The sequence below is a fragment of the Acomys russatus genome, chromosome 6, assembly GCF_903995435.1.
Source record: "Acomys russatus chromosome 6, mAcoRus1.1, whole genome shotgun sequence".
Taxonomy (NCBI): Eukaryota; Metazoa; Chordata; class Mammalia; order Rodentia; family Muridae; genus Acomys; species Acomys russatus.
Genome location: NC_067142.1, coordinates 4,529,097 through 4,601,185, shown reverse-complemented (window position 1 = coordinate 4,601,185; position 72,089 = coordinate 4,529,097). Strand labels below are relative to the sequence as shown.

At 37.5% G+C, this 72,089-nt stretch overlaps 1 protein-coding gene across 1 annotated transcript; it reads left to right on the top strand.

Moving 5' to 3' along the window:
- Positions 1 to 31,411: 31,411 nt before the first annotated feature.
- Serpinb7 (serpin family B member 7) lies at positions 31,412 to 56,152 on the top strand. The gene is made up of 7 exons (XM_051148214.1): positions 31,412 to 31,597; positions 36,420 to 36,470; positions 37,045 to 37,161; positions 45,895 to 46,012; positions 48,858 to 49,000; positions 52,978 to 53,124; positions 55,480 to 56,152. The coding sequence occupies exons 1-7, from the start codon at positions 31,430 to 31,432 to the stop codon at positions 55,876 to 55,878; spliced, it is 1,143 nt and encodes a 380-aa protein (XP_051004171.1). The 5' UTR covers positions 31,412 to 31,429; the 3' UTR covers positions 55,879 to 56,152.
- Positions 56,153 to 72,089: the final 15,937 nt, after the last annotated feature.

The window sequence follows — 72,089 nt, the reverse complement described above, 5'->3', positions numbered from 1 at the left end:
CTTGCTGCACTTGCTGATGACCTGAAGTAGCTTCTCAGCACCCATATTGGGCAGCTCACAACTTCCTGTAATTCAATATCCAAAAGCTCTGACACCCTCCTCTGGAGTCTGTGGGTATCAGCACAAATGTGCACCTATAAACAAATAACACACACACACACACACACACACACATGCACACACACACACTCACACACACACACACACACACACACACACACACACACACACATGCCAAAACAAAAATTTAAAGAAATTGGTGTGGTTTTATGCTAGTAAAGAATACAATGGAAGTTGTGAGACTTGAAGTAGTCACAGAGTAGTATTTTATATAAAGAGGCATGTTAGAAGTGGAATGTTTACATATTGTGGAATTTCCAAGACTGTCTCAACCTATTATTATACCAATAGCAACATTCCCTAAGTGCTTAGTCTACATGAATTACTTTACATACGAATTATAATAATTTCAGCCATAAAGCTACCAAAATCTCTACATTTTTCAAATAAAGCACAATGTAAAGTCATAAAATAACTTGTTCAAAGTTACATGGGATCAAGGTGAGTGGCTGGAGTTTGAACGCAGATATTATGGCTCATGTTTTGTGATCAAGATCACTCTTCTAGGAAATGTGTACAAATATTTGGCTGAGAATATATGGCTGAGAATATATAGTCTTTGCTTTGGGTGTGAGGTAGTTATCTTTCTTCTTAGTTGCATATTTGTTACTTATTACTGCCAAAATCTATCCAGAAGTTGCAAGCTTATCTTGGTATCTGGGACTTGAGCCATTTAAGCTTTCAGGAAACCATATCAACTTGAGTTAACGCCTGCTCTGGAAATGAATAAAACCCAGATACCTGGTTTTAGTCTTGAGTAGAGGACCAGCTTCTCTCAATTTGTCTCTTTGTAGAGCCTGTTCTTCTGGCTGTCATTGCTGGTTTAACTTGTAGTCTTACCTATGCCCAACTACACATGGCTTAGATGGGCTTGTTTAAGCACAACTCTTAGAAAATTTTGCTTCTCTAGTTTGTTGCGTTTACTTCCCAAGATCAGTGGAAGGAGAAACCATGTGACATCATACCCTGAGATAAGGTTCCTGTGTGGCAGGACAGGGAAGCCCATATGGAACTGCTCCTTGGTGTCCCTTCCATGAACATGGTTTTCCTCTCAGTGCAGTATGGGAAAGAGGAGGGACTTCATTCATTTATTTCATGGCTGTGAGGTTCTTGTAACCAGCCTCTCCCTTGGGAGTTGAGCCAATGGGAAGTCTGGTGAATCTTCCCAGTGCCTTGGCAGAAGTGTGCAGGGAGGAGCTGAGAGTCTTAGGAGGAAGGAGGCAGGAAGAGCTGGAAGCCAGCAGTGGAGGCCCCAGACCTTCAGTGGGAGGAGGTGAGTGACACTCTTATGATGCTTGCTTATTCTAGGCTTTTAAGTCTGAGTGGCTCATGCTCAAGAATCTGTATGTTATGAGTATTCATTTACTGCCCAAGTAACAGCTGAATGTCTAAGACCTGGCAGTCACACACTCCATTGCTCTAAGGCAATTATCCCCTTCACTCTCCTGAGGGTGTCTTAAGATCCTCTGTCCCAATCTCTAGATTCTCCAGGGTTGTGGTAGAGTGATCTTCAGGACAGTGACAGTGGATGGCAATATCTACTATACTGATCAATAAACCCTATTTACAAGAAGCACCTTTATGCTTCACTTTGTAAGAGTAAAAGCCCACCACTGCTGACTACTCCTGAAGTTTATAAAAGAAAACCTGCACAAGAAATGTAGTGGATATTCAAATACCAACATCTAGGTTTTCTCTCTCTGAGAATTATGGCAATATAGAGTAAATATCTGTGAATGAATAAATTAATGCAAGGTTACTTTTAAGATACTCATTTCTACCTCTTTTCCTAAATCAATAGGGTAAAAATCCTACCATAAGTTACATGCCAATGTCAGGTCCACAGGCCACAACACAACAATAATAACTAGCTCAAAAGTCTGCTAGGAGTTAGGTAGTACATATTGAATATACTTTTGTTCTACATAAACAAATATTCAACAACTTTTGATGGTATAATTTATGACTTTTATTTAAAAATATAAAAAATGGTTTTGAGTCCTTGATTTCTCCAAAAGACCCAAAGCAGATCCAGTGAGCTTTGGAATATTTCTGAGCTACCATCTTCCATTGTTAGTAGACTCAGCACCTCTGCTCTTGTTTTGCCACAATAAAACCAGCTCAATACATGCTGTTCATGTGGGGAAAAGCATTTAAAAATTTTTTTATTAGTGAGGTCCTAATGTCTATGGTGATTAAGACACTAACAACAAGAAATCTTGTATTTGTTCATGGTCATATCTGAAAGATTGGGATTCTATGTTTATAACAGAATTTTAGGTGTTAATCCATGTTCACATTTAAGTAATATTAAATCATCTATAGGAATTTAGTAAAACTATTCAATTATTCTGAAAAAACAAGTGTACATTTTTCAGTTTGTCTGCAGATTGCTTTAGAGACCAGCAGATGGCAGACACAGAAAGAAATAAATCGCACACCAGGAAATTACACAGTGTTATCTCTGCTTGATGAGCAAAGCTAGGTTTATTTAGGTTGAGTTTGTTTCTGAGGAAACACAGATTTCCTAGTTTGTTTTCTGAGAAGAAAATGGTGTGTGCTTTCCTGTATGAAATAGGCTGTGCTGTCCCTGGATCTGCTAAGTGGAATATAACCAGAGGAACATTCGTTTATAAGTGACACTTAGTAGATACAACACCTGTAGCCTCATCATTTTCCTTGGGGGAATAAAAGATGGCCACACTGGTCCTCAAGGCAGTCCAGAGAGAGGTTGGAGTGATGAGGACAACAGCTGGGTGGCCCCCAGTCCCAAAAACAGCTCTGGCTTCCCTTTTTCAGCCAAATTTCTGTTCAGGAGTCTTGTACAGTGCCTCCTTACTGCCCATGTTGTTGTCAAACGTCTAGATTAAATTACAGCTCACACACCACTGGGCGTGGGGGAATGTATGCCGTCTAACAGGTTTCTTGGTACTGATAATGCCTTAGCTGGATGTATTAGATTTAAAAGTTCTTAAATTTTTGGAGCATTTAATCCAAGCCATAGAAGATTTAAATTATTTTTTCCAATTTTTTTCTGAAATAGTGAAATATTTCTGCTGCTGTTCTTCTCATCTTCCCTGCTTTATAACTGTATTTTCCCTGTAAGAAGCTGAGAGAAACCTAGGGGCTGCAGATGGCATTAAAGAGACAAATTATTGTGTGCTGGAGCATCTTCTGGGAATATTCCAAAGAGTGAGATAGCTGGGTCTTGAGGAAGCCTTATTCCCATTTTTCTGAGATAGCACCAGATAGATTTCCAAAGTGGCTGTACTAGTTTGCATTCCCACCAGCAATGAAGGAGTGTTCCTCTCTTCCCACATCCTCGCCAGTATGTGGCGTCACTTGAATTTTTGATCTTAGCCATTCTGATGGGAGTAAGATGGAATCTCAGAGTTGTTTTGATTTGCGTTTCCCTGATGACTAAGGAGGTTGAGCATTTCTTTAAGTGTTTCTCAGCCATTTGATATTCCTCTGTTGAGAATTCTCTGTTTAGTTCCAAGCCCTATTTCTCAATTGGATTATTTGGTTTGGTGGTGTTTAATTTCTTGAGTTCTTTACATATTTTGGATATTAGACCTTTGTGAGATGTAGGGTTGGTGAAGATTTTTTCCCAGTCTGTAGGCTGTCGCTTTGTTCTCTTGATAGTGTCTCCTGCCTTACAGAAGCTTCTCAGCCTCATGAGGTCCCATTTATTAATGGTTGACAAGATGCTCCAGCATACAATAAGAAAATTTGCTCAACCATGTTCATAGCAGCCTTATTCATAATAGCCAGAACATGGAAACAGCCTAAGTGTCCCTCAGTAGAAGAATGGATAAAGAAATTCCATATACATTATGGAATACTACTCAGCTATTAAAAACAAGGAATTCCCGAAATTTGTGGATAAATGGATTGAGCTAGAAATGATCATAATGAGTGAGTTAACCCAGAAGCAGAAAGAATCAAATGGTGTATACTCACTTATATCTGGCATAACTAGCCCAAGGGACGTGTCCTACGAAAGCCTTCACTTACCAGGAAAACTGAGACAGAGGGAAAGGCATCCTATTGGTACTCTAAATGAGAGAAGCATGGGAGAATAGCAAAGTAGAAGGATCCAGAGGGTCCTAGAAACCTACAAGTAGAACATTATGATAGGCAGATTTGGGCCCAGGGGTCCCGCTCAAACTAAGGCACTAGCCAAGGACAATACAGGCGGTAAACTTTAAACCCCTACCCAGATCTAGCCAATGGTCAGAACATTCTCCACAGTTGAGTGGAGAGTGGGATATGTCTTTCTCACATACTCTGGTGCCTCACATTTGACCATGTCCCCTGGAGGGGGAGACCTGGTGGCACTCAGAGGAAGGACAGCAGATTGCCAAGAAGAGACTTGATACCCTATGAGCATATCCAGGGGGAGGTAATCCCCCTCAGGAACAGTCATAGGGGAGGGGAATAATGGGAAAATGGGAGGGAGGGAAGAATGGGAGGATACAAGGGATGGGATAAACATTGAGATGTAATAAGAATAAATTAATAACAAAAATTAAAAAGAAAGAGACAAATTAAATGGATCCTAATTTTACCAATGACTAAGGAAACCTATTATATATCAGAGGATGGTGGAGATCAGGTATGAGCTGAACAAAACTCAGTAGGAAAAGTGTTCTATCAGATGAGTAAAAGGCAAACTGTGGCTAATGAGCAAGCCTACATCTTGAGGAGCATCTGGAGCACCACTTGAACAGTTTACAACAACCATATCACTCTATTAATAAAAATGTAAGTTCCTCTTGATAAAGCCATTAGCTATCCTGTTGCTATTGATCATGAAAGGCAAAACTAATAGCAATAGTGTTTTTATACTAAGTTTGTTTCCTATATCTATAGGTTCCACTCAGCCAACACCAGATTCAAAATATTCATAGAGGAAAGCAAGACAATACTGAAAACAAAATTAACATTACTTTTCTTGTCATTGTTCTATACAAGTATAAAACAGCAATCATTTTTGCATTGTGAACATTGCATTGGATATTTTAAGTCATCTAAAAATAATTTAACTATCGGAGAAGAATTTGGGTAGATTACATACAAATCCTGCTTTATGGAAGGGAACTTCAACAGCTAAAACTTACTAGAACCCATGCCAGTGAATTTGGTAGGATATTATGTACATTTAAGGTTTTAAGATGAATGAACTTCTGAAGTCTTAAAGTAAGATGCTTTTGTTCCCAAAAGCATGTAACAAGAACATGCCCTAGGGCACACAAAGTGAAAACCAGGAATATGTTCTGCAGTGTGCTGTTTTTTGTTTCAGTGACATATCCTCATTTCTACAGTAGGAGGTCACATGGAACTACCACACTACTTGGTTGTGTGAAACATTTGGGAAAACTGGCTTAGAGAGGTCACCCTGTATTAGGTAGGTAATTGTCAGGCTGACATGTAAGACTCAACAGGGGAATCTTGAAACACATTCTTGTCACTGTGGGCTCAGATAGGTTACCTTTGAAAGGACTTTTAAAACCGTGCAACAAATCCTTCCCAGGGACATAGTGGTCTGTGCCCCACTTCATTCATAGCCATTAGGGTGGAGACTCAGAACTCTCATTTTTGTGAGTGTTGGGTCTTGAAGTCTCAGTGAAGAGGATGAATGCCTTGAAATATGAACTATTAAATATATATCCAGGCTAAACAAGGCTGCTGCTGACTTCTTTCCAAACACCTGTCCTATATTTTGGTTTAGCCAGTGGAAATAGGAGCCTAATCAGCTTCAAAGAGAAAATTTGCAATTTTATTAGTTTTGTAAAGTCAGAAACTATGTACCAACTCTGTTTCATGTATACTACACAAGGAAATTATTGAATAGCTTGAAATTTTCAATTATCTTCTGACAAATGGGAATCACAAGTAGCAGTGATGCTGTCAATGCCTGTGAGGGTCTCAAATGATATCTTAAATTACAAGATCAAAGCATGGAGGCATTTTTATGTGTAAATCTATGTACATGTCTATCAAGAATTGACTCTGTGGTTCGTCAAATATTTTAGACCATGTTTGACTTCCAAGGGGTATTTAAGACTTTATGGTAGGTTTGGCAAACTCTGGCCCTTGGTCCAAACCTCCCTCAACATCTGATTTTGTAAATACAATTTTGATGGATTAGAGCCATGCTTTATTTTCTTGTTCTCTGCTTGTTTAGACATCACAACCAAAAAACTTAGTGGCTACAAGTGTCTTCCTGGATCAAATGTCTTTATGAACCGGAGGACCAATTATCTAATGGTGAATGAAACAAAATGCTACAAGGTCATTTCTTAAAGATGCTCCACAGTTCACTGTAATACACAGGATCTAGCTGGGTCTAGAAACTCAATGAAGATAACAGTGATATGTATATTTTTAGCCTTTTTCTGATCTGTTTCTGGACTATGGAAAGGCAATATCTGATGTTAGAAAGATGTTGCAGGGTCAGAGGTATGGAAAGATTTCTCAGGACCTGCTCCTCAGTGCCCTATCCTTCACATCACTCAGGTCTCTGAGGTGTATTACTTGAAGAACAAACTCATAGTGTTCCTGGTGACTATGTGTCACTAGACCACATACTTCTAGCACTTTACCTTCTCACCACAAAGAACAAAAATGATGAGAGTTTCAATCTCTGTTTGGCAAAAAGCCAAAATATCTATCAATGTCTTCATGTTATGCAAGCACACCAAGGAGTGAAGACCAGAACTCCCTATGTAGCTGGTGTCTGTTTGTTGAAAAAGCACAAATCTCTAAATATTTAAGAAAAATTTGAGATCAGGTATGGAGATTCCTCCGGAGCACCTTTTATTGTACAAGATTGTTTTAGCTATTCTGGGTTTTTTGTTTTTCCATATGAAGTTCAGAATTGAACTTTCAATGTCTTTAAAAAATTGTGTAGTTATTTTGATAGGGATTGCATTGAATCTGTAGATTGCTTTTGGTAGGATGGCCATTTTTACTATGTTAATTCTCCTGATCCATGAGCAAGGAAGATCATGCCATCTTCTCAGGTCATCTTCAATCTCTTTCTTCAGAGTTTTGAAATTTTTTTCATACAAGTCCTTCACTTGCTTAGTTAGGGTAACTCCTAGATATTTTATATTGCTTGTGGCTAATGTGAAGGGTGTGGTTTTCCTAATTTCTTCCTCTGCAAGCTTGTCATTTGTGTATAGGAAGGCTACAGACTTTTTTGAGTTAATTTTGTATCCAGCCAATTTGCTGAAGGTGTTTATCAGCTTTAGGAGTTCTCTGGTGGAGTTTTGAGGTCACTATGTACACTATCATATCATCTGCAAAGAGGGATAATTTGACTTCCTCCTTTCCCATTTGGATACCCTTGATCTCCTTTTGTTGTCTTATTGCTCTGGCTAGAACTTCGAGTACTATATTGAAGAGATATGGAGAGAGTGGGCAGCCTTGCCTTGTTCCCGATTTGAGAGGAATTTCCTTGAGTATCTCACCATTTACTTTGATTTTGGCTATTGGCTTGCTGTATATAGCCTTTATTCCCGAAATTTGTGGATAAATGGATTGAGCTAGAAATGATCATAATGAGTGAGTTAATCCAGAAGCAGAAAGAATCAAATGGTGTATACTCACTTATATCTGCATACTAGCCCAAGGGGCATGTCCCACAAAAGCCTTCACTTACCAGGAAACTGGGACAGAGGGGAAGGCATCCTATTGGGACTCTAAATGAGAGACGCACGGGAGAACAGCAAAATAAAAGGATCCAGAGGGTCCTAGAAATCTACAAGTAGAACAATATGATAGGCAGATTTGGGCCCAGGGGTCCCGCTCAAACTTAGGCACCAGCCAAGGACAATACAGGAGGTAAACTTTAAACCCCTTCCCAGATCTAACCAATGGTCAGAATATTCTCCACAGTTGAGTGGAGAGTGTGATACGACTTTCTCACGTACTCTGGTGCCTCACATTTGACCATGTCCCCTGGAGGGGGAGACCTGGTGGCACTCAGAGGAAGGACAGCAAGTAGCCAAGAAGAGACTTGATAGCCTATGAGAATATATAGGGGGAGGTAATCCCCCTCAGGAACAGTCATAGGGGAGGGGAATAATGGGGAAATGGGCGGGGGGAGGAATGGGAGGATACAAGGGATGGGATAAACATTGAGATGTAACAAGAATAAATTAATAAAAAAAAAAAAAAAAAGAAAAATTTAAAGTGTTGTTAAGTCTTCACTGAATCATCATTGAATGTGGAACCGGGTCTTGGGTGGTGGCTATTAAGTAACTTAACTCATGACTTTCAACAACATTGTAATTGTATGTGTGAATATTCATTTACAAAACAATCTGTTCCCTTACTGATAGCAGGCTTGAAGATCTAGTGTACTCTATCTTTCCATTCAGGTCTGTCTATTCCATGCCATCCCATCTCACCCAGGCCATTCCACCTCACCCATGCCATCCCACCTTACCCATGCCATCCCACCTTACCCATGTCATCCCACCTCACCCACGTCATCCCACCTCACCCATGCCATCCCACCTCACCCATGCCATCCCACCTCGCCCATTCCATCCAATCTCATCCATCGCATCTCATTTCACCCATCCCATCCCATGTCACCCATCTTCTCCCATCCTGTCCTGCCCACCTTACCCCATTTTGTCTAGTCATATTAACTGTATTTCCTTGTTTTTAAATGTTGATGTTCATCACTAAATGTATTTTATTTTCCCCATTGAACCACAATCTACAGTTTGAAAATCAATGCTGTATATAATAGTAGCATTACTGATTCTTGCTTAACTAAACGTGATATTAGGGAAACACCATCCAGTGTCCTTCACACAGAACCATGAAATAATCCAGGGCATAAGGAAGAGAACTCAAGCCTCTCTGGGTACATGCATTTTTTTTTCAAATAATTTAAATATTTATTTTATGTTATTATATTACTTTGTTTCCTTTCCTTTTCTTTGTCTTCTACTCTGTCCTTTATTATTTATTATTTATTTATTTTTTTACATTTTAAACTTTTTTTTTTACTCTGTCCTTTTATCTTCATGTCTGGACACCTTCCTGAGACTCCAGGCTCAGTTTGCTCCTACTTGTTCCTCAGGTTCAAGTTTTTGCAGAACTACTTCTCTTTTTTCCCCTTTTTATTGAAAATAGATTGTGTTCCTCACATAGAATATCCTGATTACAGTCTTCCCAGATCCTCTCCAGCGCCCCCTCCTAACTATATCTGTCTCCTTCTGTACCACTTTAGAAAGCAAACGGGAAACACTTCTTCCTTCCTTCACTGCTGATTATCCCCACTTGCCTGGTTTTGACTAGCCTCTCTTTGTGACACTTCTCATCTTTCCTTATCAATTCTTGTTACTTGTCTGTTAGTAGATTTGGGCCCAGAATGTGTCATTAGCCGCAGTGTATCTATATCATGGACAAGGCCCAACCTCTCCCATGGTAATGCAGAAAAAATGTCCAAATAATAAGTAGGCACAAGAAAGGCTACTAGACAAATGATGTAAATATCCAAATTTATTAAGATAATTTTACTATAGTTTATACTTTTTTTTGGTTCTATTGGATATTGAACCAAGTGCTTAGAACTGTCCAGAAAAGTGTGTTCCTACTGAGTGATGCCCTTTGCCACATTTATTTTTAGTTTATATAAAAGCTAAATAACAATGCCAAGCTGTCTATAGAATTTCCTAAATAAGAAACGATATTGTGAAATAAGATTGTGTATTTTTTTCATCTCTTGAATTCTAGTGTTTGTGTGATAATTCAATTTCACTTGACAAGATTTTTTTCGTTTTGCTGACTTTGATTAATAGGCTGTTGTATGCACTAAAAGCTGGGAAATAATTAAGTCTCTTAGAAATATATAAAAGTTAGTAGGAAATGTTAAAGATTTTGTATACTAAGAATCCAGCTGTCCACACACATGTATACACACACAGATACACAGACACACAGACACACACACACACACACACACCTATAGCAACAACAAAATCAAATATGCCCCCAACACACACATACATGTTTCTGGGACAACAAGAGGGAAATGAAAGTGTCGTGAGGCTCACATTCATGAAGATCTGGTAAGAATCCTGGTTGGATTGTTTCTTCTTATAGGTTCTTGTGATTATATTCTGTCCCTTTCATCTTCCTCTGTCTGTGTCTCTCTGGCTGTCTCTATTTCTATCTCGTCAGGGCACTTGTGTTGCATTTAGACTCTACTTGAGTATTTCATGATGATCTTATTTCCTTGCAAAGTGTTGTTTTTACTGAGGCTACTCAGACTTCACACTCAAAGAACTAGCAGACCAGAAATACTCTTTCCTGCAATGAAGACATATGGTAGAGAAAGACTTAGAAAATTTACACATTTATACTTTAATTTAAGAAGTTTAAGACTCCTATGGGACCTCAAGAGGCTTGCACGTGTGTTGTTACTAGTGACAATGCAAACAGTGAAAAGGCTAGTTATTGGCAGAGTTGGAATGTGGACCAGGATGAAGTCTACATTGTAAAAAAAAAAAAGAAAAAAAAAAAAAAAAAAAAAAGAATTACTGAAAAATTCTCAACGTAAAATTATTTCATGTTTAAGTTGGTCTAAATACTTTAATATTTAAACAATTACCAATTAATCTATTTTGTGTGTGAGAAGACACAAACTGCATTTGTTAGTTTTAAGATAACCCTTATGAGTTGTGTCATGACCTGATACCGTATGTGATGAGCTCTAAATTCTTTTTTTTTCTTCTTTTTTTTTCCTATTTTTTTTTATTAATTTATTCTTGTTACATCTCAATGTTTATCCCATCCCTTGTATCCTCCCATTCCTCCCCCCCCATTTTCCCATTATTCCCCTCCCCTATGACTGTTCCTGAGGGGGATTATGTCCCCCTATATATTCTCATAGGGTATCAAGTCTCTTCTTGGCTACTTGCTGTCCTTCCTCTGAGTGCCACCAGGTCTCCCCCTCCAGGGGACATGGTCAAATGTGAGGCGACAGAGTACGTGAGAAAGTCGTATCACACTCTCCACTCAACTGTGGAGAATATTCTGACCATTGGCTAGATCTGGGTAGGGGTTTAAAGTTTACCTCCTGTATTGTCCTTGGCTGGTGCCTAAGTTTGAGCGGGACCCGTTGGCCCAAATCTGCCTATCATATTGTTCTACTTGTAGATTTCTAGGACCCTCTGGATCCTTTTATTTTGCTGTTCTCCCATGCGTCTCTCATTTAGAGTCCCAATAGGATGCCTTCCCCTCTGTCCCAGTTTCCTGGTAAGTGAAGGCTTTTGTGGGACATGCCCCTTGGGCTAGTATGCAGCTATAAGTGAGTATATACCATTTGATTCTTTCTGCTTCTGGGTTAACTCACTCATTATGATCATTTCTAGCTCAATCCATTTATCCACAATTTTTGGGAATTCCTTGTTTTTAATAGCTGAGTAGTATTCCATAGTGTATATGTACCACAGTTTCTTTATCCACTCTTCTACTGAGGGACACTTAGGCTGTTTCCATGTTCTGGCTATTATGAATAAGGCTGCTATGAACATGGTTGAGCAAATTTTCTTGTTGTGTGCTGGAGCATCTTCTGGGTATATTCCAAGGAGTGGAATAGCTGGGTCTTGAGGAAGCCCTATTCCCATTTTTCTGAGATAGCACCAGATAAATTTCCAAAGTGGCTGTACTAGTTTGCATTCCCACCAGCAATGAAGGAGTGTTCCTCTCTCCCCACATCCTCGCCAGCATGTGGTGTCGCTTGAATTTTTGATCTTAGCCATTCTGATGGGTGTAAGATGGAATCTCAGAGTTCTTTTGATTTGCATTTCCCTGATGACTAAGGAGGTTGAGGATTTCTTTAAGTGTTTCTCAGCCATTTGATACTCCTCTGTTGAGAATTCTCTGTTTAGTTCCAAGCCCCATTTCTCAATTGGGTTATTTGGTTTGGTGGTGTTTAATTTCTTGAGTTCTTTATATATTTTGGATATTAGACCTTTGTCAGATGTAGGGTTGGTGAAGATTTTTTCCCAGTCTGTAGGCTGTCGCTTTGTTCTCTTGACAGTGCCTCCTGCCTTACAGAAGCTTCTCAGCCTCATGAGGTCCCATTTATTAATGGTTGACATTAAGGCCTGGGCCATTGGTGTTCTGTTCAGGAAGTTGTCTCCTGTGCCAATATGTTCCAGGCTCTTTCCCACTTTTTCTTCTAAGTGGCTTAGTGTCTCTGGTTTTATGTTGAGGTCTTCAATCCACTTGGATTTGAGTTTTGTGCAAGGCGACAAATATGGGTCCAGTTTCATTTTTTTACACATAGACCTCCAGTTAGACCAGCACCATTTGTTGAAGATGCTATCCTTTTTCCATTGAATGGATTTGGCTTCTTTGTCAAAAATCAAGTGACCATATGTGTGTGGATTCATATCTGGGTCTTCGATTCGATTCCACTGATCAACCAGCCTGTTGCTGTGCCAGTACCATGCTGTTTTAATTACTATTGCTTTATAGTACAGTTTGAGATCAGGTATGGAGATTCCTCCGGAGCACCTTTTATTGTACAAGATTGGTTTAGCTATTCTGGGTTTTTTGTTTTTCCATATGTAATCCACCATATAAACAAACTGAAAATAAAAAACCACATGATCATCTCCTTGGATGCAGAGAAAGCATTTGATAAAATTCAACACCCATTCATGTTTTAAAATTTTAGAGAGATCGGGGATACAAGGCACTTTCCTCAACATAATAAAGGCTATATACAGCAAGCCAATAGCCAAAATCAAAGCAAATGGTGAGATACTCAAGGAAATTCCTCTAAAATCAGGAACAAGGCAAGGCTGCCCACTCTCTCCATATCTCTTCAATATAGTACTCGAAGTTCTAGCCAGAGCAATAAGACAACAAAAGGAGATCAAGGGTATCCAAATGGGAAAGGAGGAAGTCAAATTATCCCTTTTTGCAGATGATATGATAGTGTACATAAGTGACCCTCAAAACTCCACCAGAGAACTCCTAAAGCTGATAAACACCTTCAGCAAATTGGCTGGATACAAAATTAACTCAAAAAAGTCTGTAGCCTTCCTATACACAAATGACAAGCTTGCAGAGGAAGAAATTAGGAAAACCACACCCTTCACATTAGCCACAAGCAATATAAAATATCTAGGAGTTACCCTAACTAAGCAAGTGAAGGACTTGTATGAAAAAAATTTCAAAACTCTGAAGAAAGAGATTGAAGATGACCTGAGAAGATGGCGTGATCTTCCTTGCTCATGGATCGGGAGAATTAACATAGTAAAAATGGCCATCCTACCAAAAGCAATCTACAGATTCAATGCAATCCCTATCAAAATAACTACACAATTTTTTAAAGACATTGAAAGTTCAATTCTGAGCTCTAAATTCTTGAGACATTTGACCTACAGGAGACTCACTGGCCCAAAATGTAAGGTTTTCTGAAGAACTATTTTAGGTATTGAAAAGCCAGAGGAGGAGAGTGGGAGGCACCCTCCTTCAAAGCTTTGGACTGTTTTCAGCAAAACAGAAGGCACTGCCACCAGGTGGTGTGCTTTCTTCTGCTTCATCTCTATTACTCTGTACTTTCGAGATTTCAGAGACATTTCCTATGGGCTAATCCTTCTCAGTACGTACTTATTTCAACAAGTCAAGTGGCTATTTCTTGACATTACGAACCCTCACATTTCACATGTCTTATTTTGAGAATTCCATAAACTAGGAACAAGTATATTCTAAGCTGTGGAATGCATGAGAGAACAAGTTTGACCTGTGTTGCTAACTAGGTCACCGTCGAGATTGGCTCTGCAATAGGATTGCTGTTGAGTAGTTTCCCCATGTTGTGAAAGCAGAAACTGACCGTGCCATTGTGGCCTTTGAGCTAAGTTGGAAGCTGTCTCTAGAATGAAACTTAACCTGTTTTCATTGGAAAAAAAATATCTCCCAGGATATAGGTTCTGAGGAGTGTTGGTTGGCATGGTATGTTTGGATGACATTGTACCAGTCATTTACAGCCTTGGTTCTGAATCTCTGAGGCAGAGTGAAAGGGTGCATGGGATGGTAGTGTGGCTAAATCTCCTAGGGGGAGCATTGTCACTCTGCTGCAGAACTATGACACTGAAGGTTTCAATGACAAATTTGCTTTTGGACTGAAAGAAAGGGGGCTAATTTGTATACTTTCTTTTCTGTCTTTTCTAAGCTACAGTGTAGCATATGATCATTTAAACATGTATATATTTCTAGATTTCTTATTTTTACTTGAGTTTTTTCAATGTAATGCCATTGTGTATGCATGTTTGTGTGTGAGAGTAATGCCACTGCTTGTGTAGAAGACAGAGGAAACCTTCAGGAGTCGGGTTTTTTGTTTTTTTTGGTTTGCTTTTGTTTTTGTTTGTTGTTGTTTTGCACTGGGAGATATGGGGATCCAACTTGGGTCATTCAACTTGCATGACAAGAGCATTTCCTGGTTAAGTGATCAAGCCTGCCTTTTGTATTTTTAAATTAGCACAAAATTGATATATTTTATTATGGAACTTTCATACATGCTTTTGCTGTTACAATCTTTTCATTCCCTCCTTCCCCACTGCAGTGCCCCTCACCAATGCCTATTCATTTCCTTCTACCATCAACCCTCTTTCCACTTTCGTGGCATACATGTTTTCTCTCCTCCACCACATGAACACTGGCACTCACAGGGGCTGTAGTGTGGAAAGTGTAAAGGTGAAAGGATAAGTGTGAGAGTTCTTCTCCTTTTACCAGGTTCCAGGAATTGAACTCAGGTCCTGAGGTTAAGTCAGACAAACACTTTTACCTGGTGATCTCTCATCTAGGTAGCCTCATCTCAACATTTTTCAGGATCAATAATATCTATCATATTTTATTCTGATGTAGTGTTGGTTGTCTGAGAAACTCCACAATGACCCCCTGAGCTATATTCTCTTCCATGGGACACTGAATCTCCATATTCTCCTTTGAGGCAAAGCCTTTTGAACAGTAATTGAGCAATACTATCCTTATATCTTCAAGTTTTGTTCATTTTTCTACCTTCCCCATTGCATTCAAAATGCATTGCTATGGTCCTCACTTACCAATAGTGACAAGCACAATAGATTTTTTTTGGTTTCTATGTTCCCAGGACTGCCCTTCTACCTTCAGCAGTCTCTGTGGGCCACCATTGATAACTCCATCATTTCCCAATGATCAGTGGTACCACAGACCCTGTCTTAGTCTACTCTCTGATTTCAGTACTGTGACTTTCCAAGGAGTGTTCTCTTTTCTTTCCCAGCACTCACAACCATGGGTTCAGCTCTTACGTGAGCTGACAGGCATGTCAGACACAGGTCCCCAAAACTCAGCATCCTTTACAGAAATGTACATCTTAGTATTGTGAACATTTGTTTAGTTGTTATTCAAAATTCCAAATGATATCTTCTTTCGTGTTCTTTTCTTCCTCTCCCAAATCCATCTCATCCATTTGCCCTGAAGGTTGAGCAGGTTCTATTTAGGACTATACATGTACATATATGCATGCAACAACAATTAATAAACAAAGAGGCCATGAAATTGAAAGAGAGCAAGGAAGGGTAGATAAGAAGATTTTGTACTCTTTTTTTAATTTTTAATTTTTTATTAATTTATTCTTGTTACATCTCAATGTTTATCCCATCCCTTGTATCCTCCCATTCTTCCCTCCCTCCCATTTTCCCCTTATTCCCCTGCCCTATGACTGTTCCTGAGGGGGATTACCTCCCCCTGTATATGCTCATAGGGTATCAAGTCTCTTCTTGGCTACCTGCTGTCCTTCCTCTGAGTGCCACCAGGTCTCCCCCTCCAGGGGACATGGTCAAATGTGAGGCACCAGAGTATGTGAGAAAGTCATATCCCACTCTCCACTCAACTGTGGAGAATGCTCTGACCATTGGCTAGATCTGGGTGGGGGTTTAAAGTTTACTGCCTGTATTGTCCTTGGCTGGTGCCTTAGTTTGAGTTGGACCCCTCTTACCTCCTACACACATTTGAGTTTTACTATTACCTTTTAGACCTGATTTTGGATGCTTCCATTTCCTGGGGGGAAAATATCCCTTGATGATACAATCCAAATGAATTATTATCATTTCATTATGTTGTTTCTAGGATTCTGTGGGTTTTTCTTTATTACTCATAAATAATTAATAGTAAATATTTTATGTGCATATTTATTGTGTTAAATATAACTTGAAACTAATTTAAGAAGTTCCATACAACTGAGAAATAACCTTTAGTCTCTTGTATAGAGGTTCAGTTAGGTAAGTGAATGATTGCTGGCATTCCACCAGGAGGCTCAATGTTACTAGGACACATGCCTCTGACCCTTTCATTCTTTCTTTGGGAATTCTCTCCTGAAGACAAGGAGGCTTCTTTGTATCCCCAGCATGCAGGCCTGCCATCATCACCTCCAAAAGGAAGAAAAAAAAGACACAAGACTGACATATAACAAAAGAGTCAGCAGTGTTTTTAAAGCTTCTCAGAAGCTCCCTCAAGGGTCCTGATGGAAGAACTCTCAGGCAGTCCTAGATACATGATCTTCCCTATCAGCACAGGACATGAGAAATGGATTTTTAATGGAAGAAAAATGGTTCCACTCCAAATTAATTTCATTTTGAATAAAGATAGAAAATGAATATTGAGTAGGTTATTTAGAAATTGTCTACAACATGAATGTTAGCTTAATGCTTATTTTACTTGTCAGGCCCCAAGTTCCTTAAGGAAGACCTATGCTTTACTCCTCAGTAAATGGAAACATTCAATAAATTGTGGAGTCAGTGAACCTTTCTGGTAGTTGTGGGGCAGAATTTCCTGAACATTATAGTTTGGTCATAGTGTTTTATCACATAAATATAATAGTAACTAAAACAAGATCAAAATTTATTTATGAATTATGAACTTCTCAAAGATTTAATAAAATGTATCATAAAAGGCTGGTGAGATGGCTCAGTGGTCAAGAGCATTTGCTGCTATTGCAGAGGACCTGGATGCTTTTACCACAACTCAACACAAAAGGTCACAACTGTCTGCCACTCTAGTTCAGGAGATCCAATGTCCTCTTCTGGCCTTGTAGGCATCAGGCACACACATGGCACACAAGCATACATACAGAGTAATATTTCATATATTAAAAATTAATAAAGTTCCCCTACATTTCTCTGAATTTTAATTTCACTCTTCTCTTTCCTTCTTCTAAACCTTTCCATATATCCCTACCTTCTCTCCTTCAAGCTTATGGCCCTTTCTTTCATATATATATTACAGATATGGATATATACGGATATTACTAGAAACAACCTGCTCACTCTACATAGTGTTACTCGTATGTATGTTTTCAAGCCTGAGCATACAGACAACCAATTGCTGTGCCCTTTCCTGGGAGATGATCTTTATTATCATGATTTGTGCTCCTATATACTCATACCTGTGGGACCATCCACTAGAGCATGGTACCTACTAAAAATGGTACTGTCCCTCCATCAGAAGCCATCTTCTACTGCCCAAGGATACTCAGAGGTGGGGCCTCATGAGTCTTTTCATTCTTTGTGTTAGAAAGTTCACTGGTTTGGACTTATGCAGGCAGCCATAGTGGCAATGAACTCATGAGTGTAGCAGTTCTGTGATGCTCAGAAGACACCTTTTCACCCCAGGGTCTCTGGCCCTTAGAAACGTTCTTACCTGTCTTTATTGTGGTCTCTGGGCCTTGAGGGGGGCAGCGTTACATACATATACCTCTTATAGCACTCCAGAGACACTTATTCTCTGGGCTTTCCACATTAACCTTCATTCCTCATCCTCCTTAATTTTTAGGTATTCCTCTTTCATTTTTCTTTGTTTTTAACTTTTTAATTTCCTTCACTGGTTTTGAAACAGGGATTTTTTTCAGACACTGAATTGTGCTGGGTAGTTTTATGTTAACTTAACAGAAGCTAGAATCACCTCAGAAGAGAGAGAGAGAGAGCTTCAATTGAGAAAATGTCCCTACCTGACTGGCATGTTGGCAGTCTTGTGAGGCATTATCTTGACTGATGACTGGTGTGTGTTGGAGGTGGGGTGGGGGACCCTTACTGTGGGCAGTGCCACTCTTGGTAAGGTGGTCCTTTAAGAAAGTAGGCAGAGCAAGTTGTGAGGAATAATGCAGTAAGTAACATTCCTCCATGACTCCTGCTTTAGTTTTTGCCTCCAGGTTCCTGCCATGTTTGAGCTCCCCCCACCCCCCGTGACTTCCGTCTGTGCTGGACTGTGATCTGTGATGTGAAATAAAACCCTTTCAATTACAAATACCTTTTGGTTGGTTCTTTATTATAGTAATGGGAAATATAACTAAGACAGAAATTTGGGATCTGGAGTAGGGTATTACTGTGAAAAACTTGACCATAGATTTTTGGGAGGGTTGTGATGGTGTTTGATTTTTGGGCTGGAAAACTATTCAGTGTGCAGAGTTCAGTTGATTATTCTGTGGGATTTTGGAAGATATGACTGTTGAGAGCCATACACATGATGGAAGGTGAGCCTGTGAGATTCCAGAGGGATGTTTGAGAGGCCCATAAAGGTTCTATTAGGCAATTTGTTATTTTGAATTAAGATTCTGTAGTTCAGGTCAGCTGGGGCTGAAGAATCAGTTATGACTAAGATCAGCATCATTGAGGCAAAATCTTCTGGAGAGCATTTCCTCAAAGCCAACACACAGAAGCCAAACTTGGTAATCTATGAGTTTTTAAGGTGGTACTGGCTTTGAAGGTAAGTAGCAGAAATGCCAGGATTAAAGTGATCATGGGGAGAAGTTGAGGCTTGGCACCATGTGGCAATGATAGAGTCCTGGGAGAGAGCCCAGAGGAAGCTAATGGTGATGGTATAGCTTTGTTGTAGTGGTAATCTCAGGACCACATGGCGAATTCCAATGATGGCAGCTGCCATAGAGTTGAACTGGCCTAAGCTGAGTACACAAGCTGCTTATGTTACAGTGGGTAGGGCCGGAGAAGTGGTTGGGTACCTTGGAACCCAGAGGATTATGCGTATATCCCAGGTTTCAAACACAAAATAATTTATATTGTTGAACTTTTGTTTTGCATTTATATAATTGTAGATGTGCCCGTATTCGTCCTTCTTATAGGAAAAAAGTACTTAAGTTTTTTGTTTTTTTATTTAATATGAGCCCACAGTTAATTGACTTTGAAAGTTCAGAGAGAATTGGATATTTTCAAGAAACTTTGAGCTTTAAAAGAGTGTGGACATTATAAAGATGCTAAACTTTCAAGTGTTTAAAAATTTAAGTATTGCAGGCCTTTAGAGGCTGGAATGATATGTACTTCCCTCAGTGATGGATGGAAATCTGTGAGATGAAACAAGTCCTATCTTCAATAACTTCATTTTGGTCATGGTGTCTATTTATCCCAGCAACTGAAATCATAACTAAGATAGAATTGTTCCATTCAATCCTTCATTCTTGCTCTTCTGGAAGTACAGTGAGATGAACATTAGATCTTTCATTGTTGCCTCACAACTCCCTGAAACACTGGTCATTTGAAAAAAAGAAGAAATATTTTCTCATTTGGTAATTCAGAAACTAGTTGTTGATTTTTTAAGTTTACTAAATTTTCTTCCTGTTTTTTCTATTGTACTATTTTTCAGTGAAGTTTCATTAACTTTGTGATATTTGTGTGTGTGTGGCGTGGGGAATGGTTTCTTCTTTTATTTCTCTTCATATTATTTTTTGAGACAGTCTCTCACTTAACACAGAGCCCAGAGCTGCTCCTGCCTCCACCTCCCAAGATTCACATGGCTGTTAGAGCTCTGAAGTCACCACAAACTGTGCCGTTTCACCAGTTCTCAATTTTATTTAAGTTTGATCTTAAATATTCTATTTGGTTTTGTTTTCCACTTATTGTAAGAATATTTTAAATTGTTTCATCTAATATTATTTTTGTTATTACTGTTTCTTTCAATAAACAGAATATTACGGTACTAATAATTTGTGTACATTTAGGGAAGTCATTTCATTAATTATTAAGTTATATAGACAAACCCGGGGTAAGGGAAGCAACTATCTAAATAATGTTTGTAATGGTTGATTTTTTGTGATTGTAAATATAATTACATACATAAACATAAAGCATCCCCTTCTCCATCTCCCATGTATGTGTTGTCCTTCCCAAACTCTGTACTCAGTAAAGAAAGATTTTAAAGTCTATAGGTATCATTGGAAGCCAAAATAAAACTATTAATGGACTGAAAAGGGATAAAGCAAATATATCATGTACAAGGAACTTTGTGGCTGGACTTGAAAGATTCATGACAGATAATGATCTCAGTGCATTAACAAAATATGCCAGTAAGCCAAATCAAATGGATTAAACATTTATTCTAAACTAGAAAGCAAACTTTTTCTTCTTAAAAAACTAAGGTTGGATTTTGTTTCTGAAACTCTCATCATCAGTGCGTTCATAAATGTCACCAGTTTAAAGAGAGAAGGTCCTTAAAAGGCACTAAGGATGACTCTGTTTTTTGTGCATTTGCGTTTGTTGTTCATTACTATTCTTATGGTTACCACTATGACAAACATGATGAAATAACATGACACAAATAAATGGAAATCAAAATAATATTCAGTATTTGGGTTTCTGATTAGAGGAGATTAGAAAGTCTCAACTATTGCATTCATTTAAATGTCTGAGAAGGATACTTAATCATATTATTTATTGCCTAGTGAAAGCTAAGACTATTTATTCCATAGGTAGAAGCAAAGGGGAAGAGGGTGGAAGAAGTAGAGGCATGGTAAATATTTACACAACACAAACCATGTAGACTAGTTGAATTCACTGGTGCCCTGCCCTCAAAACAGAGACAAGAATGTACTGAGAAATAAAAATAGACATAACATGCAATCACTTAGAATGAATCTGTCCTGGTACAACATGTAATTAAGCTCTGGAACTTGTTCCTACAAGATTTTATTCAAATAAATAGCTCAGAACAACTGAAAGGATTGGATATATCAAACACAGTTTATATAAAAGAGTCTCAAAGCTTCAAATTTGGAACTAGTAATGTGTTAAGAAAATAAATAAAATGCAAATAGCTTAGTCTACCAGGCAATGTGTTAGCATGGTTTTTTTTTTTTTTTTTTTTTTTTTTTTTTTTTTTTTTATGCTCAGAGTATTTCCCCTAATTTGGGAAAGTATTTCAATCAAGTCATTTCCTTTTCATTACTGTGCTTTTTGTATGGTATCCTACCTAACTACAATTTTTCTTCTCCTTCTTCCTTTTCTCTTTTTTTGTCTTTTCTCCTCCTCCTCTTCCTTCTCTTCCTCCTTTTCCTCCTAACATGTGGAACTGAACCCAAGATCTCATTCCTGCTATCAAGCACACACACACCCAACCCCCTCAGCATAACTATAGTTACAACTGTGCTTTATAGCTTAGTATTTTTCTCAAGAACATTACTAGCTTTCATGTACACCATGTTTTCACTGAACATATGTAATTACCTATCTTCCATTATACTCATTCCAAAAGTCTTATAGTCTGTAGAGTTTCTTCACTTCTTTTTGTGAGCCCACAGAGCTTGCCGTCTAAACCAGTTGCAAGATTTTGCAAGTGGGAAGCAATTGGGCTGATGTCTTGTTTCTGCAGCAAATACTAATTTTGGGAAACAATAAAGAGACTAGACTTATTTCTTCTCTCTATTGTGCTGCATTTAATGTGAACTTTATGGTTCACCATTTTAAATGTATACTTATGAACACTAAACATGAGCACATTACTCAATACTCATAGTTCATAACCTAACAATATTTATGGTTTGTTCTCTGGTTTCAACCATTGCTACAGAAAAAATATAATCCTGCAATTTAGCACCTAGAAATATTTATTTTTCAGACAGACATAATTCCTTAATCCTTAGTTAATCCTCATTAAATCTATCCTTTACACATGGGAATTTTCCAAGGTCTCTTGCCAGCATGTTTTTCTTTTCTTTTTTTGATTCTGTGCCCTTCCTATGGTTTAACTATCTCATATAAATGCCAAAGATTACAAAATTAGCATCTCTTTCCCACCAAGCATTTCTTTTACCTATAGAATTAAAATTCAAGTGTGTATACTATGTGCTCTTAATTCCTTATAAAGTTATTCTCTAACTGTGGAGAAAAGAATTACTTTGGGTTCAGGTAGACTATGTTGTTTTATTTCAAAGTCTTTTAGTTTAAAAAAGGTGGGTACTTGACATCTTTATATAAGGAATTTAAAGAGAATTCATAGGTAGTGGTTCACTTGGAGATAGTGTGAGAAGGAATGTCAGATAGAAGGTGCAGATACAATAAACATTATCCTATGTGCTTAAAAACCAAGCATAATAAGATTATGAAGAATCTACCTTTCCCCTCTTCCTTCTTCATGCGATGTATGTTGATGGTGTTGAGCTCCAGTCAGGAGGCATCTGAGAGGGTAACTCAAAATAATATTCTTGGTAAAGATAATGGTGCTTTTAAGGATTGAGAGTGCAGACAAAAAACCAGGCCACATGATGAAAAACATGGGAGAACTCTTAAAGTTATTTTAGCTGGAAAGGAAAATTCCTTGGTGAGGCATATCACACACATCATATTAAGTCTTTGGTGAGTGAGAATAACCAACTATAATATTTAGGTCATTTTCATTTGTGTGGTCTCATATGGACTTGGAAATTGACATGATCAATGGAAACTCAGGTTATAATTGTGTGGCAAGAGATAATAATTGATATGACACTCCAGTTGTGTTCTCATAACTGAATTTCCTTCTTGTACTTATGTCACTTTGGGAATGGTTGGTTGTAAATAAACTGTTGCAGATGCTCCAGTGGGAGGGATTTCTGACTATAGTGGAGAAGACACAATAGCAAGAAGACCTTTAATTAAGGTTGACTTAGTAATCCCAGAAGGATTTTCCAGTTGGTATGCCATTTGGGTCACTTATCTTTATTTAACTTTCTAGTCATCTATCTAACTTTACCCTTACAATGAAGAGAGAAGAAGGGTATAGGCATAAAAGATTTTGAATCACTGTATTCAATTTTCATCATAAGTAAAACAGATAAAAGGAAATCCATTCATTTTAATTTTTCATCTTAACAGAAAACTCCATCAAAAGGTTTACTGCAACAGTTAATTCAATGATTATTCATTATTTTATTAGTCTTTACTGATACAAAGGTAATAAGGTATGATGAAAGTAATCAATAGCTAATTGGATTTCAGTAGACAAACTTTCTTTAGAAACAGCCAACAATGAAGAAAATAAACAAACACCTCTATGGCGATGGTGCTGTCTAATTCTGGTAGGCATTTAAAATAGAGGACTAGTCACTCTGGCAAGCATTAATTGTTTTTTCGAAGCCACTCAGCTGAAAGAACTTGAATTATAGTCCTTTTTTGTATGTAGTGGCATGTGGTGGTTATAACACAAACCTAAATGCTGTGATGAGAGGTCCTTGAATTAGATGTTGTCCTTGTTTGAGTGGCATGTTCTACAGGCAAATGTTGAACAGTTGATTGGACACTTTGAGTAGATCTGCCACTTTTCAGTGGATAAATCCTTTCGAGTGAACTCTAGCCTGTAGGATGGCATGGCAAATCTGGGCGGGATGGTGTCGCTTTCCATTGCAGTCAGTAGGGTGGAGAACATGCTGGCAGCATGACAAGAATGAACTAACGCACCCAGTTTCAGGCTACCTGAAGCTTTCTTGTTTCAGAAAAGTATCTTGAGAGGTCAAGTGCAATGATGAATTCAACAGATACTTCTCTGGAAAATTACAGGCCACTGGGAAGAAGAAGAAGGAGTAAGGAAGGATAGAAAATGATACAAAAAGAAGCCAGACAAAATTAGGGGTACTGGGCCATGTTCTACTTAACTGAGTGATAGAAATCTTGTGTTAATTTCTGTCTTAGATTATTATTGTAGACAAATATTCACAAGGTAGGGTGAGAAAAAATTATGTCAAGAAATCGATGCCAATTTGAAATAAAATTGACTATTAAAGTCATAACCACAGGTGTTTTTAGTCTCAATATAGTCTTCTCATAAAGGGAAATGTTATAAGATTGGCTAACAAACACCATTGTCTTAATTTATTTGCATGGTAATATTTAAACCATTCTATTATAAAGAATAAAGATGGGAAAATTACCTTCTTAAATCTGATTCACATCCAAACTGAATGAACCACATAATGATTGTCTTAGTCAGGTACTATTTTGAAATGTGTGGAAAGCTAATGCTTGTAAATGTATGGAGACAGTGCTGTGATCTGAGTCATGGAGGATCCACCCGAGAAGTGACATCAAAGCATCAGTAAGCAGGTGCATGGGGGCCTGCACCCAGGGACAGCCTTAAGACCAAATTCTAAATTTTAAAAACAAAATTGGTTAGAAATTGCCACTTTTGTCTTTTAAACACTGGTAAAAAAAGGTTCTTCCTTCTGCCTTCCTGCTTCTTTCCTAAATGCATGGCATAGATAGAGAGTACAGACCAAGGTGGAGACGCTTTGTTTGTAAATAAATGTGATCACCATTACTGCGTCTATGTGTAGGGATGCTGTTGTAACGACCTTGTTGTTTTCCATGCTCAAATATGCCTTTCTTGTTGATGACAGCTGAGTTCACTACTGAATCTCACGCCACTTGTATATGGCCAGGGGCCATGTGCAGAGTTCTAAAAGCTCTCTAGGCTGCTTCATAGGAAGGATGCCCCTTTTGGTAGTGTAGCTTGTATGATGAGCAGTTACTCTGCTTAGATTTGGGGCTTTAAAAGGGAACTCAGTCTCTGCTGCAGGCACAGCAGTCAGCCCTCTCAGCGTCTTCCTCATGACTTGTTTGTCCTTAACTCAAGGTTCCAGTCCACCCTCTAATAAAACTTTATACAAGGACTAGAATGCTAGTCAGCTATGTAGGTTGAGTTGAGGGGTTTGATTTTTTCTTTATTTTCTTGTAGTGATTTGAAAAATTATGAGCCATAAGTCAGAGACATAAAGTTGCTCTAGATGTATTCACATAAGTTCACACAAAGAATTTTTTCCAGGCTTACTGACACCTCTATGCCAATTATGTGCTCAAGAGAGCCTCCCTCCCATTCATGGGGACTAAGTCAATTATTTCCTCTGAATAATGAGTCCAGCCACAGAAATATCCTCCAACACATACCCTACTTTGATTGGTCTTTGGTAGAACATCATACTGTATGCATATTTTTTGTGACTTTTTAGTTTCTAAATCTCAGTTATCAGTACCATGGGAGCCTTGTGTATGGTTAAAGATATTTTAGTCAAATGATAGCATAACTGGGGACCTAAAATATCTTTAGGTAAGAATTGGAATTTTTTCTGTGTGGAGCATGATCTGGATATATACTGATAAACAGAGGCATCTTGAGAAGACTTATGCCAGAAGGAAATGGATGAGTGTATACGTGTCCACTTTAGACTGAGGACTTTCAGAATGCTGAAACCAGGAAGCTCAAGGATCACTGGATCAGATTGGTGAGGCTTATTCTTTCCTCCAACAGTATCCTCTATGCTTCTCAGCCGCTGCTTCTCCCTCATGTTGAACTCCAAGGTTTGTGAAATCATACTATATAAGAATAGATGAAGTGAGGTGGGCATGGTGGAGCATACTTCTCATCCCAGCACTCAGACAGAGGCAGGCAGATTGCTATGAGTCCAAGGCCAGCCTGGCCTACAAAACAAGTCTAGGACAGCAAAGGCTACGTAGAGAAACCCTGTCTTATAAAACAAACAAGGAAACAAACAAACAAAATAATGGATGAACTAATCAAGACTTTCACTCTAATAATATATGACACACTAGAAAAAAACAAAGGTGTGGCAGAATGAAGGTGGAGAGGGGGTCTGGAAATTCCTGGGGGCATTCTTATAGGTAAGATGTTGTTTCACATGACAAGCTTGATCGTCTAGTAATTTATTTTTTTATTTTATCTCCAGGTTACATATGGTCTAAGTAATGAGGAGCCCAGATACAAGCTTGTCATGTGAAAGGCCACCAAGCTTGTCATGTGAAACAGCACTTCACACTTGCCACTTCCTACTGTTCCCCATGCTTACTGCGAGCAACCCCATTCAGGGCTTTGAACTGTTTCTTCTTCTCCAGATATCTAACCAGCATGCTAATGCCACTCAGTTTTGCCTTTTGCTCTTGGTAGCTATCTCATGAGACCATTGCCTTTTGTTTACCTTAATATACAGCATTTATCCCAAGTAAGAGAACTTTACCCATAAATGGTCTAGAAGTTGCCTTACGACACGTTTCACAGCATACTCTTTGTTTTATGTTAATGGTGATATTATATTTTACTGAGTTTGTTTTCTATTTTCCAATCACTGATCTATTTCTGTTATGAGGAAGGCAACTGTCTCTTCTCCTATGTTCCATTAGTTAGTAAGAGATGATATTCATTTTAGAGAATTTTGAATGACCAAGAGCCATGCAATTAAAAGGAAGACAAGAATGGCATAGCAGGAATTATGGGTGAGGTCATCCCAGAATCACTAACGAAAATATGCGCTTGCTCTTGTAGAAAGAGTGAACTCACTCTTCCTCAAATACAGTTTCCCTAGTTCCCAACTCATTAGAAAATAAGTCCTTGAAGGAGACACTGCACTATGTTTCTTGTTGCCTACTAAAATTGTAAGGGGAAGGGGATAGAGAAGCCAGTAATATCACAGATCAGCCACTCAAGTTCATATGTAAAGTGCCATGTACATATACTCACACAATTTGATAAATACTATGTTATAATAATATTTAATACACTCAATTTTCTGAGAAAATGTCTACTTTGAGAACTGAAACCATAGTTAATTACAGATTTTCTTCAATTTGCCTGAGCATAATTTCACTTGAATGGAATAGTTTTAAAACTATTGTGGTCATCACAATAGAAAATAGGGAGTGTCTGAGTCAGAGGCTTTATATTTCAGAGTAATGCAGGGAACTCTTCCAGACTCACCCAACCAGCTGCAACTTCCTCTATGAAGACAGTAAGGTAAATGCTTCTGATAGATGTCCACGATATGTGTGTGTGTGTGTGTGTGTGTGTGTGTGTGGTGTTGTGTGTGTGGTGTGAGAGAGAGAGAGAGAGAGAGAGAGAGAGAGAGAGAGAGAGAGAGAGAGAGAGAGAGAGAGAGAGAGAGAATGAGCGAATATTGGGTAATTTTTGGTCCATGAGACATTAAATACAACAATCTTTCAAAAAACTCTTCAGTTCTCAGACTTATGGGTTCTCTTGACTGATTTTGACTAGCGACATGGAAAATGGCATTTGCCACAGGGTGGGAGATAAGCTATCAGCTAAAATTTTATGTTCAATTTTTGAGCAGATAAATGGGCAAATATGTACAAATCTATAGTTTGTATTTCCAGTGTTCCTATTCACATCACTTACTATTTGTTGAAATTTAGCAAATATTTAAATAGAAACAAAAATAATGTAAGATAGTTATATAATTAGAAGTTTATCAAAGTTTGAACTTCTTAAAGCAAATGGAAAGCTTTGAAAATACTTCTAGCAGTAGCAATTATCTTTTAATACAATATTTGGAGTACAGTAAAATAAAAATAAGTTTGTTTAGTAGTTATTCTGTTCTAATATATAATTTAAAATCAGTAGTCAAAAGCTTTCTGCCAAGAATTAATTATTAAAAACAACTAATTTTTGCATAGTAAAAATTGCAGAATAATTTTAATTCAATGTTTTATTGAAGATGTCTTATATTTAGCTTTTCTTATGCTTCATTTTAAAAGCTTATTTCTTGATAGATTAATTAGATTATTAAAACAAATATTTGGTGAAACTTACATTTTTGTTGTTGTTTTGCTTTTATTTTGACACAAATATATTGACTGCAGAAGAGAGAAGGAATATGCTTTTGTTGAAACAGTCCACAGATAGCCAAATAGCCTTTAGGTAGCAGTGACTTTCATCTAAAGTTTGGGATTTATGAACGTTCATGAAACTTTTTTATTTTGTATTAACTTTTAAATTATAAACTGTTTTTATTGTTTTGTAATTTTATACTAAAATGAGTCCATGCAAGAAGCAAGAGGAATGTGGCATTTGGGTATTAAATTAAAAAAAAAGTCCCCTCTGCAGCCAATTTTTTTTTTTATGATTGAGAAGTTTTTTGCCATTACACTATGCCAACAACAATGTTCTGGGTGATCTTCAGTGGCTCCTCCGTAGCTTGAGCCCGAATTGCTTTCCTTTGCAACTGCTATGTAACTAAGTACCAAATGTTTGGCATTTTGAACAGTTTATTTTCGTTGGCATTTAACATATTTATTTTTAAGTTGCTGTGAAGTTTTTCGAGGCTAAAGAAAAACTCTTTTGATGACAGTTTTTATCCATCTCTCAGCATTTGGGACTTTGGGGCATAATGTCCCCAAGTTAGCGTTAAGCTTTGTGTGCTTACATCTGGAATGCAGGCTTCAACCACGATGAAGAGGCTGCCTTACTTTCATTTCATGACAACATAGTGTACCTAACATAGAGAAAGTTAATAAAGTCAATTACGCAAAATATAATTTTTCTGGAATTTGTCTCCCACCTGTGTGAGCCTGTTTGTCTAAGAGTGATTGAGTGTACTTAATGCTATCTGTCATTTAGAAGTTAGAGTTTCAAGATTTATTACTGTCTAGGAATGCCTTGGCTCATCTTGCTCTGTGATAACTTTTTATCACTATGATTCCTATGCTCTGAATCTATCTTCTCTGATGAAATTAGTTACACTAGTTTCTTTAAATGAGCAGATTCCTCTGTTAGTTTTCTTTTTGATATAATAACAATTTCATGAAACATTGCCATGTTGATGAAAAGTTTAGAAAAGAAAAGCCTTTGTTTGGCATGTAAGGAAGAATACTGTTGAAAAGTCAGAAATGATTACACTTTTAACCTAGAAGTGTAAGTTAGCAAGACATAATTTGTAAAGAAACGGGAAAATTAGGTTTAACTTGAGGTATAAATTCCCAGATCGCTTTCATTGGCCTAAAAATCCTTTTTAGTTTCATTTTAATCTTTCTAGCACACTCCATGTAGGTGTGTTAAAATGGACTCACATACACAATTTTCCTGTGAGATTTAGAAAGGGTTTCTATGCTTTTGCTGTCAAGGTTGTTTTCTAAGAGGGATTTCTTTCATTTATACTGAGTTTCCATCACCAGCTTGGAGTCCTGAAAACTCTTCTGGAGAAGAGAGAGAGAGAGAGAGAGAGAGAGAGAGAGAGAGAGAGAGAGAGAGAGAGAGAGAGAGAGAGAGAGAGAGAGAGAGAGAGAGAGACTCTAAATACACCTTTCTAGTGGAAGTGAAGAAATCCTTATGCTTTTAAATATAAGGAAAACATCAGTGGGTGTTTCATTTTTATTAATTTGGTTCATAATTTTTCACGTTTCAGATGTAACATTTCCAAGCCTAAAATACAATTGAGTCCCTAAAAGAATTTGGGACTGTAGATATTGCTAGTGTCACTCAGTATGCAAGTGGGAGGGCTGTCACTATCAAACCCATCCAGAGACCCCATTTGTATATTTCTTTTTCTCTTTTGCTAGAATTTTTATTTGTAGTGCCAATGGTCATTACCAGTGCTCTTCATCCTGGATGAGTTGGATGAGATATGTGGGTAGTTTTTTTAATCTGATTTTAATTTTGACATGCTAGAGAAACCAAAGACCATTGAGCTACACCCTCAGCCCCAATTAACATTTCCCCTACCTTCCCTAAATTAGACTTTGTTTTGTTTTTGAGACAAGGACTTAGTGTGTATCCCTCCCTGGCTGGTCTGGAGTTCATTGTATAGACTAGGCTGTCTTTGAACTCACAGAGGTCTATCTGTCTCTACTTCTGGTGTTTAAAGGCCTGACCCACTATACCCAGCCTGCTAAATAATGTACAAAAGAATATAGATATTCTTTCTTGGAATAAAGTGTGTGTAGTGTAGCTGATGTTCTTACTCAATGTTCCTGGAATGCAAACTGTAAAAATGGCAATTTTAGAGTATTTCTTTGGGTACATGCATCTTCCTCCTAGAGGTCATCTTCATCTCCCATACTTCTGCTTCTCCTACCTGATGACTGATATACAGATTTCTGTCTTTTATGGAGTGAGTTTTGCTGCATATCACAGCTATAGTTTCTATATAAGGTCATCTCATAGAATAAGCTAAAAGTTAGTTTAGTAGAATGAGAAACTTGCTCCAAATCATGTCTCTATCAGCAATAGGGTCAGAACAATGCTGGCCTCCTGAATATCTGGCATGTGCCACATGAACTAATACTCAAGGAGAAGCAGTTTGGATCATACTTGCAAGTTCATTCAGTCTGAGCCAGGTCCCCTGTGATGTTGGAACTACTAAACTGTGGAGAAAGTCTTCAAAGAAAGACTGAATGGGTCCCTGAGGAATTACAGAGTTGTATCATTTCTCTGTATCTGAGGAACAATGGTATGAAAATTATAAGATAAATTTCATCCCTGATTCTATATTTGCTACTGTAGCCTAATGGGCTTATCTAGTAAAATCTAGACTTCTCTGTTGAAAAGCTTGAAGAATATTCATGATGCCTGTAATGATAACTATATTTTTACTACAAAAGCAGACAGTCGCTTTTCCGAGATAAATATGTTTACAGGACCAAAAAAGAACAGTGTTTAAAATTAAGATGGTGCTAAAAACATCATGGCTTTATGGATAAGTATGGAAACCATAAGAGACACAGTGTGAGGAAATGATATGATAAAAGTAACACTGTCTCAGGAAACAAAGGCTATATTGTAGAGCCTTTGTGATGATAGAGTATTCCTTGCCATCAGTCATACTTCTGTTCTACCTAAGTTTAGGGATACGAGGTTAGTGGAGAATTAGTAAGTTCATGAATGTGCATCTTGAAAACAAGTCAGCAAGGGCCATTGAGGATAGAATAGTCCATCAAAGAAAGTCAGGATTATGCTTCCAATGTAAATAGGAGAGTTGTTTTGCTGACATGTTAGGGTGAGAAAAATGAATGTATGCTGTATTGCTGCCTAACCAGTTTTAGAGCATTAGACTCAAGAAGGCAGGACCAAAGGAATCTTCTCTGTCCCAAGCTACTTGATGATGCAGAAAAAAAAAAAAAAAAAAAAAAGAAAAAGAAAAAATTAGGCTTTGAATTAATAATAATAAAGAAACAAAATGTGCTCTGAGCTAATTTAACTCTCCATTGACCTCTAGGCAACACTTGATTTCACAATGGTCTCCCTTGCTGCAGCAAATGCAGAATTTGGCTTCAACTTATTCAGAGAGATGGAATGCAGTCAAGGAAATGAAAATGCATTCTTCTCTTCCCTGAGCATCTTCACTGCCCTGACCCTAATCCGTTTGGGTGCTCAAGGTGACTGTGCACGTCAAATTGACAAGGTCAGTGTTGGCTTTTTCAATCAATCCTAGGAGTAAACTGTTTTCTGCAAGAGAATATTTCATGCTAAACACTGGGCTTCACCTCCATTCCTTGGTTTTCAATTGGGAGGAAGCAGAAATAAACCTCAGATACCTTTACTTAACACACTGCTTCTCAGAGTCCTTTCCTTTGACAGTAGCAGCACCAGCATCTGGACAACTTAGTAGGAATGTAGATTCTTAGGCTGGACCAGAAACTGCACATGTGGTGTGGATCACCTATCTGTGTTTTAGAAAGCTCTTCAAGCATATATTTGAGAGCCACCAGATGTATAGATATAGGTACAATAGAACTTTACAGAGTGTCCTAGTTTTGTTTTGTTTTGCTTGTGGTGCTGGGTATAGAACCTTCACACTTGCTAGACAAGTGTTCAACCACAGTCTGATGTCTTAATTTAAACATCAGTTACCTGAACACAAATGACAGTCATATAAACCTAGATAATAGAAGGTTATCTGAACAATGTTTGGCATCACCACCTTCTTCAGCACCTTCAGAAAGCACTTATTAACAATCCCTGTACATGGCTCTGAAGACTGATGGTCAAGATTTCCTTCATTCCTCCCAGGAAATCATCATAGGAATTCATCTGTGCAACAGAAGCTCCCATGCCAGCTCCAGCTGTTTCCATGGGCTCAGAAGCCATCCATCCCTCTTTGATCCCAGTGGTACCTATTATTTTAGGCCAGTTATGTTGAAGGTTGTGTAGGTAATTAAACTGCAGCGATTTTTCTCTATCACTGCATAACTCAATAGATTGCTGCAAGTGGGCAGCTGAGTGAAGAACTGCCAGTTTATAACAGGGAGATAGAGGGGCTACAGAGGGACACACAAGGTGACAGCAGTGCCAACTAGTTTCTGATGACATCATCCACTCCAACCTCTGGGACAATCCCTGCAAACATAATTTTATTTGGTATTCTCAATACTAACATGTTGAAATGGCATTATTATTTTGATTTTATGATGGGATTACCATTCTAAGTGTGTGATGATAGATGTAGGCCTGTGACTCAAACTCTGTGTTGCCTTTGAAAGTAAGGTTTCTTAACCATGCCCTGGTGAACTGAAAAGGCTACTCTTTGGCTAGAATAGTCTCTCTAATACCCATAGCTTCATCATTCACTCTCATGCATGACTTTCTATATGTGATGCTGTCATAATATCCCACAAGAAACATGAGAAGAAAACACGACCGAATAGTTTTAGTATTACAATTAAGATTAGTTCTTTAGGGGATAAGTTGTTTTTAGGTCTAAATGGAGGTTTTTAGATTGGTAGAGATGAGATATGATAGATAGTGATTTACCTTCAGAATTGTAAACTCATCTAGATAAAGATGTTTTTTTTCAAGGTTGCCAAATACAAATTGGCAAAACACTATGTATGTTACATTTATATAATTTCTAATTGTTTCATAGTTCTTCTTGCTATAAGGATTTTATTGTATATATGTGTGATAATATAAATTTACATGTAAAAGTGAAGAGATAATAAAAGAATTAAAAAAAAGAAAACACAAACTACAATCATAAAGCCACTTATAGTTTATTCGCAAAGTTTTAGTCCTCTGTCACACACTGATTTGGAAATTAATTTCCAGATTCAGTCCTGTCCTAGTTAGTTTCTCTTTATAGTACATTCCTCTTGGCATTATGGACCACGTGTACATTTCATGGAAACTTGGGATCGATCAATGTAGTCATAATTTATGTGTCTCTGAAAAGCACTTTATAGCAACCGATGATCATTATTCTTTGGATGCTCAAAGTATCATAGTTTAGTTTTGTACTCTTATATTTTATTTTAAATTATATTTTGAAATCTTTGTCTTGTGTGTATTCATGGATGTAAATGTTGGGGCACATGAGCCACAGCATGTATGTTGAGGTCAGAAGATAATCTGAAGTCCTCAATTTCTAATTGTTTGAGATGGGATCTCTTGCTTGTTTCTTCTGTACAACTCTTGGCCAACTGGTTTCAAGCTTCCAGAGATTCCCCTGTCTCTACTTTCTAGCTCCCTGGAGAAGTGTTGGGACTATAGACTTGTAAGCTTCTATACCCTGGTTTTATGTGGGTCCTGGGGACTCAAATTCAAGTTGTCATGTTTGTGTGGCAAGTGCTTTACCCAGCAAGCCATTTCCCCAGGCTAGCAGGACTGCTGCTCTCTGTAACAGTAGAAATACCTCTAGTCAGTCCTGCGTTTTTAGGTAATCCTGTCCTCAAACCTTAACCTCATTGCTTTCTGATATACTGAGGTTAATGTTATTTACAAAGTTGTCTATTTTGCCTCACTTATTTGCTCACTTATTGCTGCACTTTCCTATCTACCTTTTGCCTAACATTGCTCTCTTAAAAGCTGCATTAATATTCACTATGCCAGATTTGTATTTACCTTAAAGCATAAATTTGGATTATAATATTATTTGCAAGTTGTACAAAGTTGCATTTCCTAAAATCCAATTGGGTTTTCCCAAAATCATTTAAAAGTCATCCTTGTAGCATATATTTCTGTTCTGGCAGGAACAGAATGGCAGGAAGCCATGGCAGTTTCATGATTTGTGTGAATACTTAGGTAGGAGCCTGAGGGAAACTACATCCACTGCCCCCTCTTTACCTAAAGCTTAACATGAGGGTCTCAAACTTCACATTGCAGAGTTTTCAGTCCTTGTCATTATCTGAATTGACTTGATAACTAGTTATTAAAAAGAAAAAGAATCTCTGATCTTCATATTCACAAGGGGCTGTAGTAACATAATACTAAGTTTCATGTGGAATAACTAGGACTGTCAGATTAACTAAATCCATGTAAAAATGCAATATATCTAATTGCCAAAACTATGTTAAAAATTAAGAGGAGTACCTCTTGAATATTTGTATAATTTTCATGTTTAGCTCAAAGAATATATTACTAGTAGCAAGTTTGAGTCCTAACATTTCACAGTAGAATTATTTTTTCTTTTGCTAGAACATTCCAAAACTTGTTTTAGGATTCTTTTTTTTTTTTTTTTTTTTTTTAAATAAAGGGAAACTTTAAGAAGAGACGAGACATTTGCCTTAGGACAGATGTTAACCAGATGAGGTGTTTCTCCTTTTCACATCATTGACTAGCTTTTATTTATTTATGTATTTATTTATTTATTACAAATAATGACCAAACAGTTTAAAGCTCTAAAGAGCAAAAGTCAGTCTAATTATATTTTACAATTTGTACCTACATAAGACTAAGAAGCCATTTGCAATGTTCTCAGAGTAGCATTATGATATCAACAAATGCCACCTCTACTTCATCCTTTGCATAGGATGGTTAAGCTTACATGTCATAATACCAAGGTAATTTGTGCCATCCCTGCCTCCTACTTTGTTAACTATATTTTCAGTGTTTTTTCAATATTTGCCTAAGTTGAGTAATTAACGATTAAGTTGTCTCTCCAGAATGTACAAAAATAGTTTAAAACTCTTCATTTTATACTCATAGAATTTGTTCCAATTTCCAGTTCATGATACATATCCCCGTGAGCAATGTTTGCTTCACTCAAGTCAACACTACAGCTATCTCTGTCCTCTGAGCTGACAAGCAAACACAAGCAAACAAAAACATCAGTCTCAACTTCATATTATTATTAGAAAATTAGGAATATATTCAAGTAAATTTAAGTATGGTATGTTAATAACTTGAGAATTGGATGAAATCTATATGTTGACAATCTCAAGACAAGGAGCAGAAAATGAAGGAATAATTCAACATTCAAATGGTAATGATATTTCGGGGGAAATGACGAATTAAGGCAAAACTTAATAATGTATTATAAAGTAAAAGTATAAGATGTGTAGAGATTATAATTGATATAAAATTCTAATGGATTTCATGATTGCAAAATTAGTATAAAAACGGGGAAGGGAGCCAGAATCTGATAAGCAAAATTTAAAGAAACATTAAATGAACCCATGAGTTGGTGATCAATTGAGTACTGAACCAATGCTCCAATGAACCAAAAGATCAAGTGTGGTGTTCCACAGGTCCCCAAATGGTATGCTTTGTGTTGTGCAATGCCTGTAGTGAGCCCTGTGGTATGTTTCAATGGACTATATTGAAAACTATTGTGCACTATGTGCACCTCTGCTAGCAATTTCCTGTTGCTGTGACAAAATCCCCAAGAACACTGATTTTAAGAAGCTAATGTGTATCTGCTTATGCTTTTGGAGAGTTCTTTGGCTAATAGTTTGGCCGTCGTTCACCTCAGAGCACCAAGAGAACGAACTGAGAAAGCTGTCTCTTGTAACGAATCCATTTCTCAAGAATCCACAGACCCAAGAATCCAGCTAGAATAAGCTACAGAGAGGATTCAGAGCTCTAATGATTTAATCCCTTTTCAAAATTCTCACCTCCAACAAAGCATTAGAGACTAAGACTCCAAGACCTAAACTTTGTGGACTTTTGAGATAAAAATATTGCAATGGCCATATGCATACTGAAAATTTATGAACAATGTCAAGGTAATATTTACTAAATTATTACAAATGCCTTAGTCTTGGCTAATGTAAGATAAGTTGGTATGTGGAAAAGGAAGAAAAGGTACGAAAGACGGAAATTAGAAGCCATTTTTCTGCTCCTGATGTGGGCTTTCATTTGGCACCATGAGAAGATTGAGCTCTGAGACATGCGTGAAATTGAAGCAACACTAGATGAGGGTACAGAAATAAATTTTTTTTTTCAAAATCTCTTCATAACTGATGCCTTCCTATGCCATGATTCTGACAATTTTTGTATCATATTTTCAGGTACTTTACTTTAATACCTCATCAAGACAAGGGAGCTCGTCTAACAATCAGGTAACAACAACATATTCCTTACAGAAAAATTCAATTAGAAATTAAATAGAAAAAATCCCAATATTATGAATATGTTTGAATGTTTTCTATCCTAATAAAACAAGGAAATTCACTTTAAACCTCTGTTTTCAAATGTAATTATATAAAAATATAACATATAACTTGATATATAAAAATATCAAAATATAAATTTTGATAATTTGAGTATTAATTTGCCAGTATTTTGTTTGCTTTCCAGGTTGTAGTAAAATATTGCTTATAACCTTTCTCTTCTGTTTTTAAAAGTTAAGTAACATTGGTAAATTATTTTCTTAACTAATTAATTAGTATGTATCTTGGGCTAATCAATACTTTCCTACTAACAACCTTATTTCACTACATTTTTCAATTTAATTGCAAACAATATGTGAGGAAGGGTAATAACACTGATGTGGATGAGGAGTTGCTTGCTGCCTTTGTAGCAATATTTTCCAACTCTTTAATAGAATAATGTACATTATTTATTTCTTGTATAAGCGATATTATATGTCAATGTAGTATGAGATTAAACTTGAATGCCTCTGTTTGATAACAGCCAGGACTTCAGCATCAATTGAAAAGAGTTCTTAATGACATAAACTCATCTCATAAGGATTATGAACTCGGCATTGCCAATGGAATTTTTGCAGAAAAAGTGTTTGACTTTCATAAGGTGGGTAAAGTTGCTTCTCCCAGAAGGTTCCATCCAGTTTAGATTTGAATCTTGTCCAACCTACCATATGAATAATGTCTTTTACCTTCCTATGAGTCATAAAAAGAAAGAAAAAAGATGCAAGTATGCTTGGCATGGTTATATCCAATTTGTGCACAAGTGCTATATGCATGATTTTGTATGTGCTTTTGTAATGAGATTTTCTTTTTTAAAATGAGATTTTGCATAAGTTTATTGGATAATGAAGGAGATTTTAAAAGTTATTTTATTATTGTTGTTGCTACTATGGTCTTCATGTATCACTTTTAAACCCAGTGAACCCACATATTCAGGGTGGTCCAACTGATGGATGAACTTCAAAGATAGAGGTCATGGGCAGTATCAGTGATGAGTGTAACAGGAAGTGGTAAGGGGAACATGTGGGGGAGCCTACGGTCTCAGAGATAAGCCACTGCCTCCTTTGAGGTCAGGTTTACTGAGACAGTGTGGAATTCCCAGTGAGTTGTTTCTATTTGCAACTATTTTTCTCAATTATCCTTATTTTTCCTTCAGGTTGTTTATTCTTCAGTGAGATTGTTTATACATGAGTTCTTCTCAAGAAGGTTTAGCTAGATAAGGACAGACATTGCAGACATTGGTAGAGGAGAAGCTCAGATTCAACATGACTTAGAAGTAGGTCAATTAACTAATTTTTCTGAATGGCATTGGTAATCAATGTATCATCACAGCACCCTGCCTACTAGAAAGCCATGAGCTCCAGATAATACTCTGCAAGCTACTGTACTCAACCTACTTTGGAAGCTCATTACTGTGATGGCCAAAAGCTGGTCATGTGGTTAGGACTATTAAGCAGGCATACTGCCCATATTTCTCTTGGAATTTATCTCTCTTTTATTTATCCATTCTTCAAACCACCACCCATAAAACTGTGTCCTAGTGACATCACTGGGCTAAATTCCTGCATCTTTGCCAACTCTCTGTGTTCCACCCAACCATTACTGTTCCCTCTGTCACCCACTCAAATTTTTTGTCCCTCCCCAGAACCACTCCCAAATCCTTTGGTATCCTGATAATTAGGAAGTATTAGGCCACTTTTTATTTTTCCATCATTTCAAAAGGTTTCTATGAAGTTTTAAGAGAGACATTCTGTGTGTTTATCGTGTTTGATTTTCCTATTCCACATGGATTGCTAACTCATTCCTAAGGGAATGCTTACTCATTTGAACTTGGAGTTGACTTGCCCATAATGTTATTATTTCCAGTAGATCCCCATATTCTCTTTCTTTACACTCATGCTATTAAAAGACACTGCATTAAGAATTACAGGACTCACAGCAGAGCCAAGATTTGATCAAGAACATGGAAAATGGACACATCACTCTTTTTAATTGAAATATAATTATGTCACTTTCTCTCCTCAGTTTCCTCTCTCTAGCCCCTCACTTGTCTCCTCCACTCTCAAGTTGGTAACATATTTCTCTTTGATTATTACAGTTACATATATATATATATATATACATAAACATATACATATGTGCATGTATGTTGTCTGTATGTATATGGTTTCAGAGCTGACTTCTTTGGTTTTTTTTTGTCTTTTGCTGAATTTAATTTCCAAGACTCAACACAGTTAGAAAGAATAAAGGAAATATCTTTGTAGTGGAATATCATACCCACAAGAGATCATATCAAACTCTGTTTTTTAAAAATATGCATCTTACAGATTTCCAGAATAACGTTAATAAAGTTAATTTATATGTACAACAGTGCACTTACTTTACATATACTGTTCTGTGAGTTGTAACAAATATATAATTGTGAAGTTTTTTTTCCTTGTGTATGTGTAAAAATCAGAGGTCAATGTCTGGTGCCAGTTTTAAGGTGAAACACGAACTCTGGTGCCCCTTTCCTGACCATGTCCCCTGGATGGGGATACCTGGTGGTACTCAGAGGAAGGATAGCAAGTTACCAAGAAGAGACTTAATATTCTAAGAGCATATATAGGGGGAGGAGGTCTCCCTCAATCACAGACATAGGGGAGGGGAGAAGGGGAGAAGTGGGAGGGAGGGAAGAATGGGAGGAAACAGGGGAAGGGCTAACAATCGAGATCTAATATGAATAAATTAATAAAATTAATTTAGAAAAAAAGCTAGGCATGCTGACATTTACTTGCAACCCTGATGCTTATGCAGCTCCCAAGGGCTCACTGGCTAGCCCCTCTAGCCAAATCAACGAGCTGAAACCCAATCAGACATCTTGTCTCAAGGAACAAATGTGTATCACCTTAAAAAGAGCTGACTTCTTTGTATTGGACAACCAATAAAGGGGCTAATCCATGGTAGGGGCTCATTTCCTTTCCTCAGAATTTGTTTATTACCTATGGTTCTTTTTCTAGGGGTGAGTCCCTTCAAATTTTTTTCCAAGTTAACATCCTCACTAATATTGTCATTGTTTCAATCTTCTTTTGCAGTCTTTTCTAGAAGAGACTGCTTCACAAGAGACTTCTTGGTATTCTGGCTCTTACAGGTGTTTCGCCCACTCTTTCTCAATGTTCTCTGAGCCATTGATGCAGGAACTGTGATGTCAATGTTTCTGATGGGGCAAGGCTTCCCCCGATCTGCTGATCTCTGTATTACATAGTCTCCATTTGCTGTAAAGAAAAACTTCTTTGATGAGCTTTGTAGTTAACACTTATCTGTAGGTATAGGAATAAGATTTATAATGTCATTTGGAATTATGCTTGTGTAGCAAAGTGGTATAAATCGATCCTCTTCTAATGTCTATGACCTCATTACCTGTGGGAAGGTGGTTAGGTTGGGCATGATTTTCTTCCTGTTGGAGGCAGTCTTAACTCTAAATAGAAAGCTCTTTTTTACTACCAAAAAGCGAGTGCCATTTATTGAACCTTGCATAGCCATGCATATGGCCTTGCTGGTCATTAGCTTGGTTCATAGGTGTTGCAACCTTGTCAATCTGTTTAACTTGTTTTCCCTCCCCTGTGTAGTATTTTCTGGATTGATGAAAGTTAGACTGTAGGAAGAAGGCTTTCAGCTCAGATCCAGCTAAGATCATCTGAGTCCTGTGTCCTGAGTTTGCAGTGTCCTCATTAATAGCAACCCAACATCAACCCGTGGCAGACAAGAAAGGACTACATCAATAATTTATATTGTTAAAGAGTCACCTTAACTACCCTGACCAGCTATTCAAAGGGTGGTTTCTCATGACTGGCAGTGGGATATTTGTTAGTTTACAGTTTTTGTGGCAAGCATTGTCAGATGACACCTGACAATGTAAGTTAACTACTTTATACATTGTACATGTATGTATTGTATACATTTATGTATAATTTTTAGGTAAATATAAAATAATGATGGTATGAGGCTTTATATAGCAACTTTGGTATTTGTCATCTCAAATATGTATACGTATAGTTTATTATTCTTACTTCTCTCTCTCTCTCTCTCTCTCTCTCTCTCTCTCTCTCTCTTTCTCTCTCTCTCTCTCTCTCTCTCTCCACACACACACACACACACACACACACACAAAATCGTTGTTGGAATATGTACACACAAGTGCAATTGCTCATGAATCCTAGAGAGATCATTAGATTTCCTGGAATTGTAGCTACAAGGTCGTGGTTCATCCAACATGGGTGCTATGAACTAAACATAGGTCCTCTGGAAAAATGGCAAGTACTCTTCAACTCTGAGCCATTGATATTGTCCCCAAAGTTAGTGATTCTGAAAATTATTTTTGAACTTTAATATAACAAAGTTCATTAACAGTTCAAAGATAGGTAATCTCTAGTTTTTACTTTATTAATGTTCTTTTTGACATTTGGATATGACTAAATATTCACCTGTTAATAAAACATTATCCATGTAAAGAATATAGCATTTTAAAAGATCCAACCATTACTTATTATTATTTAATTTCTTATTTTTCTAACTTATATTAAATAGTTAACTGGGTCAGATTTTTGGAAATGACATTCCACATGCCTCCAACTTTTGCTATAATTTGGCCATCCATCTTCAATGTTACTGTAGATTGGGACCATTTACTCCAGTGGATACTCTTCCCACATTTGTTTGTATAGTTTTTCAACCTTCTCCTAATGATGTTTTAGTGATTTAATCACCAAATCATACTTGAAACTCTACAGCAATCAAAGCTAATTCTCTTCTGAAATTTACAATGGAAGGTTACTATCCCATGGCTGCAGGATCCCATGCTTCTTATTCTTTTAACATCCCCACAAATTATTCCACTCCTTTGAATTATTTAATCATTTGACTTTTCTCATTTATCAACATGTTCAACCTATAGCTCACTCCTTATGGATCCATTCTTTAATCATTATTTGAGCAATGCCATTCTTTCCCAAGTGGCCTTGTAAATCCAGATAATTTCTGCATAATTTCCCAGTGACTATTCCTGGGACACTAAATGATAACTAGAGAAAAAGTTAAATGTACAATTGTTAACACATCAATGACCACTGTATCACCACAATCTTCTGTCTCAGCTAGACTGTCACTTGTGGCCTCTCCTAAACAGTTAACACACTTTCTAGAACTTTCTCCTTTTATAGAAATAGATTCTTTTTCCTGATTTTCATTCTTTTCTGACTGCTTTATATGTGTTTTCTTATGTATCATTGTCTTCAATTATCCATGAAATTGAAAGTGTTTGAGGATTCTAATTTTATTACATTTATTTTCAATCTACTATCTTTATATATAGAGAAGTCATGTACTTGTGTAGTTTTTATGCCTTCAAGGTAGTCCTTCATATCTCTGTGGTTATCCATAGTTGTGTGATGGGTCATTCTCAGCCTCAGTGCCAGGCTCAACTTTATACAGTGTAAGTCCTCAAGTCATCATCATGTTTTATGCTTCTAGACTCTCTTCTTTTTTGTTCTCATAGAATAAGCAATACCAACAGTCACTAGGTTATTCTTTATGCATCTTTCCCCTTGCACATTTATATTCTATCACTAAATGTGATCAATTAGGTCTTCTTCCACTTGTAACTTTAATTTTAAAGAACGAAGTAGTACAAAAATAATCAAACTAAGAAAAGACAGATTGTAAATGATATGAAGCTCAGAGAGAAAAGAAGGGATATAAGTTAGGATAATTCCAGTAAATATTATTATAATATATTGTGCATATGAATAGAACTATAAAAATTCAAATTCAGAATATCTCCAGATAGTAGATAATGGAGATTTTCCAGCCAAGGAGTAAAAAAAAGAAATTAAAAAGTATAATTAAAATTAAGTTGAAAAAGTATTACATATCAAAACATATGGTATACATAAAGGACAATTTAAGACATAAATTTGGGGATAAACACCTACTACAAAAAAGCAAATATAAACCAGATATTGCAACCTAGCACTTTCTTAGGATATTGAAGATAGCTCTATCTCAAAACCCAGCTATACCACTTCTGAGCATATACCAAAGATATGCCTCAACACAAAACAAGTACATTTCTTCAACTATGTTCATAGAAGCTTTATTCATAATAGCTAGAAAAATGGAAACAACCCAGATGTCCCTCAACTGAAGAATGGATAAAGAAACTGGTGCATTTACACAATAGAATATTACTCAGCTATTAAAAATAAGGAAATCATGCAATTTGTAGGCAAATGGATAGAACTACAAAAGATTATCCTGAGTGAGATTATGCAGACCGACAAAGACATGCATGCTATGTACTCACTTATAAGTAGACTTTAGACATACAATGCAGGATAACCATACTGCAATTCACAGACCCAAAGAAGATAAGTAACAAGGAGGACCCATGGGAAGATGCTTAAATCTCACTCAGAAGTGGATATAAAATCGACAGTAGAAGTAGATAAAGAGGGACAACATGGTAAGAGAGGAAACACAGAGAGAAATGAGAGTGTCATTTGCTGAAAACTAAAAATTCAAGCATATGATACTATCATGTCCATTCTTATTCAAATCACCACATCCTACTCCCTGGCCCTCATAGGCTTGTAGCCATATCATCATGTGAAAATGAATACAGTCCAGTTTCAAAAGTTCTATAGGCCATCACAGTCTTAAGTCTGTTTAAAATCCAAAGTTCAAAGTTTCTTCTGAGACTCAAGGCAATCTCTGAACTGCAACTCCCTGTAAAAGTCAAAATAAAAAAGCAGATCACATATATTTGACCTACAATGGAACAGAATTATAGGCATAAGGTTATTGCATAGTTTAAATGCTGATTTCTATACCCTCCATGTCTGGTTACAAGTTTTGTTTTGAAATTTTACTGTCTAAATGTTTTGTAAACTTTGCTTCCCAATTGTCCCCCTGTATGTCAATAAAGCAGTAGGAGAGTATAGGGCTTGATTTCCTACCAGCCAGGGGAAGAGGAGTTAGGAGAAGAAGCAGGGGATTCAGCCACAGGTAGAGATCCAAGAAAGATTAGGAGGAAGGAGGTGGAACCAAGGAAAGCTACAAGGTGCTTTGCTGGGAGTAAAACAAAATAGCATAGAGAGTTAAGAATAGACTTAAATTGTTCAAGATTGTGTTGTGAAGCCTTGCATTATAACTGAGTCTCAATTATTTGTGTGATACTAGGATAAGAAATAATCAAAGAAAACAAACATTGTTTTATAAAAATAACTGTAACACAGACTATATATTACCATTAGAAAAAGGATGAAAGGGAGCATAGTAAGTAAATACTAGACCAAAACAAGACTCCAAATTTCACAGCTCTGAGTCTGATGTCAAAGTGCTCTTCAGATCTCTAACTTCTTTCAACTTTGTTGACTGCAACATATTTCTCTCTTGGGCATTTTTCACAAGGATGCTAGCTGTCCTTGGCATGTATCTCATAAATCTGACATCTCCAATATTTTGAGGTCTACACCACAATCTAGGCTTCATCTTTACAGCTTAAACACAATGGCCTCTCTAGACCTCCATGAGGGAATATTCCAGACACAAGCTTAGCCTCACCAGCTTTTCTTAGCTGAGGAGGGAGATTTTATACCTCTCTTCTTGTATTCTTAACTCCAACGCCCCAGGATCACATTGCAGAAGCTGCCAAGCTCTGTGGCTTGCTGGGGCTGGAACTTGGCCTCTTTGTTCAAAGAATAATATGAGGTTTCTCCTTGGAAAGGGTGGAAATTATACACAAAGGAAACAATCTGGAATAATTTGTGCCACAGGTGAAAATAATACTGTTAGCACATAATGATAGATATAGTGGAGTTAGGGACCTGGAAAAATACCAATTTGTTTGGACAAAGAATATCTCCTTTTAAATATGTGATACTCTTGGAAAGAGATTGGTGTGGCATGTTAATTGAACTTAAAGAAGAATATATCAATGTTGAAAAGCCTGTAAGTCTTCCAGAGCTGCCTGGCAGTGGTAGACTATAGTAGTGTCTATGTAATTTCCTAGGCCCTACCTCTCTTAGTCTTTTTTCTTACTGACAATTTACATTTATATTAACTTCTCTGAATGTGGATTGAATTTTAAAACTAATCTTTATCATTAGTCTGTATAAGTGGATAGATAGATGGATAGATGAGTGAATGGATGTATAGATGAGTGAATGGATGTATAGATGAAAGTCAATCAGTAAATGAAAAATGTCTGGTCATTAGACAAGAGATTCCTAGTCAATCCTCATCATTAGTATAGATAATTGTATAATATTTACTGGGACAACTACATTGATATAGATCAATGAAAGTTATATTGAATATTTTTATTCAAAATATGAAAATCTTTGTTACAAAATATTTATGTATGTGTTTGCTCTATTCCTAGAATACTGATAAATTGGGTAACTTTCTAAAATTAAATTTATGTATTTTTGAAGCTCATTAAGTAGAAGTCAGTGTGTTTTGTGCTAGAAATACAGTAATAAATGAAGCATGCATGGTCTCAATGTTACAGAATTTGGTGTCTTATGGAGGAACTGGAATATCTCAAATACAAGTAAAATGCTTTGTGACAACAGCTATGATTGTTTTTGAAAAGATGGTGGTGCTTATAATCATGATTGGTAATTGTATGTTAAATATATGTATCAAATTATCATAACGTACTCTATGCAGATATTCAAATACTAACTTCTTTTTAAAATTGAAAAATGAAAATGAAGACATTGTTATAAGGCACAGGAGGGACATAGAAAAGATGTCTCTCAAGGAAAAGCAGTAAGTAATGCTTGAAAAAGCAAGTAGGAAAATTGGTGACAATAAAGAAGATTAGAATGGAGAGAATATTGTTCAAAGGTTTGAAATAAGTCAAAGCACATGGATTATATTCTACAGGAATTATTATGAGTTTGGTATCACAGACAAATTGTGAAGAAGGAAATAACTGAAAACTAGAAAAATGAGGTGCAAAGCCTTTTTAGATATGTTTGGAGTTTTTGGTCTCATCTTACGTATAAGTAGCCTTGAAAAGCTTTTAGCTAGAAAGGGAGATAATGAGGACACTGGGATATTTATGATGTGACAAAAGTGCCAAGATGAAGCAGTAAGCTTTAACCGTCATCTCCAACCTAATCCAGGAAAAGTAAAATCAATATTCAACATCAAGGTCATTACTAGCCTGTTTCTATAACTCTTGTCATAAAATCGCATTTTGGAGGCAGTGGAAATCAAGAATTAACTTCCCATTTCTTTTGTACTTGGTTGGTGGTATCTATAGTTACAAAGTCTATATTGTTATTTGCAGAACTATATTGACTGTGCTGAAAAGTTATACAATGCCAAAGTGGAAAGAGTTGACTTCACAAATGATATACAGGAAACCAGATATAAAATTAATAAATGGATTGACAATGAGACACATGGCAAGTGAAATACTTTATTCTTTTACATTATTTTGTCAGTTGTATGTAAATGATAAGTCTACTTAAAATTTGGGATTTTTATGCATATAAAAATAGTTAATCCTAATCCAAAGTACTGATTATGGTTGTTTTAGGTTACTTGTTTGATTTCAATATTTTAAAAATGCTCTTTATTGAAATAACATATGTGGCAAAGATAATAACTTTAGAAATTTGTAATACTTTTGATACTTTTTACAACTGAAATCTCAACTCTAGACAAACTTCTTCTTTAATACAAAATACAGAAATCTATCAATCTTTTGTATTGTTAATCAACTGATTCTAAAGTAATATTACTTATTCACCTAATGGTGGGTTCTGATTTGAACTGAATATTATTCATGTATTTGAGTTTTTTTTCCACCTCAGACATATGAGCCATGTGACTTACACTCCATTTAGCACCATACAAGTACTCCTGGGAATAAGAACACAATTTTTCCATTTCCTTTGCTCATTCATCATTATATCATTACTGTGTCTTGGCTTACTCCCAATTACATGTCTCAAATGTAGTGTTTATGATACTTATGAATCAACTGATATGACATAACTTGGTTTTGGGATAACTAAGTGGCATTCAATACAATAGTTAAGAGCCGTTGATTTGTCCTCCCATTGGAAGCTTTTATTGATATAATTTAAGCATCCAGAATAAAATATACAACTAACAAAAGTTTCATTAATGTGAATTGGAAGGAGTCAGCCTTTTTAACAGAATGGAATTAAATTCTACTTGGAGTCACACAGTTTCAGAGAGGTCTGGTCTGTGCCCCAAAGGGACTTTGGGAATCATGTTATCATTTTTTTGTTTCTTTAGTGACATTTCCATTTCTTTTTACTTTTAGTAATAGATTTTTATCTCTTACACATGACTGAGTCCAATTTTGTGTTTAAAACTCAGTCATAAATAGAACTATTGGTTTACTAGGTAAAGTAACCAAATACCTCAAAAAAAAAAAAAAAAAGACTCAATCTTAAGACAAATATTGGTCTTCTCACTTTCATTGATGAACAATTTGATTGACTAATAATAATCCTGACTAGTTTTAGGGAACACTAAGTTGTTTTCATTCATCACATGATTGCAACATCTGGCAAATGAACATTTCCACTGCAAGTGCTGCTGGTAGCACATCAGGGAAGCCCACCTACCAGGACGTCTCCATTTTTGCCTGATGAGTCCTTCTTTGGCTGCTAAGGTTTCATACTTCTGCGAATGATATTTCTGTAATCTCATAGTTTGGGGTTTTTTTTTTTTTTTTGACACTTAAAAGTGTTTGTGTAAACAGTTCCCAGAACAGGGTCCTTGTCAAGTTTCGCTTCTCTTGTGAGATCTTTAACAAAACCAAGGAATAGACTTCTGTAACTTTATTCTAAGTTACAAGAAATCCCTCAAACTGCTCCATCTCATCTGGTGTTTGGGCAGCAAATTGCTTTCAGTATAGTTATCAGTCACCTTTTCTGATGTACAAATTTCTGTTTTGTTCTGGAAATGCAATTCCCCAGGCTTTGCTTGTAGCTGGACTTCTTCATCACAAGAAGTGTCATCTCACAGCTATATGAGACTCTATTGCAGGTTGAGTCTGGGATAGCAAGGTTCCATTTCCCACAGCCACAGTGATGGTTGCGGTTGCATTCTTGTTGAGTGACAGTATCAATTATCTAATGTTCCTGTTCTTCAGTTCCCTTAACAGGAAAGTAAAGCAAGAGCAGCACAGATTTCATGAACACTTTATGAGGCTTAAGTAAAATACTGTCTTTGAACAGTTGAGGAAGTACCAAGCATGTTTATTACTAATGTGTTAGTACTGATATCATAATTATTTATATGATAATATAAGAAAAAATATGCCCATTAAGAGTCTGTAAGTACATTTAAAAATTGTTTCAATAAAAATGGGAATAGGGCTTCCTCAACACTATCCCACTCCTTGGAATATACCCAGAAAATGCCCTACCACACAACAGGGACATATCCTCAACCATGTTCATAACTGCTTTATACATAATAGCCAGAACATGGAAACAGCCTAAGTGTCCCTCAGTAGAAGAATAGACTAAGAAACTGTGGTACATTTACACTATGGAATACTACTCAGCTATTAAAAACAAGGAATTCCCAAAATTTGTGGACAAATGGGTTGATCTAGAAATTATCATAATGAGTGAGTTCACCCAGAAACAAAAAGAGACAAACGGTATATACTCACTTATATCAAAACACTAGTTCAAGGGATACGTCCCATGAAAAACTTTACTTACAAAGAAAGTGGGTCAGAGGAGAGGATATCCTATTGAGACTTTAGGCGAGAGTAGCATGGAAGAATGGGGAAATAGTAGGATCCACAAGAAGAACTTTATGACAGGCAGATCTGGGTCCTGGGGTCCTCCTCAAACTAAGGCACCAGCCAAGGAGATTATAGGCAGTAAACTTCGAACCCCTACCAAGACCTAGCCAATGAACAGGACATTCTCCACCGGTGAGTGAAGAGTGAGATCTGACTCTCACACGAACTCTGGTGCCCCTTTTCTGACCACTTCCCCTGGATGGGGAGGCCTGGTGGCACTCAGAGGAAGGATAGCAAGTTACCAAGAAGAGACTCGATATTCTAGGAGCATATATAGGTCTCCCTCAGTCACAGACATAGGGGAGGGGAGAAGGGGGAAAGTGGGAGAGAGGGAGGAATGGGAGGAAACAGGGGAAGGGCTAACAATCGAGAGGTAATATGAATAAATTAATAAAAAAAAAGAATTGTTTCAGTATAGATGAGCCTTGTTCCCTTCAACTTATTTTCAAAAGGTAAAATCAAGAAGGTGTTAAGTGGCAACAGCCTCAGCTCTTCAGCAGTCATGGTGCTAGTGAATGCTGTTTACTTCAAAGGCAAATGGAAATATGCCTTCACCAAGAATGATACTCTCAGCTGCCAATTCAGATCTCCCACGGTATGTACAAATATGTTGAGGGATTCTCCCCAATTATTCCCTTATTTGAATTGTGAAATTTGCACAAATTTCATCTGCCAGATGTGTTAAGATCCCTCACTTGCTTTCAGAAGTGTCATCGCTGTCCTGGACAAGTGTAAATGTTGCTGGACTCCACAGAACTTGAAGTGATTAAGTTATATGACATCTAAAATTTATTCATTTAATATTTTATGCTAAATGCAGAAAAATAATGTTGAATACATTTAAATTTAAGTTTTAGTTTTATTTGTTACATATCACAAAAATAGATTGAAATCATTCTTATACATTGTCCTATGGCTGGAGTTTTAGATATAGAAGTACTGATAGCAATCAGCGTGGCTTACAGTCCGAAACATGTTACAGAGGTCTCGTTAGCATTTCAGTGGCTGAAATAGACAGGATTTGGAAAGAAATTTTTGTTCTGCACCACTTCCATGCTCTCTTCAAATCATAGATTGTATTGGTTGCCTCACTTTCAACAATAAAGACATAGCATGCTGCATTCGTGCCTACTGGATTGTTTTTTTGGATTCTATTGAAGCTTTTTAAAAAAGTATCTCCATGTAATGGCCTCTTTTTTAAAACTCATCCTATTAGCCCACATCCCTTTGTGTGACAGCTTTGCAATCAAGAACACTATGCAGTCTTGAGTGCTGATTTCACAGTTGGTGCTGTTAGTTTACTAGCTAGTGAAAGAAGGTCTGTAGTAGAACACAGGTAATAAAAGTAACAAACAAAAGCACTGGTGAAATACCTTTGTAAGATATGTGACTATTTCTCTGTGTCCATATACAAATGACACTGTGTGGATGAGCCATCCCAGTCCTCACTTGGGACAGGCTGTCTCTCCCTTCTTTTGATGGGTACATGTGTTTTGTTGCTCCCTGTGTGCTCTTTCTGAAGCTCAAGAGGACACAGAATTGACTGTTATTCTATGAAAAAATTTTGTCCTAAAAGGGGATATTACAGAAATGTTGACAATTTTAATATTGAAAGGAAAAGAAATTTATTATACCTCTGTGGTATTTTGAAATCTGTAAATGGTATCTTCAAGATAAAAATTAGAATGCTCATTAAGTTAAAAATAGATATAACCTGCCACTTTACATGAATTTTTAATTTTTCTAAGACTTCATTTAAAATTTTTTAATTAATTAAAACATTTTACATATACATTTATATTATTACACATATACACAATGAGCTACCTACAGCACGAAGAACCATGAAACAATCAGGAATTATATAAATGTTATATTCTTAGTGTTTTTGGCTATTTGTATTTGGCAGCCTTGAAGAAAAACTCTTTCTCATCTTGGTGCATCTAAAATTCTGAATGTAAATCATTATCTATCATATCTCATCATTATCAACTTAAAACATCTGTCTAGACCTAGAAACATCTTAACCATTAAACAACTAAGTTTAATTGTAAAATTAAACTATCTGATCTTCAATCCCATCAGAGACTTGAGAAGGAATAAAATTAATTACCTGAGTATTCAAGAGGTGCAGGTTAGCGGCTTCCCAAATGAGAAGATGACAGAGACAGTCTTCTACCTGAGCAGTCACCCAAAACTCTATAATGTTTGAGCATCATCTTCAGCTTTCTGGCCCAATATATCTGACAGGCATATTTGTGAGGCAGGAACTATTGAGGACTTGCTTACCCTGTCTTGGCAGAGTTTGGCCATCAACTCTGCCTGCATCCAAGCGTGCCCTTTTTTAGGCAGAATTCTGTCTGTAGTAGAAATGAGGACATTATGCCCTGTGGCTTGTTTGTCACAATTGAAGCCATCTCCATAAGGAGATGCTTATCATTCTCTTTGAGGTAGCTGGGTGTTGCCAGGAGTTAACCTGTCTCATTGTTAATAAATCTTTAAAATAATAAAAACATTTTAAATGCCATATTCTGTATGTCTCTGAGGTTTTTAAAGACCTTCTCTAACTATTTAACCTTATCTTTCTACAGAATCATGTCTATCTGTTGCAATTAAGATGTATTTCTTGTGATAAAAATAGCCTAGTTATCGATATGACCATGATTTGCTCAACTATCAATTAACTTGTATAGCTTACTTATCCAAACTACCTGCAGTAGCACATATTGGAAGTAAATCTTGTTAATAATTAAGTTATATAAGTACAATCCACATATTAGAGTTGAAATATATATATATATATATATATATATATATATATATATATATAACATACATGAAGAATAATCTTAAACTTTAATTATATACCAATATATCTAAAATTAAATCTATTTTGCATCTATACATAAAATTCTATTGCAGTGAACTAAAAATTACCTTGTGAGTAACAATTAAGGCATTAAGTTGAAGAATAGATTCAATAATATACTTTTCCCTATATATTTCCTCCCTATATATTTCTATGTCCCTTCTTTCTTTTCAACTCCTATCTCCAAACCTAAGAATGGAAGATAAAAGAAAAGGAACACATCCCTGAGTCCATCCTTGTTTTCTCTCTAAATAAGATAAATAAGGACTTTTAGCCAACTCCCATTGAAAATAATCCTGTATAGCCCATGAAAGCAACCAAAAACCTACCTGATCCCCTTAAAGGAAATGGGGCATTGTTCTCTTAAAATTTCTTCCTTCTGATTTGGAATGGGTAATACCTTTGCATGGGCTCAAAGAAAATTGAAGAATGGTTAACCAAGCTAGGAATAGCATTTGTGAAGTTTCTAAGTGTTGAGAAATTCCAGGCTTAAATAGAGTCTTGTGTGGGACAGTCTGAAAAGCTGCACCAATTGGGATTGGAAGCTTTCTTCAAAGGTGTCCTGAGAGCTGTATTGTTCTGATAAGGAACAGCAACTGAAACACTTTGTGCTGGAACATGAAGGATGGAAGATGTCAGTGTCCAGCATGCTGAGATGAATGAATTCTATCAGGCCTGATCCAACGTCAGTGTCCAGTTCTTTTGTTCTGAAAATATATGTTTTTTCACAAGCATTATACAGTCCTAAAATTATAAGAGTATAAGTTGTGCAGGATACACAGAACAATTAAGGCTGGTTCTCTGCTCTTTGTATAAGCAGAAAAAAGACATCTGTAAATCTTTATTCATGCCGTATTAAAAATGGCATCTAATAGTAATTCATAGGGGTTCTGTAGCCAACAAGAAGCATTGTATACACCTAGACATTCATGTCTCAGCCAATCTCAGAGGTATTCCCATATAGTGGGATTAACAATATAAGTTATCTGCTTCTTCTGCAGTTTAAATTCTTCACATCCCGATTGTATCCCTCTTCCTCATCCTGTCCCAGTCCCCCCCTCCTTCTGTCATCCCCTCCCTCCTTTAGTCCTCAAAATGAAGAGCCCTCCTTCCCTAACATCTGACCTCAGTCTATCAAGTCTCATCTGTACTGTCTGTAACCTCTTCCTCTGTGGCCTGGCAAGGCCACCCTGCCATGGGGAAGTGATCAAAGCTTGGTGACCAGAGTCCATGTTGGAAGTAGTCCCTATTCCTTGTATTGTGAATTACATGATTTTGATAGTTTTAGTCTATATTTTGTTTTGCTGTGAGGAAAAAACCCTACAGTATTCACTCTTTATTTATTGTCATTTAGTATTTACTCATTAGTTGTAGAGATTGTTCAACTAAAACACTAAGTACTTAGTAGGAATATTAGCCAAAAAAGCTGTCACTACACTGTGCAGTGGGTATCATGCTGTCTCAATCATACTGATAGGACCTGGAGGAAGAGATGTGAAGTACTTTACACAGCAGACATTTTTAAACTAAAGAACTAACTCAAATTCTGTAGCTTTACAATTAAGATTAATGTACCCTAAAACCAACACTTGAAACATCAATAATTTCCAAGGTCTACTGAGCATATCTTTAGTTTTATGTGTATTTTGCCAATGAGTAAGTTGATGTGGGATTGTAACACCTCTTTGTGATCTGGCATCCAGTGTCCTGGAAAAGCTGTTGCTATGATGCATCAAGAACGGAGGTTCAATTTGTCTACAATTCAGGATCCACCCATGAAGGTTCTTGAGCTGCAATATCAGGGTGGCATAAGCATGTACATCATGCTGCCAGAGAATGACTTATCCCAAGTAAGTTGCCATTTTCCTTTCCATACAGGGGAATATTGTATGTAGAATACTATTGGTTATGCTTATTTGCTTTTCTATTGCGTGTGTGTGTGTGTGTGTGTGTGTGTGTGTGTGTGTATACATGCACACATAAATGCATGGTACATAGTGAGAAAGATGACATCATAGAACTCCAGAACCAAGAATAAAAAGTTAAATTCAGAATAAGAAGTTTATAATCAATTATCTAAAAAATAGATTACTTATCACATAAATTTCAAATGAATTAAATGTTACTATGTAAATTTTGGTGCTTTATAAAAATATAAGTTTGGTGTATATGAAAATTAGATTTTTAGAATTCCATGCATCTGAATTTAACAGGTATCCATAGGTAAATTTCTCCTGTTTATGAAAATAAAAACTTTCCTGTTATAAACCAGGCAGTTTTTATTTGTGAATTGTTCCAAGCAGCAATGGTGTTGGAGATAAGTGCCTACTCTATGTGTGAAATCAAGATTGCTTGCTTTGCACATCAGGCATATCTCCCTTTATTCTCTGAGCTTCTATTTCTTATGTGTTGAGTAGGAGAGCTGTGAATCCACACTTCCCTATGACAGTGAATATTGTTCTGGGAGAGATCTGTCATTACATTCCCCAGAGATAGGGTTCTGGGTCTTTTGTCTCAGGACACCTAGGTTTATTTATTACTTATTACTTCATTTTTAAGTTTATTTTTATTTTATGCGTGGGGGTGTTTTTCCTGCACACATGTCTGTACACCATACATGTGCCTGGTGTTCTTGGAGCTAGAAGACATCCTTGGAAGTATAGATGGTTGTAAGTCACATGTGGGTGCTGAGAATAAAGCTGGTGAGCCAACTTTCTAATCTTCCCTTGGTGTACTTTTCACACTATTCAAACATTTATACTTTATGTGTCTATGATGGGAAAATAATTAGAAAACATTGGTTCAAATGACCATTATGTTCAGTGTTTCTTTGATGATCCCTTATTTCCAAATTCTTTTTTAAAATGTCTACTCCTGTTTTATTATAGCAATTTAAAAATACTTCACAGTAATAATAAGTCCAATTCTATTTATTTTTATTTTTTTACTAATTTATTCTTGTTACATCTCAATGTTTATCCCATCCCTTGTATCCTCCCATTCTTCCCTCCCTCCCATTTTCCAATTATTCCCCTTCCCTATGACTGTTCCTGAGGGGGATTACCTCCCCCTGGATATGCTCATAGGGTATCAAGTCTCTTCTTGGCAACCTGCTGTCCTTCCTCTGAGTGCCACCAGGTCTCTCCCTCCCGGGGACATGGTCAAATGTGAGGCACCAGAGTATGTGAGAAAGACATATTCCACTCTCCACTCAACTGTGGAGAATGTTCTGAGCATTGGCTAGATCTGGGTAGGGGTTTAAAGTTTACCGCTTGTATTGTCCTTGGCTGGTGCCTTAGTTTGAGCGGGACCCTTGGGCCCAAATCTGCCTATCATAATGTTCTACTTGTAGGTTTCTAGGACCCTCTGGATCCTTCTACTTTGCTATTCTCCCATGCTTCTCTCATTTAGAGTCCCAATAGGATGTCTTCCCCTCTGTTCCATTTTCCTGGTAAGTGAAGGCTTTTATGGGACATGCCCCTTGGGCTAGTATGCAGATATAAGTGAGTATATACCATTTGACCCAGAAGATGCTCCAGCACACAACAAGAAAATTTGCTCAACCATGTTCATAGCAGCCTTATTCATAATAGCCAGAACATGGAAACAGCCTAAGTGTCCATCAGTAGAAGAATGGATAAAGAAACTGTGGTACATATGCACTATGGAATACTACTCAGCTATTAAAAACAAGGAATTCCTGAAATTTGTGGATAAATGGATTGAGCTAGAAATGATCATAATGAGTGAGTTAACCCAGAAGTCCAATTCTATTTTTAAAGGATATTTATTTTATTCATTTTAATTACTTCTTTTGATTTATTTTGAGAGCATAGTATAATTACATCACTCCCTCCTTCATTTTCTTCCCTCCACACCTTCCCACATATCCCTCCTTGTTCTGTTTGCCTACCTAATATTTCAGTTTGCCTCTGTCTTTTCCAGTGTGAGCAGAGATCAGCCAAGTCATTGGGTATACATAAATCATGGCTTGTCATAGCATAGTGAGCTAAATATGCAACTGGCTTACAAACTACTTGAACTGTTCGCTTTCTCTTTGTGATCCCCTTTCGACCTAATTCATGTACAGAAATAAAAAAAAAAAAACACAGAAAAGTGTCGTTACAGACAACTATGTATAATTGTAGTTCCTGTTTTATTTTTTCCCTAACAGTATGTTTCTAAACTTTTAAAAACCTTTGCAGATTGAAAGCAGGCTGAGCTTTCAGAATCTAATGAACTGGACCAATAGGAAGAAAATGAAATCCCAGTATGTGGATGTGTTTCTTCCTCAGTTCAAGATAGAGAAGAATTATGAAATGGGCCATCATTTGAAATCCTTAGGGTTGCGCGATATCTTTGATGAGTCCAGCGCAGATCTCTCTGGAATTGCTTCTGGAGGTCGTCTCTATGTATCAAATCTAATGCACAAGTCATTCATAGAGGTCACGGAGGAAGGCACGGAGGCCACTGCTGCCACGGAAAGTAACATTGTTGAAAAGCAGCTTCCTGAATCCACAGTGTTCAGAGCTGATCGCCCCTTTCTGTTTGCCATCCAGAAGAATGGCATCATTCTGTTTACTGGTAAAGTCTACTGTCCTTAAAATTCCTATTGGTTTCTTATACAACAGTAGGCATCAAGAAACATCATAAGTGAATAGAATTTTAATTGGAAATACATGGGTTTGTTTTGTTTTGTTTCAGTTTATTGATGGTCAGCAAGTGATATTGGTGACTTGACCCTTTTCAAATACCATGTTTATATTCTCAATTTCTGCTCTCATCACATCTACTCCTATTTACTTTTCTATGTATAATATTATTGAATTTCTATTCACAATCTTCACTACCATTATTTCCAGAGGCCATTCTGGGAACATGGGCTCTCCACCACTAGCAAGAGGATGCTGAAGTTGCCTGGACAACCTTTTATATTTAAACTTAGTTTTCAGAGACATTCCTACTTCATGATACTATAATTGAAGAATTAAGCCCATTTGTTTTCTAGAAATCAGCATGAAGAATAAGACATCTTTGCTGACCAAGAAGATGCTATAATTTACTTTAGTACACATGAGTTCCAAGTCAGTATATAATCCAGAGGTTCCAAAATATAGAATTGGCATTCATAAGCAACCAAAATGTTTCATTAGTAACTTTAAATGTGTAGCCTTTGGTTTTTCTTGATAAGACTTAATATGTACATAGTTTTTAAATATTAAATAGTTTTAAGTGTTGGTGGTTGTTATTGACAGCATATTAATTCATATTCTTCAAAGATTATGGGTTTTCTCATATTTATCAGAATAAAGATATACAACACCAGCACAGTGTGACTGTTTTCCTCTGACCAATTTTGAGTCTATCATCACTTTATTTTCTAGACCATATAACGTAAGACTAATTTGGTTCAATGGTGTTTATTTATGACACATAATTTTATTTTTATACACTTACTAATGGATGTGATAATTGTGACTATTAGGATTTAAAGTTGAAAGTAAGAGACAGAGATAGACCCAAGTAGGCCATCTGTGCTTTCTCTTCTTTCTTACTCCATTCCATCTGGTTAGTTAGCTTCTTTCTTTTGAGATTCACCTGTTCCAAACCCTGTTACCAAGGACTTGGTATTAACCACAAGTGGGTAGTGTAGACCCTGGTAGGCTACTTGTACTGACGTCTTTCATCATTCTAGTCATGCTAGACCCACAGCTGCTTGCCAGGGATAGGCCCCTCCCCCAAACCTGTCTCCTGACCTTAGGATAGTGCTTGATCCCAACCCCACTTACTATCAAAGGCTCTGTAGCCACCTTACATTGCACAGACCTAACTAGGCTCCATTTATGTTTATCAATTCCTCTTCCACTTCAATTGTCTGAGCTGCATCCAACTCGCAGGTGTTGGCTCTGTTTCTTAACAATTAAATTTTGTTATACAACCCAACTAGCTTACACAAGAAGGAAAAAAGGTTAAAGGGAAAAAAGAGTGAACCTTCCGGTATCCGATCCACGGGACGGGTCCTTAGGTGTCTCTGGCCTGCATGCTGGTCCAGCCTGTTCGCTGATCCACCTGCGCTCAAGCCTGGTCTAAACCTGCTGCTGCTCTCCTCCCTGCCTGCCTGTGTCATGTGCGAAGGGTGGTCTCCTTCTCCCATTGAGGGTCGATTAGAAAGACAATAGTCCAGGTGAGGTCCCCAGGTCTGCTTCCTGAATTCTAGGCCCAGGATGGCTCCACTCAGTCTGTCACAAGGTATTCATGGAGTGCCCAAGGGTAAAACCCGCCAAGACTGCTTCCACCTGTGACAAAGCTTAGTCTTTCTCACACATCCCCCTTCTCTTTTAAAAAAATTAAGAACTATATACACACATATACATATATACATAATCATCAGGTATCAAGTACATAACCAAGTCCTTTTATACTTGTTAACCTGAGAGAAAGTACTCCACTATCCTACCAAAGAGAGTCCTTTTCTTTCATGAAAAATTGCAATTATCAATCTATAAATGTATTTTTAATTCTTAAACTAAAGCTTCTAGTAACACTGTGGCTATCTAGTCTTCAATCCCATCAGAGACTCAAAAAGGAAAATCTATCTAATAAAGGAAGTGCTGGCGGGCAACTTCCAAGTTGCATAGGACAGAGAGAGTAGACTGCCTGGATAGTCACCGGATTCTCTCCTTCATTGGGGTAATCAGTCTTCAGCCTTATTGGCCCAAAATATCCAACAAACTGCTTTTTGAAGCAGGAAATCCGACGGTCTGGTCCATCTAGTCTCTTCAAAGCTGGACAGTCAACTTTCCAGCATCACTGTTGATCATTGCAGACAGTCAGCCTGTCATCAGCAGTAGAGATAAGAGCAGTTTCTCCGTCCAGTGACCATTCTGTCACCCACGTCTCTTGAAGCCCCCATCTTCAATGATGCAAATGGAGATGCGGCCAGGAGCAGATGTCTTTCTCTGTCAGGAAAGCCCTCATTGTCAAATGCCATATTCTGTAGATCTCTGAAGAGTTTGAAGACCAACTCTATCAATTCTTACAGTTATCAATCTATTCCTTTGAAGACATATACAAGAAATTAAACAAACCTGCTCTATGACAAAGTAAGTTAGTATCTAGTAGGATTTCTATGTAACTAAATACCAACTTTTATCCCCGATCTCCCTGAACAAATTATTAATAGTTTTTCATAAGACATTAGTGGTACATGAATAATACATTAAATAAACACTGAACAAAATGAACTTAATTTTCTAACATACAATATATAATATTTTGTCAACATATAACATACAATACATAAGCCAAAAATGAATGGCAATATACAATTTAAGTTCTTATCAATGTGAAGCAAAAGTTGAAGTCTTAAATTTCCATCAATCAAAAGTCTTAAATTTTCATCAATCTACAATACCAATGTAGGATTTTTGAAGCTAGTAGATTCAATAATCTACTTTTTATTCTCTAAACCTATATCCTCCCTACCTTCCCCCCTTTCCTTAATATCAGATGGGATAGAAAGATAAGAGAAATAGAAAGATAGAAGAAAGAAATCCCCAAATGAAACTTTTATTAATTGTAACTAACCCCCTTAGGCAAAAATGAGCATTGGTAACCCACCAAAAATACCCATCCCACCTACTGGAAATGGGGATGTCGTGTTCTCAAAATTACTTTATGCTGTTTAGGAGAAAAATCTTTTTTGGATACCCTAGAAAAATAATATTTTGGCCAAGCGCTGGAAAAGCTAGCTATTTTGGGATTGATCCTTTCGGCTAACCGATTTATTGTTAATATGCATGCAATTTCTGGAAGAAGCAGTAGTGCCAGAGGCAGAAGTTCAATTTTCCTCATTGTCCTGTTTTTTGCTCTGAAAGTAAGCAAACTTTTGAAATCATTAGTACAGGTATGTTAGTACATATATAATTTTTCAAGGAAACATCAATTGAGTCACTTTGTTCGAAGTGCCAGAGGCATGCTTTTGGGATTAAATCACTCAGGCTGCCTGCTTAGTCTTCAGAGTCATCCTGTTTTTTGCCAATAATACAGGGCTCTACCTGCATGTACACCAACAGGCCAGAAGAGGGCATTAGTTCTCCAAGCTGTGTGGAACAATGTCAAGTGGTAAGAACCAGGTAGCTCTTAAGATTCACTTGCTATATTGTCAGATCTAATCTTTATAAGTTTAGTTGGTAGCCATATTTTTTCACTCCCTGTGGAAACATACGCATACCCATGACCCCATCTCAAAACTACTGCAGGTTTCCATTTCATACTTGACAAGTCCTTGTAGAGTATTGGTTGTCCCAACTCCTCAGTTTTTTCTATCACCCAATGTCTCTCCGCAGCTGACGTCCCTTCATCATTCACATTAAGAAAATTTAGAGTCAACAAAGCATTATTTAATTGGTCCCTGGGTGTCTTTACCCTTCCCTTTTGTTTAATAAGTATTTCTTTTAAGGTTCAATAGGCTCTTTCCACAACTGCTTGTCTTGTGGGGTTCTGAGGTATACCAGTAACATGTTTTATATTATAATACATAAAGAAGTTTTTCATCTTAAGGGACACATATGCAGGAGCATTGTCAGTCTTAATTTGTGCAGGTATTCCCATAAATGCCATTATTTCCAGTAAATGAGTAATCACACAGTCAGCCCTTTCAGAACTTAAGGCAGTTGCCCATTGAAAACCTGAATATGTATCAATGGTATGATGCACATACCTCATTTTTCCAAATTCTGCAAAATAAAACACATCCATCTTGTTACCTCTAGGCTTAATTCCAGCAGGTAATGGTAGTTGACTGTATAAGGAACATGTAGGACACTTATTGATTATTTCTCTGGCTTGTTGCCAAGTGATAGAGAATCTTTTCTTCAACCCCTTACCATTGACATGATGCTTTTCATGAAAATTTGAGGCTTCAAATACATTACCTATCAATAATTTGTCAATCTCTTTATTTCCTTGTGCCAATGGACCTGGTAAACCTGTATGAGATAGAATATGAGTAATATAAGGGATAATTTCTGCTTCTGATGACCTGTTGCAGTTCTATAAATATGGTAGTCAATTCTGTGTTATCAGGAGTAAATTCAGCAGTTTCTATATGCAAAACAACTCTTTCAGCATATTGAGAGTCAGTAATTATATTAAGAGATTCAGGAAAATCTAACAATACCATAAAGATTGCATATAATTCTGCTTTTTGAACTGATGTAAATGGAGTATTAATTACCTTAGTTATTTTATCAGACTTATAACCAGCCATACTTGGTTTATTTGCATCAGTGAAAAAGGTGGGTGCCCCTGAGATTGGCGACCTCTTTACAATACTTGGAAGGATCCAATTAGTTCTTTTTATAAACTGTATACATTTGCTTTTTGGGTATCTATTGTTAATGTCTCCCAAATAGTTACTACAAGCTTTTTGCCAATCTTCATTAATTACCCATAATGACATAATCTCAGGATCAGTAAGAGGCACTACATTTTCTGCCGGGTCCATCCCTGACAGTTGGTCCAACCTTATTCTTTCCTTTGTAATCAATTCAGAAATTTTCCCTATGTATGTTTTCAATTTTTTGCTTTGTTTATTTGCCAGGAATATCCATTCTATGATTCTGTCTTCCCTTTGCACAAGAAGCCCAGTAGGAGAATGTTTCAAAGGCAAAATAGGCAGAATGTAACCAAGTTCAGGATCAATTCTATCCACATATGCCTTTTGAAGTTTTTGCTCCACCAGAATTAACTCCTTTTCTGCCTCAGCGGTTAGATACCTACCACTGTTTAAATCTGAATCCCCTTGAAATGTTTGAAACAAGTTACTTAACTCATAGGTAGCTAACCCGATTGTAGGCCTTAACCAGTTAATGTCTCCGAATAATCTTTGAAAGTCATTAAGAGTTTGCAATTGATCTCTACATATCTGTACTTTTTGTGGCCGAATTTTTTGTTCAGTTATTTTATAGCCTAAATAGGTAATTGAATCTCCTCTTTGTATTTTTTCCACAGCAATCTGTAATCCCCAGCATGGCAGAATTCTTTGTGCCTCCTGAAACATTTTTTCTAAAACACTAGGATCAGAATCAGCTAGCAGAATATCATCCATGTAATGGTATATGATAGATTGAGGAAACTGCCTATGAATTATTTCTAAAGGTTGTTGCACAAAATACTGGCATAAAGTTGGGCTATTCAACATTCCCTGTGGAAGTACCTTCCAATGATATCTCTTCATTGGAGAATTACTGTTCAGAGTAGGTACTGAGAAAGCAAACCTTTCCCTGTCCTTCTCATGTAGAGGTATGGTGAAAAAACAATCTTTTAAATCAATTGTAATTATATGCCAAGACTTAGGTAACAAAGAAGGCAAAGAAATTCCAGGTTGAAGTGAACCCATGGTTGAATCATCTTATTTATGGCTCTCAAATCCGCTATCATTCTCCATCCACCTGATTTCTTTCTTACCACAAACACAGGGGAATTCCTGGGACTGGAAGATTCTTCGATGTGTTGAGCCTCTAGCTGCTCTTTCACTAAACCGTGAAGCACCTGCAACTTTTCTTTTGTTAAGGGCCACTGCTCCTGCCATACAGGTCTGTTTGAAATTCATTTGAGGGGCAGGGTGGTTGGTATCTCAGCAGTGGCCCCTCTTGTAAATGTTGACACTCTAAACCTGAAGAGTTCTGAGGTTGGACAATGGGCATAGCTGTAGTCGCCCCTGATCACTTACATTAATGTCTTCCCCAGAAACGCGTACCAATTCACTCATAGTTTCAACCTTGTTTATCTCCGTATTTACAGGAATAGTAATCTGAGTACCCCATTGTTGTAAGAGGTCTCTTCCCCATAGATTTATGGGAATGTCAGCTACATAGGGTTTCAGTCTCCCTATCTGCCCATCTGGTCCCACACACTCAAGCCACTGTACACTTTGTTTTATTTGAGATAACTTACCAGTTCCTACAATTTCTGTATAAACCTTCTTAAGTGGCCAATTTTGGTTCCAAGACTTCTGGCAAATGATGGAGAAATTGACTCTGCTGTCTACCAAGCCTTCTATTTTTTTTTTTTTTTTTTGGAAATTCATATTTTATTGGGGAGAAGGGTGTGAAAACAGATACATGAACAATTACAGGTAGGAATAATAAACAGCAATCAAAGTCATGATATAAGAGACAACTGAGGCACAGAGTGAGATGTTTGGAAAGTGGTGTCCCAAGGACTCTCTGGAGTGATGATCTTTGAACCAAGGCCTGATCCATAAGTGCTGTTTATGAAACAATGAAGTACAAAGATACTCAGTCCTGTCTCTATTAATAATGATTATGTCTAGAGACAAAAAGTCATGTTATATGGTTATAAAGTACCTTGGCTCATTTTATCCATTTAAGAACTTCATGCCTTTAAACTTCCTATGTTTATAAGCCCATATCTCTTCATCTACAGGATGCATGATGGAGACAGAAAAATGCTGCTCTGAAAAAGTACCATGCTTGCTTTCCTATCCCCATGGTATGGACACACATGCTCCTCTCTCTCTCATTCTGTAAAATGCTCACGCATTGATATACACAGAGACTATATGTGTCATATCTTCTACTTTCCAACTACTATCAAGAATATATGCTGGGCAAAAAAAAAAATGCTCATTCAATAAACTTTGAATATAAATGAAATATAAGATGGTCATCTTTAGCCCCTTCAAAAAGTCATCTTTTCAGAAATGCCCCATTAGCTAACCTGGAAACATCTCTGGGGACAAGCCTGTAACATCCTTGCCTAATGGGATATCTCCACATCTCCTTCTCAAACTCTTTTCACCCTGTATAATACCTTTTTTCCATCATCTTGCCTCAGCATACATCATTCCTAGTGCAGCTGATCAGAGCAGAAATGAACAATGACTCAAAGGAAGGTCGGCTGTCATCTTTCCACTGATGGACACTGACATGTGGGCTAACAGATTGGCTTCCAAAATGTGGGTTGGGAAAAGATTGGCTAGGTTGGTAGCAGGACCAAAAGTGAAGGGCACTTAAAAGCACTAGAGTGGAGTGTGTGGCTCAGTTACTGGAGACACTCCCTGAGCATTTTCCATACTGATTCTCTTTCCAGTCTCATTCCTGTGAGGCCTTGGCATATGGTGCTTCCTGCTGATGATTTCCAAGGAACGTCTCCCTATCCTATCAACATCTGTGTTTCTACCAGCACTTCTTTTTTTTTAAATTTATTTATTCTTGTTACATCTCAATGTTTATCCCATCCCTTGTATCCTCCCATTCCTCCCCCCCCCATTTTCCCATTATTCCCCTCCCCTATGACTGTTCCTGAGGGGGATTATCTCCCCCTGTATATTCTCATAGGGTATCAAGTCTCTTCTTGGCTACCTGCTTTCCTTCCTCTGAGTGCCACCAGGTCTCCCCGTCCAGGGGACATGGTCAAATGTGAGGCACCATAGTACATGAGAAAGTCATATCACACTCTCGACTCAACTGTGGAGAATATTCTGACCATTGGCTAGATCTGGGAAGGGGTTTAAAGTTTACCTCCTGTATTGTCCTTGGCTGGTGCCTTAGTTTGAGTGGGACCCCTGGGCCCAAATCTGCCTATCATATTGTTCTACTTGTAGGTTTCTAGGACCCGCTGTATCCTTTTATTTTGCTATTCTCCCATGTGTCTCACATTTAGAGTCCCAATAGGATGCCCTCCCCTCTGTCCCAGTTTCCTGGTAAGTGAAGGCTTTCATGGGACATGCCCCTTGGGCTAGTATGCAGCTATAAGTGAGTATATACCATTTGATTCTTTCTGCTTCTGGGTTAACTCACTCATTATAATCATTTCTAGCTCAATCCATTTATCCACAAATTTCGGGAATTCCTTGTTTTTAATAGCTGAGTAGTATTCCATAGTGTATATGTGGCACAGTTTTTTTATCCACTCTTCTACTGAGGGACACTTAGGCTGTTTCCATGTTCTGGCTATTATGAATAAGGCTGCTATGAACATGGTTGAGCAAATTTTCTTGTTGTGTGCTGGAGCATCTTCTGGGTATATTCCAAGGAGTGGAATAGCTGGGTCTTGAGGAATCCCTATTCCCATTTTTCTGAGATAGCACCAGATATATTTCCAAAGTGGCTGTACTAGTTTGCATTCCCACCAGCAATGAAGGAGTGTTCCTCTTTCTCCACATCCTCGCCAGCATGTGGTGTCGTTTGAGTTTTTGATCTTAGCCATTCTGATGGGTGTAAGATGGAATCTCAGAGTTGTTTTGATTTGCATTTCCCTGATGACTAAGGAGGTTGAGCATTTCTTTAAGTGTTTCTCAGCCACTGATACTCCTCTGTTGAGAATTCTCTGTTTAGTTCCAAGCCCCATTTCTCTATTGGGTTATTCGGTTTGGTGGTGTTTAATTTCTTGAGTTCTTCATATATTTTGGATATTAGACCTTTGTCAGATGTAGGGTTGGTGAAGATTTTTTTCCCAGTCTGTAGGCTGTCGCTTTGTTCTCTTGACAGTGTCTCCTGCCTTACAGAAGCTTCTCAGCCTCATGAGGTCCCATTTATTAATGGTTGACATTAAGGCCTGGGCCGTTGGTGTTCTGTTCAGGAAGTTGTCTTCTGTGCCAATATGTTCCAGGCTCTTTCCCACTTTTTCTTCTAAGTGGCTTAGTGTCTCTGGTTTTATGTTGAGGTCTTTCATCCACTTGGATTTGAGTTTTGTGCAAGGTGACAAATATGGGTCCAGTTTCATTTTTTTACACATAGACCTCCAGTTAGACCAGCACCATTTGTTGAAGATGCTATCCTTTTTCCATTGAATGGATTTGGCTTCTTTGTCAAAAATCAAGTGACCATATGTGTGTGGACTCATATCTGGGTCTTCGATTCAATTCCACTGATCAACCCAAGCCATCTATTTTAAGACCATTCAATTGTATAATTAACTTAGGTCTCTGATCATTAATTACTCTTTGCCAGAACACACATGTCCCTGTGCTTCCGAATGCACCAGTCCTTTCCACTGGAGCGGCTTCGCCCTTAATGTAAGGAAACAGTAGGAGTCTATCAATTCTATCCCCAGCATCGATTTTCATCTCCTTTTTCACACATGCCATGATTTTTATTTCCTCCTTAGAATCTCTATCTATAATACTGGGATGCACAATAAAAGCATAAGAAGTCAGTCCACTTCTTCCCAGAACCATTCCTACTGTACCTGAAGGTAAATGTCTGAAAACACCGGTATTTAATTTGTAACAGTCAATTTGTAACATGGGGAGATAGGGTAAGAAACATATTTGAAGGCAGATCAAAGGCTGCACTGCCTTCAGTAGCATGCATTAGATCACCATTTTCCTGCAGGTTTGTCACTTCCTGACTGGCCAAAGGAATTCGGCTGGCATTGTGTACAGGGGCCCGAGCTGATGGCCCCCTCCTGCCGTTTCCTGTCGGCAAGATATTGCCTTGCATATCTCTCTTAGACTGACAATCCCGAGACCAATGTTTCCCTTTTCCACAGTGACTACAGTACCCTGGGAGTCTTGGTACCTCATTGTCATCATGACCAGAACCTCCTTGTTCTCTCCTATGAGTTCGTTTTCTACTGGGTTATTGCGCCTTCTATCTCTACAGTTTCTTTGCACATGACCAATTTTACCACACTTAAAACACTGAGTATTATGATATCTGGGCTCTCTGGCTGCAACTTGTCCCATAATATTATTTTGATATGCCGGAGAGTTAATATTAACTGTCTCCTTTACCCAGTCATCTAATGGAGTGGCTCTTTCCTTTAATGGTCTAAGCACCTTCTTATATTCAGTATTTGCATTCTCATAAGCCATGATAAGTTTTTTTTTAATTAATTTATTCTTGTTACATCTCAATGTTTATCCCATCCCTTGTATCCTCCCATTCCCCCCCCCCATTTTCCCATTATTCCCCTCCCCTATGACTGTTCCTGAGGGGGATTACCTCCCCCTGTATATTCTCATAGGGTATCAAGTCTCTTCTTGGCTACTTGCTGTCCTTCCTCTGAGTGCCACCAGGTCTCCCCCTCCAGGGGACATGGTCAAATGTGAGGCACCAGAGTACGTGAGAAAGTCGTATCACACTCTCGACTCAACTGTGGAGAATATTCTGACCATTGGCTAGATCTGGGTAGGGGTTTAAAGTTTACCTCCTGTATTGTCCTTGGCTGGTGCCTTAGTTTGAGCGGGACCCCTGGGACCAAATCTGCCTATCATATTGTTCTACTTGTAGGTTTCTAGGACCCGCTGTATCCTTTTATTTTGCTATTCTCCCATGCGTCTCTCATTTAGAGTCCCAATAGGATGCCTTCCCCTCTGTCCCAGTTTCCTGGTAAGTGAAGGTTTTGTGGGACATGCCCCTTGGGCTAGTATGCAGCTATAAGTGAGTATATACCATTTGATTCTTTCTGCTTCTGGGTTAACTCACTCATTATGATCATTTCTAGCTCAATCCATTTATCCACAAATTTCGGGAATTCCTTGTTTTTAATAGCTGAGTAGTATTCCATAGTGTATATGTACCACAGTTTCTTTATCCACTCTTCTACTGAGGGACACTTAGGCTGTTTCCATGTTCTGGCTATTATGAATAAGGCTGCTATGAACATGGTTGAGCAAATTTTCTTGTTGTGTGCTGGAGCATCTTCTGGGTATATTCCAAGGAGTGGAATAGCTGGGTCTTGAGGAAGCCCTATTCCCATTTTTCTGAGATAGCACCAGATATATTTCCACAGTGGCTGTACTAGTTTGCATTCCCACCAGCAATGAAGGAGTGTTCCTTTCTCCCCACATCCTCGCCAGCATGTGGTGTTGCTTGAGATTTTGATCTTAGCCATTCTGATGGGTGTAAGATGGAATCTCAGAGTTGTTTTGATTTGCATTTCCCTGATGACTAAGGAGGTTGAGCATTTCTTTAAGTGTTTCTCAGCCATTTGATACTCCTCTGTTGAGAATTCTCTGTTTAGTTCCAAGCCCCATTTCTCAATTGGGTTATTCGGTTTGGTGGTGTTTAATTTCTTGAGTTCTTTATATATTTTGGATATTAGACCTTTGTCAGATGTAGGGTTGGTGAAGATTTTTTCCCAGTCTGTAGGCTGTCGCTTTGTTCTCTTGACAGCGTCTCCTGCCTTACAGAAGCTTCTCAGCCTCATGAGGTCCCATTTATTAATGGTTGACATTAAGGCCTGGGACGTTGGTGTTCTGTTCAGGAAGTTGTCTCCTGTGCCAATATGTTCCAGGCTCTTTCCCACTTTTTCCTCTAAGTGGCTTAGTGTCTCTGGTTTTATGTTGAGGTCTTTCACCCACTTGGATTTGAGTTTTGTGCAAGGTGACAAATATGGGTCCAGTTGCATTTTTTTTTTACACATAGACCTCCAGTTAGACCAGCACCATTTGTTGAAGATGCTATCCTTTTTCCATTGAATGGATTTGGCTTCTTTGTCAAAAATCAAGTGACCATATGTGTGTGGATTCATATCTGGGTCTTCGATTTGATTCCACTGATCAACCAGCCTGTTGCTGTGCCAGTACCATGCTGTTTTAATTACTATTGCTTTATAGTACAGTTTGAGATCAGGTATGGAGATTCATCCGGAGCACCTTTTATTGTACAAGATTGTTTTAGCTATTCTGGGTTTTTGTTTTTCCATATGAAGTTCAGAATTGAACTTTCAATGTCTTTAAAAAATTGTGTAGGTATTTTGATAGGAATTGCATTGAATCTGTAGATTGCTTTTGGTAGGATGGCCATTTTTACTATGTTAATTCTCCCGATCCATGAGCAAGGAAGATCATGCCATCTTCTCAGGTCATCTTCAATCTCTTTCTTCAGAGTTTTGAAATTTTTTTCATACAAGTCCTTCACTTGCTTAGTTAGGGTAACTCCTAGATATTTTATATTGCTTGTGGCTAATGTGAAGGGTGTGGTTTTCCTATTTCTTCCTCTGCAAGCTTGTCATTTGTGTATAGGAAGGCTACAGACACTTTTGAGTTAATTTTGTATCCAGCCAATTTGCAGAAGGTGTTTATCAGCTTTCGGAGCTCTCTGGTGAAGTTTTGAGGGTCACTTATGTACACTATCATATCATCTGCAACGAGGGATAATTTGACTTCCTCCTTTCCCATTTGGATACCGTTGATCTCCTTTTGTTGTCTTATTGCTCTGGCTAGAACTTCGAGTACTATATTGAAGAGATATGGAGAGAGTGGGCAGCCTTGCCTTGTTCCTGATTTTAGAGGAATTTCCTTGAGTATCTCACCATTTGCTTTGATTTTGGCTATTGGCTTGCTGTATATAGCCTTTATTATGTTGAGGAAAATTCCTTGTATCCTCGATCTCTCTAAAACTTTAAACATGAATGGGTGTTGAATTTTATCAAATGCTTTCTCTGCATCCAAGGAGATGATCATGTGGTTTTTTATTTTCTGTTTGTTTATATGGTGGATTACATTGATGGATTTCTGGATATTAAACCATCCCTGCATGCCTGGAATGAAGCCTACTTGGTCATGATGAATGATATCTTTGATGTGTTCCTGTATTCGTTTTGCAAGTATTTTATTTAGTATTTTTGCATCTATGTTCATAAGAGAAATTGGTCTGAAATTCTCTTTCTTTGTTGAGTCTTTGTGAGGTTTAGGTATCAATGAGACTATGGCCTCATAGAATGAATTTGGTAATTTTCCATCCATTTCTATCTTTTGGAGTAGCTTGAAGAGTATCGGTATTAGCTCGCCTTTAAAGGTCTGGTAGAATTCTGCACTGAAACCATCTGGCCCTGGGCTTTTTTTGGTTGGGAGACCATCGATGATTGCTTCTATTTCTGTAGGGGAAATGGGACTATTTAGCTTGTTTATCTGTTCTTCATTCAACTTTGGCAAGTGAACTTGATCAAGAAAATCGTCCATTTCCCTTAGATTTTCAAATTTTGTGGCGTATATGCCTTCAAAGTAGGATCTTATGATTCTTTGAATTTCTTCAGTGTCTGTTGTTATGTCTCCCTTTTCATTTCTGATTTTGTTCATTTCAATACTGTCTCTCTGCCTTTTAGTTAGTTTGGCTAATGGTCTGTCTATCTTGTTGATTTTCTCAAAGAACCAGCTTTTGGTTTTGTTGATTCTTTGGCTGTTTTCTTAGTTTCTAATTTGTTAATTTCAGCCCTGAGTTTGATTATATCCAGGCGTCTACTCCTCTTGGGTGTTTCTGCTTCTTTTTTTTCTAGGGCTTCCAGTTGTGTTGTTAAGATGCTTAGGTGCGATGTTTCCAATTTCTTTTTAAAGGCACTTAGTGCAATGAATTTTCCTCTTAGCACTGCTTTCAATGTATCCCACAAATTTGGGTATGTTGTTTCTTCATTTTCATTGAATTTCAGAAACTCCTTGATTTCTTTCTTTATTTCTTCCCTGACCGAGGTGTCATTTGCAGAGAGTTGTTTAGTTTCCACGTACGTGTAGGCGTTTTGTTATTTCTATTTTTGTTGAATTGCAGCCTAAGAGCATGGTGATCTGATAGGATACAAGGTATTATTTCAATCCTCTTGTATCTATTGAGGCTTGCGTTGTGACCTACGATGTGATCAATTTTGGAGAAGGTTCCATGGGGTGCAGAGAAGAAGGTGTATTCTTTCTTGTTTGGATGAAAGGTTCTATAGATATCTGTTAGATCCATTTGACCCATGGCATTGGTTAATGATGTTATTTCTCGGCTTAGTTTCTGTTTCAATGACTTATCCTTCCATGAGAGTGGGGTGTTGAAGTCTCCCACGATTATTGTGTGGGGATCGATGTGTGGTTTAAGCTTTTTTAGGAGATCTTTTACAAATGTGGGTGCCCTTGTATTGGGAGCATAGATGTTCAGAATTGTGATGTCATCTTGGTTGACTTTACCTTTGATGAGTATGAAGTGTCCTTCCTCATCCCTTTTGATTAATTTTGGTTGAAAGTCTATTTTGTTCGATACTAAAATGGCTACACCTGCTTGCTTCTTGTGACCATTTGCTTGGAATATTTTTTTCCAACCTTTTACCCTGAGGTAATGCCTTTCATTATGGGTGAGATGTGTTTCTTGGATGCAGAAGAATGTTGGATCTTGTTTATGTACCCATTCAGTTAGTCTGTGTCTTTTTATTGGAGAATTGAGGCCATTGATGTTGAGAGATATTAATGACCAGTGACTGTTAAGAGTCTTAATTTTTATGTTGTTTCCAGTAGAGCATTTGTGTAGTTGTGTTTTTGCCATGGGATAGTTATCTATTTCCTGGGTAGTTTTGGTTGTAGCTTGACCCTTTGGGATGGAGTTTTCCTTCTAGTACCTTCTGTAAAGCTGGGTTTGTGGATAGGTACTGTTTGAATTTGTTTTTGTCATGGAATATTTTGTTTTCTCCATCAATGGTTATTGATAATGTTGCTGGGTAAAGTAGTCTGGCCTGGCATCTGTGGTCTCTTAGGGTTTGCAGGATCTCTGTCCAGGCCCTTCTGGCTTGTATGTTCTCTGCTGAGAAGTCGGGTGTAATTCTGATAGGTTTACCATTAAATGTTATTTGGCCCTTTTCCCTTGCAGCTTTTAATATTTTTTCTTTGTTCTGCATGTTTTGTGTTTTGATTATTATGTGGCGGGCAATTTTTCTTTTCTGGTCAATTCTATTTGGTGTTCTGTAGGCCTCTTGTATGTTTATAGGCATTTCTTTCTTTAGATTGGGGAAATTTTCTTCTATGATTTTGTTGAGAATAGTTTCTGGGCCCTGGAGTCTGATGTCTTCTCTTTCTTCGATGCCTATTATCCTCAGATTTCTTCTTTTCATGGTGTCCTTAATTTCTTGGATGTTTTGTGTCAGGAGTTTTCCAGATTTGGCATTTTCTTTAATGGTTGATTCAATATCTGTGATTGTATCTTCTAGCCCTGAGATTCGTTCTTCCATCTCTTGGATTCTGTTAGAAAAGCTCACCTCTGTGTTGCTCGCCTTCTTCTCTGAGGTCTCACGTTCTCGTTTTTCTTTTGTCTGTGTGTTTATCATTGAATCCATTTTCATTTTCAGATCTTGAACTGATTTTTTGATTTCTTTCATCTGATTTTTTGTATATTCCTGAGTTTCTTCCATTGCCTCTTTATAGGTCTTCAGAGCTTGAACCGTTTTATTTATTTCTTTCATCTGGTTGTTTGCATTTTCCTGCAATTTTTCCAGTTCCACTCTATGTGCTTCTTTTATGTCTCTCACCTGTTTGTCTGCGTCTTCCTGCATTTGATTACGAATTTTATTTGTTTCCTCCATTATCATCCTCATTACTAAGGATTTGAGGTCATTTTCTTGTATTTCCGTTGTATTTGAGTTCTCTGGGTTGTTTTCTTTGGGATAGCTGGAAACTGGAGACGCCATGTTGTTTTGGGTTTTTTGCATATGCTTTTTCATTGTCCTTTAGACATCTTGCCGTCTTTGTTTTTGTTGGGTAGCTTCCAGAGTTGAATGGAGGGTGTCTGACGATAGATTCACTTGTTTTCTCACGATTTCTCTAGGCTGGGAGCTCAAAGCTTCACTGGTGTGGATGTTAGGAGGTTAGCCCTGTTGTTCTGGTCTCTCACAGCCAGTGATCCTCAGCCCCCCTCTTCCGTGGATCCTGAAATTGATCTGGGTCTCTGAATGAGCATTGGGTCAGGCCAAGGTATCCACAGCCTTCTGTGTTCCCTGCCAAGTCCAGCCAGGAGCACTGAGACCGAACCACGGGCTGAACTCAGCTAGATTCTTAGGGCCTGAACCGTCTGCCAAGCTCAGCTAGGGATTCTGGGCCCAA

What these genes read in the sequence shown, in the direction of transcription:
- Serpinb7 (XM_051148214.1), top strand. Translation starts at nt 31,430, where the DNA reads ATGGTCTCCCTTGCTGCAGCAAATGCAGAATTTGGCTTCAACTTATTC. An exon ending in GTGCACGTCAAATTGACAAG is followed by an intron (nt 31,598 to 36,419) that starts GTCAGTGTTGGC and finishes TCATATTTTCAG; the next exon opens with GTACTTTACTTTAATACCTC. An exon ending in AAGTGTTTGACTTTCATAAG is followed by an intron (nt 37,162 to 45,894) that starts GTGGGTAAAGTT and finishes TGTTATTTGCAG; the next exon opens with AACTATATTGACTGTGCTGA.